Raw genomic sequence first — 72,089 nt, 5'->3', positions numbered from 1 at the left:
AAATGAAAAATTAAGAGGCTATGTCTGTATTAAGTTTTCAGTTTAAATTAACAGATGCCATTAAAGACATTCCCAGATCTGTATTTGATCAGAAAAGATCTAATTATGCCCCTTTATGGCACACACACAGAATGGATAATTAACTAAGACTCTCAAGCAATCAAAATCTTTGACCTAAAGATCCAAGAGACAACTTCAACGGCAGAAGTAATCCTCCCCATTATCCAAAACACATGAACACATGATCAAGTGGGTAGATGAAAACACTGCTCTCTCCTTGAGTCTAAGAGATAAATAAAAGGTTTGCTGCTATTGTTTCTGATTTTTAATGCCTATATATATATATGTGTGTCTAAAACAAATGGAAATTTAAATTTACTTCTTAAAAGTGTTCACAGTGAATACAATAAATACTGTTAACTATTACCTTTGCTTTCCTAAATAATGTTTCTTTAAATAGAAGCGTTAAGTTACTGCTACAGAGCATCAGCATCTATTCTCCACATTTTCTTCTAGTCAAAGAAGTTGTTATAGAGTATAATCCTCAGGAACACACAAAAGCGAAATTAAGTGTTTCTTCCTCCTGCAGTCATATCTCATTCTTCCAGCAGTTGAAAAGACCCAATTCAGAAATCAAACTGTCTTTCTACAGAGTGAAATCAGGCCTTCAGAGCTCTTCAGCAGCTCTTTGAGAAATATCAATTTTTCTGAAGGGAATATGACAGGCAAAGGCAATGGTCAGTTTGAACAAAGAAACCAATCAAATCTCTCTGGAGTGTAAAGAAGCAAATACGAATTTTCAAAGTTATATATCTGGAGAAAGTGAATTTTACATAGTGAGAATCCTAATTCTCAAATTCATCAAACATTTGAGTTTTTTCCTACCTATTTTTATTATTTATTATCATTGGGCTTCCCAAGTGGTGCCAGTGGTAAAGAATCTGCCTGCCAGTGCCGGAGATGCAAGAGACACAGCTTTGGCTTTGACCCCTGGGTCAGGAAGATTCCCTGGAGGAGGAAATGGCAGCCCACTATAGTATTCTTGCCTGGAAAATCCCATGGACAGAGGAGCCTGGTGGATTACAGTTCATCAGGCAAGAACTCATTAGTCCTTATAAAAGTACTTAACCTATAATGGAAATTAATTCTAATACTGTGAAAACACCCTAAGGTTAGCTGCGGTGGCTGCAGAGAAGACTGTTCAGAAAGATGTCTAAACTGACTCCTTTATTACTAGGAGGTAGCTCACAAATTGATGCAAAGTGAAATACAATTATAAACCATTTACCAGGTGCCTACTAGATGAAAAAAATCCAAGATTCAATGAGGATCTATTCTAGATAAATAAGGAGAACCACAACAATTCTATTAATAATGTTTACAATTTATGCATTTAAAGAATTATTAAATACAAACCTGTCGGCCAACCCTGTCAGGGGGAGGCCACAAAGCATCATCTTCTTTTGTAATTTCACTGTCATCAATAATTCTCTTCAGTTCTTCCATGACACTCTTGTGTACATAAGCCTGATAGCAAGTAATAAAAATGTTAGGGTCTATGTCTTGACACAACTTAGACAGAAATAATAAAACGGAGTTACAAACCCTGAGTATTTAAATAGAATATTAAAGAAAAATTTAATTCTGATTCTAAAAGGAGAGAATCATTCATCCTTCTTATTGCTTTTTCTTCACTCTCTTGCCCTTTCCTTTAAAACATATTTTTCCCCCTTTGTATCATTATTCCCTCCTTAAAATCTTGTATCAAATATCTGAGTGGTTAACACAAAATTTATGAGGTGAACGGTGTCAAATTCAAATACACATCACAGTGCGGGGAACTCTTTCTTACACCTAACTTTTGAGGCTTTCATTTAAAATGCATCCTGTGTTTAAAACATTATTGTCAATTAATTTTAAATAATGAGCAGAGTAAAAAGACCAAGTTAATTATAAAATGAATTAACTTATATGCTCAAATGTGAGACTACAACTTAATATATTCAGATTGATTCTTTTGCTGTTATAGATGCTACAAAGAATCCTTTTTCAATCTATAAATCAGCCTCTTCTCTATAGCCTTGAATGTGAATGTGAATGTGAAGTCGCTCAGTCGTGTCCGACTCTTTGCGACCCCATGGAGTGTAGCCTACCAGGCTCCTCTGTCCATGGGATTTTCCAGGCAATAGTACTGGAGTGGGTTGCCATTTCCTTCTCCAGCGGATCTTCCCAACCCAGGGATCGAACCCAGGTCTCCCGCATTGTAGACAGACGCTTTACCGCCTGAGCCACCAGGGAAATCTTATGTGTACTTTAAACAGGTAAGTAAAAATACAGACATGAGGAAAACAGGCTTAACACAAAGAATTAGACATCTGAAAAGAACGTACCTCCTTTCTGATCATGACATCATTTTTATAATTGCTGTTGTTGGCATATCTAAGTTTTCCTGTAGGAAGTACAAAAAAATTCAACCTGTAACAGCAAAAACTGCTAAAGATAATAATAAATAAAGAAATGACATCATAAGCAATTTTGAAGGTAAAATCTATATTACACTACTACTTTTATTAATATTTGCTCCCTCCTGGCATAAGATCAATGCTGGATACGCATTTGCTGTTATGCTGGCTGAAGTTGAAGCCAATCAACTGTTTATACTCTATGCCTTCAATATAATTTCATATTATAAGAGAGTCATTTTCAAAACCCATTTTCTTAAGCAACATCATGATTTACATAGGGAATCTCAAAAAAGAACTAATGTTTCTTCTAAAGTTTACCTTACTTTATTGTGATTGTCTTATTTATGTCTTATTGGTGCTGAGTTACCCAGAGCATTTCATCTAATCTGTAAAACAACCCTAAAAAGTAGGTTTCATTCTCTCACCTATACACAGTTAAGAAAAACAGAGAGTTAAGTAACTTGCTCAGAGTCACACAAGATTCAGACTTAAATCTACTTTGTACCAATATACACGCCTTTCTAACGACTCCAAAATGTTCTCATTTATTTTCCTTCACTTCAATGTATTATGGTAATGCTACTATTTTAGAACTGTAATTAAGAAGCAATACAAACTACATGCTGCTTCCAAATAAAAACTGGCTAGTTTGTTTTCTGATTTACATTGAATGTACGCTTCTCCTCATGGCTGGTCAGTTGCCTAGGTACAGCTGTAACGTGATCCAGATCCTCTAAAACGAGAGGTTATCTTAGTAAGGTGAATCTCTAAGGAACTGCTCTCTTTGGGTCTCATTATTACTGACAGAAAGGTTATGAAACAGTGGTGGCAGATGAGAACTACTGTTCTGAAATGAAACTTCCCTGAAAATAGTCAATCGAAGATTAAGAAGCCTCTTATCCTTAACCATCAGAAGGCAGATAGAATGAAAACCATAATCACAGAAAACTAATCAAACTGATCACATGGACCTCAGCCTTGTCTAACTCAACCAAACTATGAACCACGCTGTGTAGGCCCACCAAAACATATAGGTCATGGTGGAGAGTTCTGACAAAACGTGGTCCACTGGAGAAGGGAATGGCAAACCACTTCAGTATTCTTGTCTCAAGAACCCCATGAACAGTATGAAAAGGCAAAAAGATATGACACACAAAAGATGAACTCCCCATGTCGGTAGGTGCCCGATATGCTACTGGAGAAGAGTGGAGAAATAACTCCAGAAAGAATGAAGAGACAAAGCCAAAGAGAAAACAACTCCCAGTTGTGGATGTGACTGGTGATGGAAGTGAAGTCCGATGCTGTAAAGAACAAGACTGCATAGGAACCTGGAATGTTAGGTCCACAAATCACGGTAAATTGAAAGTAGTCAAACAGGAGATGGCAAGAGTGAACACTGACATTTTAGAAATCAGTGAACTAAAATGGACTGGAATGGGTGAATTTAATTCAGATGACCAGTGTATGTACTACTGTAGGCAAGAATTGCTCAGAAGAAATGGAGTAGCCCCCATAGCCAAGAAAACAGGCCAAAATGCAGTACTTGGGTGCGGTCTCAAAAATGACAGAATGATTTGTTTGTTTCCAGGCAAATCATTCAATATCACAGCAATCCAAGTCTATGGCCCAACTACTAACGCTGAAGAACGTGAAGTTGAATGATTCTATGAAGACCTACAAGACCTTCTAGAACTAACACCCAAAAAAGATATCCCTTTCATCATAGGGGTCTAGAATGCAAAAGTAGGAAGTCAAGAGACACCTGGAGTAACAGGCAAGTTTGGCCTTGGAGTGCAAAACGAAGCAGGGCAAAGGCTAACAGAGTTTTGCCAAGAGAACACACTGGTCATAGCAAACACCCTCTTCCAACAACACATGAGAAGACTCTACACATGGACATCACCAGATGGTCAATACTGAAACTGGACTGATTATATTCTTTGCAGCCAAAGAAGAGAAGCTCTATATAGTCAGCAAAAACAAGACTAGGAGCTGACTTAAATTGAAAAAAGTAGGGAAAACTACTAGACCATTCAGGTATGACCTAGATCAAATCCCTTATGATTATACAGTGGAAGTAAGAAATAAATTCAAGGGATTAGATGTGATAAACAGAGTGCCTGATGAACTATGGACAGAGGTTTGTGACACTGTACAGGAGGCAGTGATCAAGATCATCCCCAAGAAAAAGAAATACAAAAAAGGCAAAATGGTTATCTGAGGAGGCCTTACAAATAGCTGTGAAAAGAAGAGAAGCTAAAGGCAGAGGAGAAAAGGAAAGATATACCCATTTGAATGCAGAGTTCTTCCATAGCAAGAAGAGATAAGAAAGCCTTCCTCAGTGATCAATGCAAAGAAATAGAGGAAAATAATAGAATGGGAAAGACTAGAATTCTCTTCAAGAAAATTAGAGATACTAAGGGAACATTTCATGCAAAGATGGGCTTAATAGAGGACAGAAATGGTATGGACCTAACAGAAGCAGAAGATATTAAGAAGAGGTGGCAAGAATACACAGAAGAACTATATAAAAAAGTTCTTCATGACCCAGATAACCACAATGGTGTGATTACTCACCTAGAGCCAGATATCCTGGAGTGCAAAGTCAAGTGGGCCTTAGGAAGCATCACTATGAACAAAGCTAGTGGAGGTGATGGAATTCCGGCTGAGCTACTTCAAATTCTAAAAGATGATGCTGTGAAAGTGCTGCACTCAATATGCCAGCAAATTGGGAAAACTCAGCAGTGGCCACAGGACTGGAAAAGGTCAGCTTTCATTCCAATCCCAAGGAAAGGCAATGCCAAAAAATGTTCAAACTACTGCACAATTGCAATCATCTCACATGTTAGCAAAGTAATGCTCAAAATTCTCTAAGCCAGGCTTCAACAGTACGTAAACATATACTTCAGTTTTATTGACTACACCAAAGCCTTTGATGGTGTGGATCACAATAAACTGTAGAAAATTCCTCAAAAGATGGGAATACCAGACCACCTTACCTGCCTTCTGAGAAATCTGTACGCAGGTCAAGAAGCAATAGTTAAAACCAGACATGGAACAACAGACTGGTTCCAAGTTGGGAAAGGAGTATGTCAAGGCTGTATATCATCACCCTGCTTATTTAACTTCTATGTAAAGTACATCATGCGAAATGCCAGGCTGGATAAAGCACAAACTGGAATCAAGATTGCCGAAGAAATATCAATAACCTTAGATATTCGGATGACGGCACCCTTAGGGCAGAAAAGCAAAGAACTAAAGAGCCTTTTGATGAAAGAGGAGTGAAAAAGTTGGCTTAAAATTCAACATTCAAAAACTAAGATCATGGCACCTGGTCCCATCACTTCATGGCAAATAGATGGGGAAACAGCGGAAACAGTAGCTGACTTATTTTTCTGGGCTCCAAAATCACTGCAGATGGTGATTGCAGCCATGAAATTAAAAGACGCTTACTCCTTGGAAGAAAAGTCCTGACCAACCTAGAGAGCACATTAAAAAGCAGAGACATTACTTTGCTGACAAAGATTCCTCTAGTCAAAGCTATCGTTTTTCCAGTAGTCAGGTATGGATGTGAGAGTTGCACTATAAAGTAAGTTGAGTGTGGAAGAATTTATGCTTTTGAATTATGGTGTTGGGAGAAGACTCTTGAGAGTCCCTTGGACTGCAAGGAGATTCAACCAGTCCATCCTTAAGGAAATCAGTCCTGAATATTCATTGGAAGAGACTGATGCTGGGAAAGACTGAAGGCAGGAGAAGGGAGCAACAGAGGATGAGATGGTTGGATGGCATCACTGTCTCGATGGACATGAGTTTGAACTTAGCTTCCAGGAGTTGGTGATGGACAGGGAAGCCTGATCTGCTGCATTCCATGGGGTCGCCAAGAGTTGGAGTGACTGAACTGAACTGAAGATTAAGAAAAGACTGTTTCATCCATGTGACTGGCTAAAATTGACCAGCTAAAAGCTGGTCACATGCCAAGACCCTGAAGACAGTATAAACCCAGGGATTGAACCCAGGTCTCCCACATTGTAGGCAGATGCTTTACCATCTGAGCCACCAGGGAAGTCCAAAGAAAGAAAAGATAAAGAGAATTCAAGTAAATTTGGCTCCTGAGCTAAATTTAGAAACAACCTGAGGGGAACCAGGAAGATTAGGGATTAAGGTTCCTAAATAATTGCAGAATGTAGTTACCCTGACTTCTACCTGATGTATCTGATATTCTTCCCTTTTGCTAGTATGTGAACCTCCCCTAGTTTTTCTTTCATGCCCTCCCAGAACTTTGTCCAAAGCATGAACACAGCACCTAATATGCATACCGCTTTACACTTAGTTTTATGTTTATGTCATCCACCAAAATATAACTCCTTGAAGGGAATGAAAATGTCTTATGCACTGCTGTACCCTCAATTTTTGTTTTTACGTGTTGCCCAGCACATAATATGCATTCAAAAAAACAGTCTATGCAGTTGGACTACTGTTGTTACAATAACAGTTCAATATACAGTACAACTATCTAAAGAGAATTAGTTGTCAAAATATAGAATTTGCTGCATATTTCTTGGGCAACTGGCAGTTTCACCTCACCCCGGGCCCCCTTCCCCGCTCTTAGGACGCTCAGGAGTCTGACGCCTTTTCTCCCAGAGACCAAGAAAATACGTCTTCTCATTCCAATACTCATCTCAATGGTCGCCTTCTCAAAAAAGATTTCCGACTCTTTCATGAAGAACTAACCGCGCCCCCTTTTAATAGTCTTAATGCATCCAATAGCGAACAACTGTATTTAAGCACCCGAAAGACATCATTACACTCGTTTTTCTACACGTTGGGCTTCCCACCTCCAGAGCATTTTGCTTTTCTGCCTTCCATACAGTGCCTGAACGAGTAAATTAATTCAGGATGAATGGGCCGTCTGAAATTTACTATTTAAAGGAAGATTTTAAGTGTCCATGGATCCACCGCTTGGTGGGGATGTTGTCAAAAAATGTCCAAGTATTAGGTTAATTAACTAGAAGGCCGTTAAGGTCCCTTCCGGTGAACTGATTCTAGAATTCTGATTACTATAGCTTGAACTTTAGGATCAAAGGTAGCATAGGCTTTTCTGAAATAATTGACACCGACTAATTCTCTTTTATTCCCTCAAACCAATGTAAGCTTCCTACATTTTTAAGCTCCTGGACCCAACTGTACACTCGCGAGCCCGAGCAAGCTCACCCACCCACCCTGCCTCCTTCGCGGCCTCTCCGCCTCGCTTCTCCCCTGCTCATCATCACTCCCAGGTGCGGCAGTCGCCTCTCTTCCGCTCACCGTCCGGCCGAAACTCAAACTCCAGAAACTCGTGTCCAAATTTGCCCTTGTGCCCTACGTAGTAGCGCAGGTAGAAATCGCTGGCCATAGCCATCTTTGTCCCCGAAAAGCCCGCCGAAGGACCGGCCGACGTGACTCCCGGCGCCTGGCAGTGACGTCAGTCGCCCAAGGATTACACGTCACAGCGGGCGCGCCCCTTCAGCCTCCCTCGGCCCGAGAGAAAAGCGGGTGGGAGCTAGAGTGCGGTGGGGCAGGGTTGCAAAGGCATGAACTCTGCTTTACTAAGGTCATATTGTTTTCCAAATTAGTTAGATCATATTATATTGGGAAAACACAAGTGATAAAATATGAAAGCATTTGTTATGGCCTCCGAACTAAGTTCGGAGTTGCTCTAAGTTCTAAATTAAAAGTCGCTCTGACTTTTGGGGTCTCACGGCATCCCGTGAGGTGGGTGTGGCCTTATCCCCCAGGTTAGTGGCATGAGTCAAGGTAAAAGCCCAGAATCAGAATGCAGACCTGCAGTACAGCCATTTCTCTTGCTAGACTTCTAACACAGGCCTCTCCCCTTTGGACAATGATGGCTCGCTTTCTGGCATCTAGAAGCCAGACGAGACAAAGTAGAAAGAATCCATCACGACAGGCTGTCTGAAAATTTGAAGAGCACATTGAAGCAAAATCTCTTGACAGTCATGATACGAAAATATTTCTATCAATAATAAAACATCCAGTTACTGGAGTTTCGGCAATTTGATCACAGGTCAAGTGGTTTAGCGCCCATTTCTTACGCTCTAGAGTTATACTGGGGAAATGAAATAGCTCTCATCTGGAGTGGGTTTTGAAGGATGAGGAAAGGCAAGCTGAGCTTTACACAAAGCCTGTTTGTTTGTTTTTTCCTCTTCGGTTATATTGATTACCTTTCTTTTATCGACACACAGAATAATCCTGCTTGTTGGATACCCTTTAACCTTCAGTGGGATTTGATAAAGAGAGTGGCAGTCAGAAGACAGGGATTTATGCCCATTACTTATCTCTACCTAACTTCGTTTAAGACCCTATCTTTAAGCCGTTTTATTGGTCAACCAAATGAGTAGACTACAATCAACTTTGTCAAGCTCAAAAAACTGTTGAAAGGACCAGATAAGATAATGTATGTGAAATAAGATTTAAAATTTATGAAACAACATATGAGTTATAATGGGCATTTCGTATGTGCCAGAAATGGTTGGGCACTGGTAATAAAAAAGTCCTTTGTGCTTGTCGTCTAGAAAACGAACATGTCGATACATATTAGTCCATGAAAGCAAATGCTATAAGAAAGTTTTGTTTGTTTGTTTAATGCTGGTAATATTGCAGAGGACTCAAGTTACTTTATTGGGGAACAGGGGAAGTAGAAGAAAGGGGAAATACCAGGGAAGATTTGTGACAAGATGCTATTTGACTTGGACCTTGTTGGATAAATTCAGTATATGTTCGGAGGGATGGAAAAGCAATCAGCCTGAGCAAAGGCACAGTGGTGTTAAAATGCATGACTTGGGAAAGCCAAGAAATTCGGTGTCATTAGAACACAAAAGTTCATGGAAGTGGAATAACCGGAAAAACAGGCTCAGCAGGTTCTGTGAAGTATTAGCAATTGTATAAGTGTCAATATGGAAACCCAGATTAACCACTGTATAAATGCTAATATAGAAAAATTGTTTGATTCCAATATTCAGTTCAGTTCAGTTCAGTGGCTCAGTCGTGTCCGACTCTTTGCGACCCCATGAATCGCAGCATGCCAGGCCTCCCTGTGCATCACCATCTCCCGGAGTTCACTCAGACTCATGTCCGTCGAGTCCGTGATGCCATCCAGCCATCTCATCCTCCGTCGTCCCCTTCTCCTCCTGCCCCCAATCCCTCCCAGCATCAGAGTCTTTTCCAATGTGTCAACTCCTCGCATGAGGTGGCCAAAGGACTGAAGTTTCAGCTTTAGCATCATTCCTTCCAAAGAAATCCCAGGGTTGATCTCCTTCAGAATGGACTGGTTGGATCTCCTTGCAGTCCAAGGGACTCTCAAGAGTCTTCTCCAGCACCACAGTTCAAAAGCATCAATTCTTCGGCACTCAGGTTTCTTCACAGTCCAACTCTCACATCCATACATGACTACTGGAAAAACCATAGCCTTGACTAGACAGACCTTAGTCGGCAAAGTAATGTCTCTGCTTTTGAATATACTATCTAGGTTGGTCATAACTTTTCTTCCAAGGAGATTCCAATATAGGCTGCTATTATAGAAAATATACAAGAAACATATAGCACCATCCCTCACCTCTTAGGTGACTGACCTCTCCAGTTTTGTCCAGACCAAGGAGTTTCCTGGGATGTGGGACTTTCAGTCTTAAGACGTGGAACTTCCCAGGCAAACCAGGATGAGTCAGTCACTGTGCTTATCACACAAATGATCTACAGAAACTTGACCACAACATTCTATAGTATATCTGGAAATATAGGCAGCAATCCATTTGGTTTGTTTTTTGTAGGAAGCCCTGTGCAATCTTTGGATTCCCTAATGCTTTTCCTTCCAGTTGTTGGCACATGTGCCAGAGTTCATGCTTGCCTAGAGATAGCTACAGACACCAGATCTGTGACTGTGTAAACAGAACTTATGGAATGCAGTGTTAAGATTTTCATCTGTAACCCTTGACTGACTTTATCTCCTAAACAGAAATCTGAGCTCGACTAATCCTCTCTGTTATTAAGATGAAATGTGAAAATATACTTAATTAAATCCTGCTTATAATTAGCTGCAACAATTGTGTATCGAATTGTGTATCTCTTGTATCATAATAAAAATTGGAACGTTATAAAGCATTTGTATATTGTGGTCTTAGATGTTATACTTCAGAGTAAAAATGTTCTGAATGGCTGTTGAGCACTTGAAATGTGGCTAGTGAAACTGAGGAATTGAATTTTTTATTTTTAAATCTTATTTGTGTGAACTTTATATTAAATAGCCAGACATGTCTAGTGGCTACCTTGGACAATATATAAGAGCCAGTTCATAGGCTTCTGCATGGGCTGGAAGTAGTGAAAATATTTTTGGAACACAGAAATTTCAATTTCACTGGCTGTAGGCGTCAAACTAGAGCATACTTACTAGTAATAGCACAGTTTATTTATGAAAATAAATGTTTGGGCTCCTGAAACTAAGTCAAATAAAGAACTATTTCCGCCTTTGCTAATGCAATCTATCTGTGATCAGCTTCAAAAACCTATGTGAAGTATTTAAGAAATAAACATTTTATTTTCCAACTCCAGCTGAAATTAAGGCTTAATGATTTCATAAAATACACAATATGCATTTATAAAATAATGATTTCCCACTAGAGTTTTTAAGTTTTTTATTTTCAGCTTCATGGTGACCAATCAAGTCAGAGGGCTGTGGTCAGAGATGATTATTTCTTATAAGTGTTAATTTAGTCTTTTAAAATGTTCCACTTTTTCCAGTGTCTAAAATTCTTCCTTTGATCTCTTAGGTCTGCTCTGTCCTCACATACCTTTTTTTGCCTTTTGCCCCACTATTTAAAATTATCAAATCATTCCTACTTACAATCTCCAGATATATGTTCTGACTTTTCTGTGATAAATACTGGAAAGGGTAGTTTTTTGTCCTCATTCCTTTATCAGTAGCTTTTGAATAGTTTTGGTTTTGTATTTACAAAAAAAAGAAAAATAAAGCTTTTAAGGCTAACTCATCCCATTAAACAGAGACGGCAATGGCATCCCACTCCAGTGTTCTTGCCTGGAGAATCCCAGGGACGGGGGAGCCTGGTGGGCTGCCGTCTCTGGGGTCACACAGAGTCGGACACGACTGAAGTGACTTAGCAGCAATGGCATCCCATTAAAAGGATCAAAGTAGTAAATCCAGAATATTATATGGTCAAAACAGTATTTTAAGGTGATTGAAATGTTTTTAAATGTAAGAAGACTATGGTCTATTTCAGTCTTTATTCCATCCACCACCTTCCTCTCTTTTCTTCTGTAGTAACTTCTCTCTTTCAACCATGTATGTCTTTTAGAGCACTCAATGGTGTTATTTTTTTAAAATAAGAGAACCATCATTGTGCAGAAACACCACAACTTCCACACCATTGTTTTTCAAACATGTTCATATATAGTGAGCACTTGAAGGTATTGCTAGATTATTAAGACATGGTGATATATTCAATTCCATTATTCAAACTTATTTTTCACGCATATGACATTATTATATGCTTCTAACACATAGCATTACCACTGACTCTTATATCCAAAACGAGTAAAGCCAGTCTGCTAAATTAAGCATAATGGCTTATTTTCTCAGTCTTCTGCTGTATTTGACACATATTTATTTTTTTAATGAGTCATGGTAGAGCAAAAAATTTAGTAACAGCTGTTGTTCAGTTGCCCCATCATGTCTGACTCTTCAAGTACCCATGGAATCATGCCAGGTTTCCCTGTCCCTCACCATCTTCTGGAGTTCACCCAAGTTCATGTCCATTGCATCGGTGATGCCATTTAGCCATCTCATCCTCTGTTGCCCTCTTCTCCTTCTGCCTTCAATCTTTCCCAGCATCAAGGTCTTTTCCAATGAGTTGGCTGGTTAAGGTTAAGATTTAGAAGATTCTATTTACTTTTTCCATTTACTGAGCAGTCAATCCTAAAGGAAATCAGTCCTGAATAATTTGGAAGGACTGATGTTGAAGCTGAAACTCCAATATTTTGGCCACCTGATGCAAAAAACTGACTCATTTGAAAAGACCCTGATGCTGGGAAAGATTGAAGGCAGGAGGAGAAGGGGATGACAAAGGATGAGATGGTTGGATGGCACCATTGACTCAATGGACATGAGTTTAAGTAGACTGCAGGAGTTGGTGATGGACAAGGAGGCCTGGTGTGCTGCAGTTCATGGGGTTGCAAAGAATTGGACACGACTGAGCGACTGAACTGAACTGATTTACTTTTTATTTAAAATGGTGAAAAATATTATTATTCAAATTTAATCTAAGTGCTCAGTCGTGTCCAACTCTTTGCAACCTCCGTGGATTCCAGGCTCTTCTGTCCATGGGATTCTTCAGGCACAAAATACCTAAATAAAGTGTTGTACACAAACATGATTTGAGAACTCTGGTTCAGATTATTCTAAGTTAAGTTACATTGTCAAGTTTCAATGGGACATGATTTCCAGGTCAGCATTTGCTCAGTTCCTAGCTATGTTAGAATTGTTTTTTAACCATAAAGGATAAATTGGAAAAGAAAGACTGGGAGAGGAGGAAATCAAAACAGTAAAACAAATCCTAACACGGATTCAACTTGATTAAATGGTAGACATTATAATTCTCTTTTCTATTCATTACCTTGGAAATACCTGATTTGAATGATAAGTCAAATATGCCAGAAATATAACTGTCCTTTTGGAAAAATTCTGGCCAATTGAGGGTAAAGTCCAGTTTCCTTTGAATAAACAATTACTATATCCAGTTTTCCAGATCTATATCCAGAAAAACAAATCACATTGAAAATAGCAATTGTCTCTATGCCATCTCCCAAAATAAACATTAACATACAATGTGAAATAATTAGCAAAATATTTTAAAAATAAATTTATTTCACCTTTATCTTACCCTTTTAAATTTATATTGCATTTATTTTATACTGTGTATATTTTACATCTCTATATAAATTAATATACTTTTATTAGGATCAAGTGTTCAAAATATTGTTCCTAATAAAGATATGTAATAAAAAAAATGGAGGCACCAGTTTACTACTAAATAAGTGACTTGAGTCATTCAGGTTTGTCTTTATTTTCTCCGCGGAGATTAGCTTTGAGCTTTGTATGTGGTATACAATGAACAACAGAATTAATATTTTGTTCCTCTTACATATTTTTAAAACTATACTTTTCCATTGAGTCTATTTTTGTACATGGTGGGTATTTTGTGAAGCATTCTCTCCTGGATCATCTAACTTATTCCCAGAATTTTGGTAGAGTTGAATTTTATTATTTCTAAATTACCCGTGATGGATGAGTATCAAGTACTACTTCGAATATTGGTGCTAAAGGTTAATTCATTGTTTTCCTTGGGGAAGAAAAATACAGTGTGAAAGAGCACCGCTCTGTTTCATCAGCACCACTCCCCTCCTGCCTCACTGCGCCTCCTTGCAGTTCCTCAAACTGCTTTTTTTCTTGCCTCAGTGTTTTCACGTAAATAATCCTTCTGCTGGAAAGCTCTTCTCTTCACTGTCAGGCTTACTCACCCCATTCGTAAGGTCTCATTTTAAATGCCACTTTTTTCAGCAAAGTTCCCACTTTTTACTCCCTTCCGCTTACCCTGTACTTTTTCTTCACAGCACTTACTACGGCCTGTGATTCACAAATACACATTCTTGTTGTTGTCTTGGACTGCAGAACACCAGGCCTCCCTGTCCTTCACCATCTCCGCACCACGTTATGCATACAAACATGTATATAACGTCCCTTTGCTTTCTAGACTCTAACCCAACACTGTTTCTTTTATCCAGCATCTAGCACAGTGTCTGGCACAGGTGCCCTTAATACTTAATTCTTTGAAAATATTGAATAAATATTTTGTAAATTAGACATAAGGGAACAGCTGAGAACAACGACATTCCATAGGATTTCATTGTTTTGTGCTGAGCCATTCTACCTCCCTTCTCCCTATTGCTACTTACCACTTATTAAAATTCTGACTAGTCATTGTAGTATTATTCCTACAGGTGCAAGGATTGCTATGCAGTTGGGTGACTCCATCAGGATTATGCTAACTTTTTCAACGGCCAGTCAGCTTTCCTATAGCAGCCTTGAATGTCTCTTCAAGAGTACCTGATGTATTCTTTGAAATCACAGACCATGTGTTCAACTGAATTGTCATCGTCATGACAGCTCCAGTATGTTGAAATAGTGGGAGGTGACTGTCATCATCCAGACACTCACACAAAAATAATGACTTCCTCATTTCAGTCATGTGGTATTTGTACTATAGGCTTCCTCGGGTGGTTCAGTGATAAAGAATTCGCCTGCTAATGCAGGAGATGTGGGTTTGCCCCTGGGTCAAGAAGATCCCCTGGGGAAGGAACCCATTCCAGTATTCTTGCCTGGGAAATCCCATGGACAGAGGAGCCTGGGGGGCTACAGTCCATGAAGTCACAAAAGAGTCAGACACAACTAAACAACAACAATTTGTACTATACCATCATCTTTAAGTGTGCACGGCCTTGCAATGTGACTGACAGACCAAGGTTCTCTTCTTGGTCACCACAGATGTTAAATGAAAAATACATGAAGGAGAACCTAGGATAGTAAAGGGGTGGGTAAGGAAATTAATATTTATTGTCATATAGTATGTGCCACATGTGGTACAAATAACACCCTTTCATTCCATTCTCACAACAACCCTGTGAAGTAAGTATTATCCCCTTTTTACACATGAGGAATCTTTTTCTGACAATGTAGATTGTCTCCTGAATTTTCCTGTTGACATTAATTCACATTTATTTACTTTCATCCTCCTTATTGTCAAGATAAGGGTTGTATAACCCAAAATGTATACTTTCACTCAATAAATATTAATTTAATGAAATAAGTTTCACAGTACATCATTGAATGATTGAAAATCAGAACCTACCATCCTTCTATCTCAGGTTGCATCTTTTTCTAGCACTCCTTGAAGACATCCTGAGCTAGTGAGCACCCTTGCTGGTTTCCACATTTCCCATTTATTAAATACATACAGTCAATTCATCATCAGCCCTATTGGACTCTCTGAGCTCAGTCTCCATAGTCTGATTTGTCATTGTGCAGTCACCCAGTCATGCCCAGCTCTTTGTGATCCCATGAACTGCAGCACGCCAGGCTTCCCTGCCCTTCACTGTCTTTCTGACTTTGCTCACTCATGGCCATTGAGTCAGCGATACCAAGCAACCATCTCATCCTCTGTTGCCCCCTTCTCCTCCTGCCCTCAATCTTTCCCAGCATCAGGGTCTTTTCCAATGAGTCGGCTCTTCGCATCAAGTAGCCAAAGTACTGGGACTTCAGCTTCAGCATCAGTCCTTCCAATAAATAATCAGGATTGATTTCCCTATTCTAACAGGGACCAGAAAGCCACCTGATGGATGGTACATAACCAATGCTCATGAAATCACCCCTCCAGCTTCTAGTTAGAATAGTACCAACAGGATTTACCTATCTCAGACTTAGATAAAAGGGGACTGTATTTCTCCATATAAGGTGAGCTTATACCTTAGGTAAGTAAGTAAAGTCACTCAGTCGTGTCCGACTCTTTGTGACCCCGTGTACTGCAGCCCACCTGGCTCCTCAGTCCATGGGATTCTCCAGGCAAGAATACTGGAGTGGGTTGCCATTTCTTTCTCCAGGGGATTTTCCCGACCCAGGGATCGAACCCAAGTCTCCCGCATTGGAGGCAGACGCTTTAACCTCTGAGCCACCAGGGAAGCTCAGAAATCTTCCTTAATGGTTCTCCTTCATCCCTGCACAAACGGGCCAGAAATGAAGAACTCTGTGACCTTCCTCTCCCTTCTCTGTGAAGGATGGACCTTGGTCCTCATCTATACTCCTGAGCAAATAGAACCTTTCATTTTCTTCTCATCAATTTCTTTTCAACTTTCTCTTCCCTCATTTGATTCTAATTTTCTGGACCTTACTATAGTCTAGATAAAGGTACGTTTTGAAGGAAACAAGCCTGTGGTAGGAGGGACCAACTTATCTATGCCATGTTGCAACAAAGATTGCAAATCTGTAAAACCTCCCTTGCATGGACACTGTCCAACCCATCTACCCTGTGTCTTCAGAATTGGGATGACAGAAATGAAACTGCATTTCTCCGTCTCAAGGGTACATGGTGAGGGCAGTCTCATCCAGCATCATTTCAGGCTTCTGGGGAAATGTGTAGGGGAAGATTCAAGACCCATGTCCCATTTCTCCCTTTAACTCCCACTAGAAAGTCTTTGTTCTTAGAGGAACTGGTTTCAAGAGTATACGATCTCCCCAGAGTGGGTGTTGTCCCAGGACCTTCATAAGATGCTGTAGCAGTCAGAGATACTCTCCACGCTGATACCTGCCACAGCTGCGTACAGTTCAGGTACCACCAGCTCTGGTACTTGCAACACAGCCTTGTCATTTGCACTTTGAGCAGCAGTTTCGAGACACGAGTGTAGCTTTCTAAGTGAGGGGCGGCTGTCCTCACTCCAGCGCCAGCAGGACTTCATGAGACCATACCTGAAAGGAACAAGAGAAACTGACTTCCTTGACAAGGCAAATGCTTGAAAAACATGCTTCTTCGCTTACAAATCTTAACAAAAGAACCCTACAATTCTGTAATCTATTCATTACCCTGTCCCATACTCTTCCCAGAGAATACTATTCCTTCTCACCTTCCTACATACTGAATCTCTTAATATCTTAACCTTTTTTTATAATAGGAATGACTGATGATTTTTTTCTACTGTAACTTTTATTATGGAAAACATTGAACACACATAAATGTAGAGAATAGTTATACTAGTCACACGAATAGCATACTAGTTAATACTAGTCAATAGTTATACTATGGGCTTCCCTAGTGGCTCAGTCAACAAAGAATCCTTTTTTTTTTTACATGAATGCAAAGTTTTTTTACATGAATGTGAATTCACATGAGTTCCTTTATTCACTAGAATCTTCCAATCCTATTTCATCACCTTATTCTTTTTCTTTTCCTTCTTTTAAAAATTTGGGATATAACTGTTTTATGGGCTTCCCTCAGGGCACAGATGGTAAAGACTCCAATACAGGAGACCCAGATTCGATCTCTGGGTCGGGAAGATCCCCTGGAGGAGGGCATGGCTGCCCACTCCAGTGTTCTTGCCTGAAGAATTCCATGGTCAGAGGAGCCTGTCGGGCTACAGTCCTTGGGGTCAATGTCATGTTGGTTTCTGCTGTACTACAACCAGTATGACAAAACAGTTTTGTTTTTTTTCATTACCAAAAACTCTTTCAGAAGTTGAGTGTTTTCATTCTACATATTATGAATTTACATCATCATTCCAGACCTGATACCTGCTATAACTTATCTACCAGTATGAGCTACATTACAACAGGGGAAAATAAGAAGATATGGAATAACATGATTCATACTAATTTCAGATACTGTAATCAGATAGTTCTTTCCATTAGTCCAGGTCATTTTCTCCCTTTATTATTTAGCTTCCCCAGGAAATGGCCTTAGATAGATGTATTTACCACCTTCAATCTGTCTTTGTTTCAATCCAGTTTCTAGAGAATGTGTAACTCAGTCTGTTATCAAACACTCTTTATCAAGTCTCATTACCACCCAAGAACAGCACTTTCCTACCATTCATCTTATAAAGTCAGCATCCTACACCCCAGCTTCTTACCACATAGGCCTTGCTTTAACAGGAGCCCTCTCCTCCTCCTAAGACAACATCTAGCTATGCCCCAGACATGGTTAGTAACACCCAGCTTTTTCTTTGCTTATGCTCTGCCCGAGGCATTAATATCCTCTCCCTGGTTATTCTTTGCTAATGGTATAAGTAGGAATTTTTAATTCCTTCTCTTATAACCTGTGTTTCCCATACTCTTTAATGTTGTACCATTAGACTTTGTATAAGATGTTACGTTACTCTACTAATACTGATAACATTTACCAAGAACATACTTATTATAAAAGGCATGGTGCGCTTAGTCAACTATTCAGTCATGTCTGACTTTGCAACCCCACAGATTGTAGCCCACACCAAGCTCCTCTGTCCATGGGATTTTCTAGGCAAGAATACTAGAGTGGGTTGCCATTTCCTTCTCCAGGGGATCTTTTCGACCCAAGGACCCAACCTGAGGTCCTCTGTCTCCTGCATTGCAAGCAGATTCTTCACCCACTGAGCCATCAGGGAAGCCCAAAAGGCATGGAAGGGAAACTTAACATGCATTATTTCATTGCAGCCTCACAATTACTTTGAGGTAGAACTATGATTTTACCTGTTTTAAGTTAAGTAAACAATGTAACATATAGGACTTAAGACTGAAATGTGTCTTTTTGACTATGACATGAATCTGAGTTTTTAACCAGTCTACTCATTGCTTCACACTTTCTATTAATTTTCATGTTATTTCAGGTATTCCTCATCCAAATATTACATGGTTCAAGATCAGGTACTTTTTCAGTTAAATGTCTCTGCCTATCCCCAGTATCAAGGACAGCCACACACACATATATATATATATATATATAGCCTACAAGAAATATTTGTCAATAATTTCATTCTAGTATACCCAGCCAGTATCATCACTATCCTATGTGTATATAAGTATATATAGTTATGATTTTTAGCATTTTTAATATGCTTGATACAATTACTGTTTGTATTTGTGGGAAACTCAGGTGCTAGAAAGTCACCTTTTCAGTATTGAAGAATTTACAAAATAACAGCAATTTAAATAGAAATGTATATCAATATATTATCTCCTGCTTTCTTAAAAATAATTGAAGCCTTTCTTACAGTCTATCATAACCTGCTTTGTACTTTATTGTTTATGAAATTCTGCATGTAATTTTTACTTTTCTGCTTCTATGTTAGTTCACCAACTGTCCCTTTCTGCTGGCAATTTGATATCTTCCTTCTGCTGTCTAATTTCTTCTCACTGTCTTTCTTTTGATGGGCTTCCAACATGCTTAGAACCAGGAAAATTTTTTTTAAGTTAGATATCAAATAAGAACCAGTGAGTAACTGTGGATTTTATGACAATTATATTAGAACTGAAGCTGGTAGTCTCTGAGACTGACATTTATATAGCTAAAACAGTGCTGTACCTGCCCTGGATTTTGTCTGTTTTAAAGATTCCAGAGGAACTAAACTTTAACAATGTTAGCAAATCTAAATTTATAATATGGCATTCAGTGGCTACCTCCATATTGTATATGTGTGTGTTTGTGTTTGTGCATGTATACACACACACACATACACACACACAAATGTAAAGACACATATACACATATATATGAGCAGATGTATTTTCTGCATAGGTTTGGTTTAAGGTTGTACCTTAGCACATAGAGGACAGCTGAGGATCATCTGAGCCACTTTACAAAGGGCATGACTGATAAAGAGCAAAAAAGATTTTAAAAGCCACTTACATGGTGTGTGTGCAGCTACTGGGTCTCTCCATGATTTGCCCTCTTTGGAGATGCTGTAGGATATTGGTAGGAGGGACTTCAGGATATGGAGGTGCCCCTGTTGGTATGGAAAGAGACAAGTAAGACAACTTTAGAGTCTTCTAGATTATAAATTATAACCAACACTATAATCCATCCACCTGGACTAATCACCTACAAAAGTAGGAAACCTAATAGGCATAATATAGTTGATCCCTGGTGATCAGATAAGGGTATAACTTGGAGAATTTTGGAGAAAGGAGATGTTGGGGGAGGGAGACCTGATAATTTAGGAAAATGGCAAGTCTTTAGGAATGTAACAAAATAAAGCTGAGCGAGAAATAAGACCTGCCCTCTACTTCTCAAACAAGAGAAAGTGCTGCAGTTTCTCAGTCAAATGGATTAATAAATCTAAAGACAACATTTTTATATTTATGCAAGATCAGCCTAGGGGTTTCCCAGGTGGCACTAGTGGTAAAGAATCCGCCTTCCATTGCAGGAAACTCAAGAGATGTGGTTTTGATCTCTGGGTGGGGAAGATCCCCTGGAGAAGGAAATGGCAACCCTCTCCAGCAATAATTTGCCTGAAAAATTCCATGGACAGAGGAACCTGGCAGGCAACAGTCCATGGGGTTGCAAAGAGTTGGACACGACTGAGCAACTGAGCACACACAAGGTCATCCTTGGAATACTGCTTGGATTTTAAAATATGCCATGGAATTGTTAAAGTCTTGGGGGAAAGAAAGAGGAAGGAGGGAGACAGATAGGGAGGGAATCATGATTTTATAAGACTACCTCAAAAATCAAGCTTGGATTCTGAAAATGTGTCAGCTCAGTTCAATCTTCAGCAATTGTGTCGAAACCTCTTTTCACAGCAAATGCCATCTACCACACAAATAAACATCCTTGCATATTTCTATAGGGGTGCACACTACTTTGGGGACTCTCCTTACCTAGAGTCACCATCTCGTACAGCAGGATCCCAAAAGACCAGCTGTAAAAGGAACAAAGCTGTTTACTTCATTTTTATTTCTGCCTTTCATAAAGATAGCTCACTTAAATACCAGAGACCTTCAGTAAGAAACCCATGACACCAATACAGTATACTAACACATATATATAGAATTTAGAAAGATGGTAATGATAACCCTGTATGCAAGACAGCAAAAGAGACACAGATGTATCGAACAGTCTTTTGGACTCTGGGAGAGGGAGAAGGTGGGATGATTTGGGAGAACGGCATTGAAACATGTATAATATCATATAAGAAATGAATCGCCAGTCTAGGTTCGATGCAGGATACAGGATGCTTGGAGCTGGTGCACTGGGATGACCCAGAGGGATGGTATGCGGAGAGAGGTGGGAGGTGGGTTCAGGATTGGAAACACGTGTACACCCGTAGCAAATTCATGTTGATGTGTGGCAAAACCAATATAATATTGTAAAGTAAACATAATAATAATAAAAAAATTAAATTTAAAAAATAAAAACTAAAAAAAAAAGAAACCCATGACAATGGCAGTTAATGGGAATCAAGGGTGATTGGTAGAATAAGCAATGTAGTTATGCCATTAGAAAATATTTCTGGAAAAAAAAAAGAAAAAGAAAGTATTTCTGTCCAGTCCCCTTAGAATCTAATTTGCCCGAGAGCTCGATTTATGTCTCCTTTCTACACATTAATAGATATTTACTATTATTTGTTAAATATTACATATGAATAGATATTACACATTAATAGGTATTTGCACATTAATAGATATTTACTCTTACTTGTTAAATGCCATGAGTGCTTATGCAAATGCAAACATATTCATTCAAACATATAAAAATTCCCCTGTGTATCTTTTTCATCTTTTCTATTCCTTCCTGCTGAAATTCCAGCTTTTATTCTTAGTTTAAGGCCAAGCAGGGTTTATCATTTGTCTACTATTTCCTCAGTAGATCTAACTGCCCAAACCTAGGTAAAACATTAACAGAGCAAGTTTTATACATAAATGGAGTAAGTAGTTGCCTAAACAATATGATTTGAGAGACATATGTTTCATTATTCTACAGCATCATTGTGAAATGAGCAGTATCTCCCAAGGGAGTTAATTACTTTCAGACCTCTATTGAAAAGCAGATATTAGTGAAACAGCAATGAAATGAAAAATCAGTGTCTTAATAGATTCACCACATTAACTGATGTTCTAAATTTCCCCTGAAGCCCCTAACATTCAAGGCTGGTAAGATATTTTGTATTATACCTACCTGCTCCTCCAAGCAGGTGAGTCATATGGTTACCAAAAGTCAATTGTAATTCTTCGCAATCCTGTTTATGCCAATCATACATATAACTATGCAATCAATTACATACCATGTGGATTGATTATATACACATGCCAAAAGCCTAAGCTCCCTGAAAACTAGGTTGAATGCTTTGAAAACATTCTCTAAAATCAAGCCGCTAAAAAGAGAGTGTTGTCGAACTGTGTGAGACAATTGTAGAAAACTGGGGGAAAATTAACAATAAATGCCTGCAGTCAAACTGCATCACAATTGTTTCATACAAGAAATACAACATGTAACTTCAATTAGCATAGCACGTGTAGCCTCTTGGCCTTCCTCTGAAAGACTGATAAATAAATATCCATTTATATGTTTTAAGTTAAAATAAATTGAGTATATAAACACATATATACATGGGCTTCCCTGGTGGTGCACCTGCCTGCCAATGCAGGAGAGGTAAAATATAGGGTTTGATCCCTGGGTCAGGAGGACCCCCTGGAGGAGGAATAGGCTACCCAACTCCGGTATTCTTGCCTGGAAAATTTCACGGACAGAGGAGCCTGTCAGTCAGATACAACTGAAGCGACTTAGCACAACCCATACATATATATATGTATATATATGTAAATATATATATATTTTTTCTTTTTATTTTAATAGCTCCTAGTTTAAACTTTTGATTAAGTGGATCTGCCTCTTTCAGATAAAACTAGATAAAGAGATAAAACTCTCCCAAATCAAATCCTCAGATATTGGTGTGAATAATCTACTCATTTTTCATTTTTTTCTCCAAATTAAGGCCTCTAATCTAACACAGAGGGAATACTTCAGGAGGCACTAAAAAGGATTGCAGACAGCTGCCAAATATGAGCTCTGCCACATAACACACATTGTTGCTTGAGAGTCTGTCTGACTTCAAAGCAGAGACTTCATGCGTAGACTTAATTGACAATAGACCCAGTCATGTTCACAGGCAGGAGGACGTTGAAATCAAGACAGGAGGAACTCCACGGGGCAGGAACAAACCGTACATGTCTCCTTTGATGCCAGCTGGTTTCAGCAGAAGCCGTTCTGGGGCAAGCCACTTGAGAGGTACGACGCGACTGGAGGAGATGGCCCCTCGGGAGTGAACTTCATAAGCCAGGCCCAGCCCACAGAGCTTAGCAGTGAGGTCACACTGGATCAGAATATTCCTGGCCGCCACGTCGCCATGGAACAGACGCTTCTCCTGGAGAAATTCCTGTCAAGGTGAGGTCAAAATGCATCAGCTCTCTGAGGTCGTGGCTTGGGTCCCAGATAAAATGAAGCAGATCCTCAAAAAGACATTTTCTACCCTGAACAAGCTGCATTAATAATGACATATCCATTCTCCCCCAAACTCCCTCCCATCCAGGCTGCCGCATAACACTGAGAGTTCCCTGTGCTCTACAGTAGGTCCTTGTTGGTTATCCATTTTAAATATAGCAATATGTATTTGTATCCCTGAGTCCCTTTGTCGTCCACCTGAAACTATCACAACATTGTTTATCAGTTATACTGCAATACAAAATAAAAAGTTTAATAATAAAAAAAATTCACATGTCATGTCCACACAGGTACTAAGTGGCAGTGACCAGAACCTAATATTCTAATTCATGAGAAGCACAATACTTATAATGAATCAGACATGTTGGCATTGTGTTTAAGATCAACAAACTGATACCAGAAATTCATTCTTTAAAAAAATAATAAAAACTTTATTATTGAGTGGTTTTAGGGTAAAAACAATGTTGAGTGGAAAACCCAGAGCACTCACGCCTCCTGCCCCTTAGTTTCCTCTATTATTAACAACTTGCATCACTGTGATCCATTTGTTACAACTGATGAACCTATGTGCTCAGTTGCTTAGTTGTGACTCTTTGCAACTCCATGGACTGTAGCCCACCAGGCTCCTCTGTCCATGGGATTTCCCAGACAAGAATACTGGAGTGGTTTGCCATTTCCTCCTCCAGGAGATCTTCCTGATACAGGTATCAAACCCAAGCCTCTTCTTGCATCTTCTGCATTGGCAGGCAGATTCTTTATGACTGTTCCATTTGGGAAGCCCTATGTGCTTAGTCGCTCAGTTGGGTCCGACTCTTTTTGATTCCGTGGACGGTAGCCCTCCAGGCTCCTCTGTCCATGGGGTTCTCCAGGCAAGGATACTGGAGTGGGTTGCCATGCCCTTCTCCAGGGGATCTTCCCAACTCAGGAATCAAACCAGGGTCTCCTGCATTGCAGGCAGATTGCTTACCAGCTGAGCTACCAAGGAAGCCCTATACAGGTACACTGTTTTCAGCTGGAGTCCAGAGCTTACAAAAGGGTGCACTTTTTGTGTTTACATCCTCTGGGTCTGACATTGATCCATACATTTTTGATACATTGATATACCCTTTTTATTTCTGAAGACAAATTTATTAGTAAATATACTAGCTTTGCTTTAAACACACAAATCAAGAATAGCAAACTGAGCAAATGAGCCAAATAATATTCATACTGGGTTTGGAAAATAAAATCTCATATTCTGAATCCAGCCCTGGCCTGATTTCACATTTTTCTGAAACACTGGGCTGGAGGAAGCACAAGCTGGAATCAAGATTGCTGGGAGAAATATCAATAACCTCAGATATGCAGATGACACCACCCTTATGGCAGAAAGTGAAGAAGAACTAAAAAGCCTCTTGATGAAAGTGAAAGAGGAGAGTAAAAAAGTTGGCTTAGAGCTCAACATTCAGAAAACTAAGATCATGGCATCTGGTCCCATCACTTCATGGCAAATAGATGGGGAAACAGTGGAAACAATGGCTGACTATTTTTCTGGGCTCCAAAATCACTGCAGATGGTGATTGCAGCCATGAAATTAAAAGATGCTTACTCCTTAGAAGGAAAGTTATGACCATCGTAGACAGCATATTCAAAAACAGAGAAGTTACTTTGCCAACAAAGATCCATCTGGCCAAGGCTATGGTTTTTCCAGTGGTCATTTATGGATGTGAGAGTTGGACTATAAAGAAAGCTGAGCACCGAAGAATTGATGCTTTTGAACTTGGTGTTGGAGAAGGCTCTTGAGAGTCCCTTGGACTGCAAGGAGATCCAACCAGTCCATTCTAAAGGAGGTCAGTACTGGGTGTTCTTTGGAAGGACTGATGCTGAAGCTGAAACTCCAATACTTTGGTCACCTGATGTGAAGAGCCAACTCATTGTAAAAGACTCTGATGCTGGGAAAGATTGAAGGTGAAAGGAGAAGAGGGCAGCAGAGGATGAGACAGTTAGATAGCATCACCGACTCAATGGACATGAATCTGAGCAAGCTCTGGGAGATAGTAAAGCATGGGGAAGCCTGGCATGTTGCAGGCCATGGGGCTACAAAGAGTCAGATACAACTTAGTGACTGCACAACGACAATGCATAGCAAAACTGTCACAATAGTACATTTATATACAATTTTACATCATCTCATTTTGTCCCTAAAGTAACTAGATGGGGTAAGTTAGGGAAGTAGCTTTCCGATAAATTAAATGATTACAACAAGGCCACATAGATATTAAGTGACCAGAGCCAGGTATTCTAATTCATAGAAATATTACAAATTCTACTAATACTTTTTAGTCCAGAAGTAAAAACCCACTCCAGTATTCTTGACTGGAAAATCCCATGAACAGGGGATCCTGAAGGGCTGCAGTCCATGGGGGTCACAAAGTTGGACATGACTGAGGTACTGAGCATACACGCAAATCAGAACTACCTGAAAGCTTTATAAACTCATAAGGTTTTAACTCTGGATTTACTTAACCAAAATATAGGAAGAGGAGCCTGGTAATCCATATTTTTAAGAAGTATCAAAATTATTCCAGCACAGCCAAGAAGGTGTTTGAGAACCACTGTACCTGGATGACATTGATAAGACATGTGGGATCCTAGTTCCCTGGCTAGGGATTAAACTCGTGCCCCTTGCATCAGAAGTGCAGAGTCAACCACCGGACCACTAGGGAAGCCCTTATTTAGGTTAGTTTAAAATAAAGAAATGATCTCATTTTCACCCTTCTTATTCCTCCTCTTCCACTTGTTCTTTGTTCCTTTTCAAGTATATTGCAATTCCTGTCACGTTCAGTATTACAGCAAGTCTCCTGCCTAACACATTCTGAGCTAGTATTTCTTATTCTTCAGGTATAAATTATAAACATCCTTCTGGCTCTGTAGCCTTTCACCCATTTGTTTTCTCTTCCCGAATCTTCTACTGATTCATCTTTTCCTCTTTTACATCTGGTAATAGTATATATAGGGAAGGATGAGAAGGGGGCAGCAGAGGGTGGGGTGACTAGATAGCATCACCAACTCAATAGACATGAATTTGAGCAAACTCTGGGACATAGTGGAAGACAGAGGAGCCTGGCCGGCTACAGTCCATACAGCTGCAAACAGTCAGACATGACTGAGTGAACAACATGTGGACATATAGCTCTTGGCCCTGGTGCTTTTACCTTTAAGACTGAGAAACCTTTCAAAACCCTTCTTGGGACTACCCTGGTGGTCCAGTAGTTAAGATTCTGTGCTTCCCAGGGCACAGGTTTGATCCCTGGTTGGGGAACTAAGATCCTGCATGCCTCATGGTGTGTCCAAAATAAAAATTATATTTTAATAAACAATAAAAGAAATAAAACCCTTCCTGTTTCTTCTAGAAACCCTAAATCGACCACTTTCTACCTAGAATGACAAATCCTGAATTATATTATCTAAATAGAGTTTCTGCCCCCTAACTTCCATCAGATTTTGTTTATAATATATACCCCATTTCAGAACATAAATATAACAAATATGACATTAAATACCAGGCTAACAACAAAGATCACTGCCATCTGTTGCCACTTCTCCAAGCCTTACCAAAGCCAAAAGGACCTGCTTCCCAATGTGATATATTTGTTTCTCTGTGAGGTCATAAGGAAGACCATCCATGGTCATCACATCCTAAAGAGATAAAGAAAAAGGCTTTACATCAAAATGACATGAACAGATCTAAAGGGAAAAATAGGGAAAGAAATATTCTTAAATGTAGTTACTGAAGCTAAGGCAAAGACACAAAAATATAAGGACTTGGGAATTCCTTTGGCAATCCACTGGTTAGGAACCCACACTTTTACTGCAAAGGGCCTGGGTTTGATCCCTTGTCGGGGAAGTTAGCTCCCACCAACCACATGGCACGGCCAAAAATAAATATATAAAAATTTAAAAACTAAAAAATGTACGAAAGCTAAAAGATTCAAGAAGAGATAGTATGAGAGATTCCCAGGTATGCAGAGGAGTGCCATGATTTACTGGACCAGCAAGACAATAAAGAATGTAGGTGAATAGCAGAATGAAGGAAGAACAGAATTTGTCAGGCTAATTGGTATGTGCACAGCTATCAACCAGGTCAAGCCTTTCTTCCTAGTCAGGCTAATTGGTATGTGCACAGCTAATTAAACAGGTCAAACCTTTCTTGCTAACACCTCTGCCCCACCACTCACCCGGCGACAGGTCCAGAGAAAGCTGAGCAGGTCTCCCTGGGCCACATCCTCCAGTACCATGTAGAGCGGCAGCCTGTCTGTGCAACAGCCTTCCAGATGTACCAGGTTTTTGTGCTTCCCCAAGAATTGATAGAATTGGATTCGTCCTAAGAAATCCTGCACCTCTTGAAGCCCAGTTGGTTCTGTGGAAGACAGAAGAACCATGGGGAAGGAGCAGTCAGAGTGCCAATAAAGTGGGGAGTATGAGGCAGGAAGCAACCTCAAAGATGGTAAATTTCAAGGCCTCAAAGGCGAATGAGCGTACACCAAGAGTAAACAGAAAGGGGATCAATTAGATGATCTTCGATGTCACTGTTCTTTTATCAAAGGTAACATAGAACCACAGTTCTTCAGAACTAGTTAGACTTTCCTCTGCCTAATAGACGACTGTTCTGCTTACATTAAACTATTATCACACATACTATTTTCTTCTTGTTTAGTCACTAAGTTATGTCTGATTCTTTTGGGACCTCATAGACTGTAGTCAACCAACCTCCTCTGTCTATGGAATTCTGCAGGCAAAAATACTGGAATGGGTTGCCATTTCATTCTCCAGGGGATCTTCCTGACCTAGGGATCGAACCTGTTTCTCCTGCATTGCAGATGGATTCCTTACTGCTGAGCTACATGGAAGCCCCTGACTATAACATCAGCTAAGTTGCTCAGTCATGTCCGACTCTGCGACCCATGAATCACAGCATGCCAGGCCTCCCCTCTGACTATAACATCAGCTAAGTTGCTCAGTCATGTCCGACTCTGTGACCCATGAATCACAGCATGCCAGGCCTCCCTGTCCATCAGCAGCTCCCAGAGTTCACTCAAACTCACGTCCATCGAGTCGGTGATGCCATCCAGCCATCTCATCCTCTGTCATCCCCTTCTCCTCCTGCCCCCAATCCCTCCCAGCATCAGGGTCTTTTCCAATGAGTCAACTCTTTGCATGAGGGGCCAAAGTACTGGAGTTTCAGCTTCAGCATTAGTCCTTCCAATGAACACCCAGGACTAATCTCCTTTAGGAAGGACTGCTTGGATCTCCTTGCAGTCCAAGGGACTCTCAAGAGTCTTCTCCAACACCAAGTTCAAAACCATCAATTCTTTGGCACTCAGCTTTATTCACAGTCCAACTCTCACATCCATACATGACCACTGGAAAAACCATAGCCTTGACTAGACGGACCTTTGTTGGCAAAGTAATGTCTCTGCTTTTGAATATGCTATCTAGGTTGGTCATAACTTTCCTTTCAAGGAGTAAGCGTCTTTTAATTTCATGGCTGCAGTCACCATCTGCAGTGATTTTGGAGCCCAGAAAAATAAGGTTTGACACTATTTCCACTGTTTCCCCATCTATTTGCCATGAAGTGATGGGACCGGATGCCATGATCTTCGTTTTCTGAATGTTGAGCTTTAAGCCAACTTTTTCAGTCTCCTCTTTCACTTTCATCAAGAGGCTTTTTAGCTCCTCTTCACTTTCTGCCATAAGGGTGGTGTCATCTGCATATCTGAGGTTATTGATATTTCTCCTGGCAATCTTGATTCCAGCTTGTGCTTCCTCCAGCCCAGCGTTTCTCATGATATACTCTTCATAGAAGTTAAATAAGCAGGGTGACAATATACAGCTTTGACGTACTCCTTTTCCTATTTGGAACCAGTCTGTTGTTCCATGTCCAGTTCTAACTGTTGCTTCCTGACCTGCATATAGGTCTCTCAGGAGGCAGGATAGGTGGTCTGGTATTCCCATCTCTTTCAGAATTTTCCACAGTTTATTGTGATCCACACAGTCAAAGGCTTTGGCATAGTCAATAAAGCAGAAATAGATGTTTTTCTGGAACTCTCTTGTTTTTTCAATGATCCAATGGATGTTGGCAATTTGATCCCTGGTTCCTCTGCCTTTTCTATTCCAGCTTGAACATCTGGAAGTTCACAGTTCACGTACTACTGAATCCTGGCTTGGAGAATTTTGAACATTACTTTACTAGCATGTGAGATGAGTACAATTGTGCGGTAGTTTGAGCATTCTTTGGCATTGCCTTTCTTTGGGATTGGAATGAAAACTGACCTTTTCCAGTCCTGTGGCCACTGCTGAATTTTCCAAATTTGCTGGCATATTGAGTGCAGCACTTTCACAGCATCATCTTTCAGGATTTGAAAGAGCTCAACTGGAATTCCATCATCTCCTCTAGCTTTGTTCATAGTGATGCTTTCTAAGGCCCGCTTGACTTCACATTCCAGGAAGTCTGGCTCTAGGTGAGTGATCACACCATCATGATTATCTTGGTATGAAGTTCTTTTTTGTTCAGTTCTTCTGTGTATTTTTGCCACCTCTATTTAGTATCTTCTGCTTCTGTTAGGTCCATACCATTTCTGTCCTTTATTGAGCCCATCTTTGCATGAAATGTTCCCTTGCTATCTCTAATTTTCTTGAAGAGAACTCTACTCTTTCCCATTCTGTTCTTTTCCTCTATTTCTTTGCATTGATCACTGAGGAAGGCTTTCTTATCTCTCCTTGCTATTGTTTGGAACTCTGCATTCAGATGTTTTTATCTTTCCTTTTCTCCTTTGCTTTTCGCTTCTCTCCTTTTCACAGCTATTTTTAAGGCCTCCCTAGACAGCCACTTTGCTTTTTTGCATTTCTTTTCCATGGGGATGGTCTTGATCCCTGTCTCCTGTACAATGTCAGGAACCTCAGTCCATAGTTCATCTGGCACTCTATCAGATCTAGTTCCTTCAATCTATTTCTCACTTCCACTGTATAATCATAGGGATTTGATTTAGGTCATACCTGAATGGTCTAGTGGTTTTCCCCAGTTTCTTCAATTTAAGTCTGAATTTGGCAATAAGGAGTTCATGATCTGAGCCACAGTCAGCTCCTCGTCTTGTTTTTGCTGACTGTATAGAGTTTCTCCATCTTTGGCTACAAAGAATATAATCAATCTGATTTCAATATTGACCATCTGGTGATGTCCATGTGTAGAGTCTTCTCTTGTGTTGTTGGAAGAGGCTTTTTTCTATGACCAGTGTGTTCTCTTGGGAAAACTCTATTATCCTTTGCCCTGCTTTGTTTTGTACTCCAAGGCCAAACTTCCCTGTTACTTCAGGTGTCTCTTGACTTCCTACTTTTGTATTCCAGTCCCCTATGATAAAAGGGACATCTTTTTTAGGTGTTAGTTCTAAAAGGTCTTGTAGGTCTTCATAGAACCGTTCAGCTTCAGCTTCTTCAGTGTTACTGTTGGGCTTGGATTACCGTAATATTGAATGGTTTGCCTTGGAAATGAACAGAGGTCATTCTGTCATTTTTGAGATTGCACCAGGTACTGCATTTCGGACTCTTTTGTTGACCATGATGGCTACTCCATTTCTTCTAAGGGATTCCTGCCCGCAGTAGTAGATATAATGGTCATCTGCATTAAATTCACCCATTCCAGTCTGTCTAGTTTATGACTGTAACCCAAATATTAATATTTTGTTGAAGGAATAGAAAACTAATGGTTGATATATATATATATATAGGTTCAAATTTCATATTCTCATTTGATGCGTAAAGAATGACTTTCTGACAGAGCTTTACAGATTTGAAGTATAAGGAATCCAGGATGGTGAGCAGGTTACAAATATATGTGACTATTATACAGATTAAGCTGAGGTGACAATCTTCTCCCAGACCTCAATATTCTAACCCCAAAAAAGATCTGTATTCCGCTGCTTTCTTAAAGCACTCTGCTTCTGTTTTGTTTGCTTGTTTTCTTTTGTTTGCTGGAGAAATTTTTTATTGTTCCTTCTGCTTTTAATTACATTCAATAAAAATAGCAATGATAAAAAATGGTATCACACCTTAAAGTATTATCACTTCTAGACCTTTTGATTATGATTCTTGCTAATCCTATCTTTGTTCTGTTTTATGTATCCATCATTACTGGTCCACATCATGAGTATCAGTCCAAAAGAAAATGAAGTATCTGGAAAATAAATCAAATAGTCAAGAAAAATGAAGAAACAACCTCAAAATCCTCATCCAAGAAATATTCAATAGGCAAAAAGTTAGTTTTAACAGCTTTGATAGGCAAGGTTAAGCTAGGGAAAAACCCAAAGAAGAACTTTTCTGTTCTTGAATTTTTACTTTCTATTCCCTTCTTATGGTAGGCCAGCTGTGGTCACAACTATCTGCTGATTAACATCCTAATGTCTGAAAATCCTGTTAGCATTCCCTGTTGAGGGTTCACAGTAAAAATGTTAAAAGAGGAAAAGAAGTGCAATACTCCTCCTTTTACCTTTTAAAGTCTTGAGGACCACACTCTTGGGCTTCGCAGGGCTCCCAGTGTGTATCGTGGTGCGATAGATGGCCCCATAGCTACCACTGTGGATTTGCTCCAGAGCTTCAGAGAGTTGCTCCCGGGGCACCTGCAGCTTAGCCAGGACTTTTGCAGAGGTTCGCAGAAGGCTTTCCACCGAGGTCTCCTCAAGTGGTACAAACACAGTTCCCCCAGGTCCTGCTGCTTCCTGGCTTAGGTTCCCAGATGGAGGCACGTGGGCAACACCTAAAACAAAGAGGTGACACCAAACAGCTTTTTCCTGGCCCCAGGGACTCCAGGAAATCAGAACCTCAAACAAACCAGCAAGAAGTCCCTTCAGAAATGGTCTCTCTTGGGTCAATGTGAGGTACCTTCAGGTGCTTCTCAATGAACCAGCATCAACACAAACCTCGTAGAACATATGCCATAATCCCATTACTTCTAAGGCAACTCAAGATGGACCTCTGAAAACTGGTAAAGACATTTCTGTTCAGTCTTTCTCAGAATTCCAGTTCAGTATGAGTAGAGTCTAGAGACAATTCAAAAAGCTACTGAATACATCTTCAAACCACGGACACCTAAAAGTGGTGATAACAGAGAGGGGAACTATCATTTCAGTCAATACAGTGACTTTCAAGGGTGAAACAGAGGTATGGATAAGTACTCAACTCTAAGCTAAAGTTATTCCTCTTCCCTCAAGTTGTCCCCAAAATCAAATTATTCCACATTTCCCAGAGTCTCAATCAAGAAAGTCTTAGATTTCCCTGGCAGTCCAGTGGTTACGGGCTTCACTTGTAGCTCAGTCGGTAAAGAATCTGCCTGCAATGCAGGAGACCTGGGTTAGATTCCTGGGTGGGGAAGATCCCCTGGAGAAGGAAATGGCAACCCACTCCAGTATTCTTGCCTGGAAAATCCCATGGACAGAGGAGCCTGATAGGCTACATACAGTCCATGGAGCTGCAAAGAGTGGGACACGAGTTAGCGACTAAACAACAACAACATTGAAATCAGTGAGCCTGGAACCAAGTGAGATAATAAGAGGGTTATAGGAGATGAGGCCAGAGAGGACTCTGATCATGTTAGGCCACTGAAAGAATTTAATCTATTTTTCATTCTAAGATGAGATGCTACTGGAGGTTTCATGCAGAGAATTAACAGGGCTCACTTAGGCCTTAAAAGAATCATTCCACTGCTCTGAGGAGAACAGACCGTGAAAGCATACAGGCAGAAGCAGGGAAACTAGATAACGGTGTATTACAATTTTTTATGAGAGGTGAGGGTGACTTGAGTCTATTTTGAAAGTTCAGTTAAACAGGATTTGCTAATAGATTGGATACAGAATGTGAGAGAAAGAGGAGGCAAAGACATGTTCAGATTTCATTTAGACTTCATTTTACATTGAACACATAGCGAGCTGGGCTTGCCATTTATTATGACAGGGAAGACTATGATGAGGAAATTGTGAGGGAATTTCAGGACTTCTGTTTTACATATGCTATATATTTTAACTGTGGTGCTGGAGAAGACTCTTGAGAGTCCCTTGGACTGCAAGGAGATCAAATCAATTAATCCTAAAGGAAATCAATCCTGAATATTCATTGGAAGGACTGTTGCTGAAGCTGAAGCTCCAATTCTTTGGCCACTTGATACGAACAGCCGACTCATTGGAAAAGACCCTGATGCTGGGAAAGATTAAATGCAAAAGGAGAAGGGGTTGACAGAGGATGAGATGGTTAGATAGCATCACCAACTTAATGGACATAAACTTGAGCAGACTTGGGGAGACAGGAGAGGACCGGGAAGCCTGGTGTGCTGCAGTCCATGGGTCACAAAAAGTTGGACACGACTTAAGTGACTCAACAACAACAACAACAACAAATAAGAAAATTAGGATACAATTTAGAGAAGGAGAAGGGATCCACCACTCTAGAGATTCATATTGCTGTCAGGATTTTTTTCCCTTCTTTTTTCTCTGAGTTTTCCATTCAAGCTGACTCTCTTTCATCATATGCTCAGTGATATTCCAGAATAGCATGTTATCATCTCTTACCTCATGCTTTAAAGACTATTATGGGACTTCCCTGGTGGTCCAGTGTTTAAGAATTTGCCTACCAATGGAGGGGATATGGGTTCAGTCCCTGATCCAGGAAAATTCCACGTGTCACAGGGCAACTAAGCCCGTGCACCACAACTTCTGAGCCTGAGTGCCCTACAGCCCATGTTCCACAACAAGAGAAGCCACCAGAGTAAGTCCATGCACCACGACGAAGGGTAATCCTTGCTGGCTAAAACTAGAGAAAGCCAGGAGCAGCAGTGAAGACCAGAACAATCGTAAATAAATTTTTTAAAATCATCAAGGAAAAGAAAAACTATTATTAAGGCTACTCCTTTACATCAGAAATTCCAGAAGCACAAAATAGAGGTGGAATGTATTATAGAGTAAAATGTCATCCTTTGAAGCTCATTACAAACCCTTTGGCTTTATCCCCAGGCTTCCTCCCCAGTCCTTAGACACTCACATGGCCAAAGATTTAATGGTGCAATAGGACAAAGAAAACAGAAAGAGGTTACATGAGGCTTCTCTTGCCTTCTCTTCTTTCAGCTAACAAGAAATTCTGAAATTTCTTGTTATATGAGTATAAGAAGTTCATATATTGACGTTCAACTCATGACATTCCTAAGAAAGGATCGCCTGCTGCTCTCAACTCCACAGGAGGGGACCCATACCCTCTATCTCATCAGAGTCCTTGAGATTTGAGCTCACTGAAGCTTGGGTCTTTTTCCTACCATCTCCATCTTTCCCAAGTCACTGCCCAGCCTGTTTGAATCTTACCTCGAGGTCCTGGAGACTGTTGGGCTCTCTGTCCTTTGATAAAAAGCCACAGGATGACGCCAAGCAGGATGAAGAAGGTACCAACTAGGAGGGTTGGGATGATGATGATTTCATACTGCTGTTCCCGGATAACTAGGTAGGAGATCAAGCAAGAAGAGATTGAAGAAGCCCCCTAACTGGACTCCCCCTCTCCTGAGTCTTCAGCTCACCATATGTGACATGATTATCTCTTCTTTCTGATTCCTCTACCGTAATTAAGATCAGCTCCCTGATCTGAATCCCTATGCCCCTGTTTCTCAGCCCAGCAAGTATACCCTGTGCCTCCTCTCTCATTTTTCCTGCTGAAATGAAAATGCAGTACATTTTTATCTCTGATTGCCACTCTCCCCCACCCTGCCCACCTCCTTCAAAGAAAATGCTCCCTAGCACCAATTCCTTTCTCACCACTCTCTTCATTTTATTAGAAATCAAATGATCTTTCTTCCAGAATCTCTTCAGATCTTGTGCATGCAGGCTAAGTCACTTTAGTTGTGTCTGCCTCTGTGCCACCCTATGGACTGTAGCCCACCAGGCTCCTCTGTCCATGGGATTTTCCAGGCAAGAATACTGGAGTGGGTTTGTCATGCCCTTCTCAAGGGAATCTTCCCAACTCCGGGATCAAACCTGTGTCCCTCAGGTCTCCTGCCTTGGCAGGTGGATTGTTTACCTCTAGCGCCACCTGGGAAGCCTTGTTCTGAAGCCCTCTTCAGATGTTAATCTCCATCAAAAATCAGAGGGCGGATCTCTGTATCACTTGTACTTACTACACAACTTGTCACTGAGACTGCATTCCAACAGCATCCGCATCACGCCCCTCTCATTTCCCATCACAACGCAGTGGTCCACTCCGGCGCTTGACCCCTTGAGGATGCACAGGGCACCACTGAGAATGATTCCCAAGGATTGAGTTGTTTTGACAAAAATAAAATGGAGCACACACAGAACTTTAAAACACCTCTCCAGATCACTGGTTATTAAGTATCGGGCCACCTGGAACTCTCTGAGCCACCAATTCATCTCTGTCTATCTATCTGATATTCAAACGGGAAGAAATTGTTTCTTCCTGCCGTTTTCATTTTATACAGCTAATCCAGCCTTGATCTGGTCTGATCCGTTCGTGCCATTGTTTCTCAAATTATTTTAAAGCCTCCCCTCCTGCCCTAGTCTCCCGCTCTGATGATCAAGTTCACAAACGATGTAAAATTGTGGTTCATGGGAACAGATATGGGAAAGATTTATTTCCCTAGCAGTCCTTAAGCAGGTCTAATTTTCTTTTTCTGTGTATCTCCTAATTTTTTAAACAAAACACTTAATTTCATTTTACACAAACCTAATTCAGACCATGAACAAATAGTTGGTGGATTTCAAGAGAGATGAGTTATACACTTGCTTTCCTTCTCTGACATACCCCTCCACTGCATTCTCACTACTAATGAGCAGATAGCAGCTGTGAATAAAACTATTTAGCTTTGCAGCTCTTGAAGCTTCCTCTGTTCTTCATATAAATATAGACACAGACACTCATTCTTACCAGGGTATGGGTTAAAGAAAGTGTCAGCGCTAAGCTCTCTTCTCTCTCTCTCTCTCTTTTTTAAACAAAAAGGAAATATATTCATGATTCAAAAATAAAACTACAAAATGGTATACCATGAAAATCTTTTTTCTACCCCATCTTTCTCCATCTATCCAGTTCCCAATTCCCCTTCAAGGAGACTATAGTTACCAGTTTCTTGTTAACCTGGCCAGAGATTCTTTATATGGTTATACTCTACACAATCAGCATATGCTGTGTTTAGTCGCTTAGTTGTTTCCAACTCTTTGTGACCCCATGGATTGTAGCCTACCAGGCTCCTCTGTTCAAGAAGATTCTCCAGGCAAGAATACTGGAGTGGGTTGCCATGCCCTCCTCCAGGGGATCTTCCCGACCCAGGGATCGAACCCACTTCTCTTACATCTCCTGCATTAGCAGGTGGGTTCTTTACTTCTAGTGCCATCTAGGAAACCCTATCATTGATACTAATAACCACTAATACCTTATTGAGGCAGAGTGTCTCTGTTCTGGAAACACATATGCAAAGAAACCTCCCAGCCAGTTGAATCTTCTTTTCATTCTTCCTGGAGCTCCATGAGTTTGTCTGAGGGAATGAAAATTAAACAATTTCCTTACAACTCAGAAGGCAGACAGGTGTGCGACTGGTTGACAGAAGCCTAAGTCAACAGAGGAGTAGCCAGGAGGAACATCCCAGAGAGAAAAGAAAAGTTTGATTGTCTTATCTGTGGGTTTGCACATAGCGAGGTATCTATGAAGTTAATGAATTATAAGATAGCAAAGTCCCTCTGATCTAGTTTGTGAGGCAAAAAGGCAAGTTGAGAGTTCCCACAATTCCACAAGACCACATGAAAGGGAAAACACTCTGTAAGAAACAGCAAGCCTTGAAAAAGGATAGAGAGAACAAGGTCCTAAAAATAAAACGTTAGCTCAGCCAGGACAATCAAACATAATTTGAAAACGTCATTCTGATTCTTATTTTCCTTTCCACTTACTTCCTTTTCAGTGCATTATCAGAGGTAATTATTTTTATTCAGGGAGCAGCCAGTTAAACGAGTTTGACTCTAGGAAGTCAGTCCTGTGAGTACCTCTCTTACCACGCACAGGAGAAAGAAAGGGGCAGGTGACAGCCAGCTCCAGCTCGTGAGCTCTGCCCAGAAACCAAACTACACACCCACTGACACATACTTGAGCACAAAACATAAAGTCTTGTGTAAGTGTCCCCACATAGAGTTGCTCAGGGTGGAAACCCCCAGTGACAACACATAGCCACGCACACCTATGTCCAAAGACCCAAGTCCATGCTCAAACCCTTTCACTTAGATGTCACACTTATACAGAGCATTCACCTTTGGATGCAACGTGACCTTCTATTTCATTTCCAGAGCAAGGTTCTCATGATCAGTTTTATTTGATCAGCCCTTTGTGGGCTTCCCTGGAGGCTCAAAGGTTAAAGCATCTGCCTGCAATGCGGGAGACCTGGGTTCATTCCCTGGATCAGGAAGATCCCCTGGAGAAGGAAACAGCAACCCACTCCAGTATTCTTGCCTGGAGAATCCCTTGGACAGAGAAGCCTGGCAGGCTATAGTTGATGGGGTCACAAAGAGTTGGACACAACTGAGTGACTTAGTCCAGCACACACAGCACAGAATTCAAAGACACGGCTTAATAACAGGTAGCAATCCGATGAAACTGGACACTGGAGCAAGGAGATAAACTTATATTCTGTTGTTGTTTAGTCGCTAAGTCATGTCTGATTCTTTGAGCCCTCCAGGCTCCTCTTTCCATGGGAATTTCCCAGGCAAGAATACTGGAATGGTTTGCTATTTCCTTCTCCAGAGGATCATCCTCACCCAGGGATTGAACCTGCATCTCCTTCATTGGCAGGCAGATACTTTACCAGTCAGCCATCATGAAAGTCCAATAGGATATATAGAGAAAGATATATATACATATGTATATATGTATACATGTGTATACATATGTATATATGTATACATATATGTATATATGTATATATATATGTATATATGTATATATATTAGATCATGGGAAAGAGCACCTACTTGGATTCCCTTCAGTGACTCCCTTCAGTTACCTTTTACTTAAAGGTCTATCCATTTTGTTGCAACTGGTGGAATTTCATTCTTTTTAATGGTTGAGTAATTATTTTATTGAAGATATATAAGCATGTGTTTCTGCAAATAAAGTACCCTTGTTTCACACGAGACTTGGGTCCCTCGCATCCTTCTTTTCATTGACTCCAGTCCCTAGGTCCTGGTCTGTAAAGACCATAACAAAATAGGAATTGGCTCACAAGGCTATGGAGGCTGAGAAGTCCTACAATCTGCCACCTGCAAGTTGAAAACCAGGAAATCTGAGACCATAATTCAACCTGAAGCTGGAGGCCAGTAAACAGGGGTTACAGGGTCTGAACTCCAGATTCTCCTTATGCCAACATCACATGGTCTTAATCACTGAAGCTTTGTAGTATGTTTTAAAATAATTAAGTTGTGGGGATTCCCTGATGGTCCAGTAGTTAAGACTCAGCATTTTCACTGCTAAGGGTCTGGATTCAATCCCTAGTCGGGAAACTAAGATCCTATAAGCCGCTCAATGTGGCCTCCCCTTGAAAAAATTCAAATTATTAACTGAGTCCTACAGCTTTGTTCTATTTTTGAAGATTGCTCTGGATACTTTCAATCCCTTGTGTTTCTTTTTAAATGAATTTTAGAATCAACCTGACTATCCCTAAAAAAAAAAGGCCATCTGGAATTTTGGCAGAGACTACATTGACTGTATCTATCAACTTGGGAAGATTGTCATCTTAACAATATTAAGTCTTCCTCCTTCCTATGGGATGTCTTTCCATTTATTCTGTTCTTGCTTCATTCCCTTCAATGATATTTTGGAATTTTCAGTGTACCAGTCTCATTTGCTATCAATAGCATTTACAGTTCCGTGGCCTTGAGAGGATAATTAGAATCTGTGTATGACTGGGAGATACCACTGAATGTTCTGTCTCTGAGAAAATCAGTTCTAGAACAGGTTGGACAATACATGCCTTCTAGAGGCTGGCTAGACATGCCATATATAAGATAATAGAAGCCCACTACTGATCTTTCGTATATCTGGATAATTACACCGACTGTAGAGGACCACTTTCTGTGGCTCTCAATGTTAGAACCCAGTTTCTTTCTTTTTTTTGACTGTCCTGAGTTGGTGTAAATCTCTTAGGATGCCATGAATTGATGGGACTAGAGAGGGTATCCAAAGAATCATACCTCTAAATTCCTACCAAAAGGGACTTAAGACCACCTTCCAATGCAGGGGGTGCAGGTTCGTTCCCTGGTCAGAGAGCCGGATCCCATATGCCACAACTAATTTTCCTTGCCACAACTAAAGGTTCCATGTGCCACAACTTGGTGACATTGGTGAAGACCTGGTGAAGCCAAATAAACAAACAAATATTTGTTAAATGAATAAATAAATAGCTTTCCAGATGTTTGTACAATAAGCTCTTTACAATGATTACACTTTGGCCAGAGAAATATATACTATACCAAATAAATGTATCTAATTTTTAAAGAATGTACACCTGGTATACACATATATCTATGAAAGCCTACAGGAAACCTTACCACACAGAGCCTACCAAAGCACTCAGATCATAAAATTCTTATATTCACTTGTAACAATATTTCTCTCTACATCATTTTTGTCTCTGCCATTCTCTCTGAATACTAATATATAAATTCCCTGGTGGTTCAGTGGTAAAGAATCTGCTTGCCAGTGCAAGAGATGCAGTTTCGATCCCAGGGTTGAGAAGACCCCATGAAGAAAGAAACGGCAACCCACTCCAGTATTCTTGCCTGCAGAATCCCATGGACAGAGGAGCCTGGTGGGCTACAGTCCATGGGGCCACAAAGAGTGAGAAACGACTTAGCGACTAAACAATATTCAATGATCACCTGACCGCTTGCCCATTCTGTGTCAAGCTAAGAAGAGGTACAAAACCTCCTGGGATGACCCTTCCTATGGGTCCAATACTAACCCACCTATTAGAAGAATGTTCTAAATCTGTGACCAAACTCTGTCTCCTCAACTATATCTCACTATGATAAAAGAAAAATGTTGGCTACTTCTTCTTCTCTTAATTGGACTGTAAAATCCTTAGGGATATAAAACACTCCTATATGCCTTATGCTTTCATGCCATTGCCTCTGAAATTATTTTTAAAGGCTCCCCTCCCATCCACGACTCCAGCTCCAGGGCTCTAGTAAATGTTGACAGCACCCATCTGAACAACAGTGGTCAGTGGTTTACGGGGGGAAAACTCTACCTCCCCTACAGTCCTTGAAAGTGAAAGTGTTGGTCGCTCAGTCGTGTCCGACTCTTTGTGACCCCATGAACTGTAGCCTGCCACCCTCCACTGTCCATGGGATTCTCCAGGCACGAATACTGTAATAGGTTAAGCTGGTCTAGTTTTCTTTGACTGTTTCTCATTTCTTTTCTAAACAAAACATTTAATTTCATTTTTAATATTTATTTATTTATTTGGCTGCTCCAGGTCTTAGTTGTAGCACTCAGGATCTTTATTTGTGGCATGTGGGATCTAGTTCCCTGACCAGGGATCAAACCTGGACCCCCTGCATTGGGAATGCTGAGTCTTAGCCACTGGACCACCAGGGAAATCCCTAACTTCATTTTTATACAAAGTAATTCAGACAATGAATAAAGAGCTGGAAGACTTCAAGCTCTCTCTTCAGTGCCATGTATTGCTAAATGCAGGGCATTGGAATCAAGGGTCCAGTGAGGCTGTGAAACTGTTAATTCTGATAACTGTATTTGATGACTGGAAAATATGTACATAGCCTACCTACAGTTTATACATACCTATGGTGCCAAATCTCCCAGGCAGGACTCTAATCAAAACAACATTACTGCTTTTGTGGCTATCCTTCCTTGTCTTTTCTCTTTTCATTTACTTCTGAATTTCTATTAGCATATTAAAAAGTGTAGTTTGGGACTTCCTTGGGGGTCCAGTGGTTAAGAATCCACTTCCACCACAGGGACAGGGAAGGGGGGTAGGGAGGGAGCTTCCCTCGTGGCTCAGTGATAAAGCACCTGCTGCCAATGCAGGAGACGCTGGTTTGATCCTATAGGATCTTATGGAGCCTGTCCCCTACAGCCAGGGAGCTGCAACTGCTGAGCCCACACACCTAGAGTCTGTGCTCTGCAACAAGAGAAGCCACCACAACAAGAAAGAAGCCCACACACCGCGGCTAAGGAGTGGCCCCTACTTGCCGCAGCTGGAGAAAAGCCTGCGCAGCACAGACCCAACACAGTCAAAAATACATACATTCCTTAAATTATTTTTTAACAAATAATTGTCTAATGCAGAAGACACCAGTTTGATCCCTGGTCTGCGAACTAAGATCCCATATGCTCTGTGAAATGGCCACATACACACAAAAAATTCCCCCCTTGAAGGGCCAAACTTTCCCTCCAAAGTTTTTCCTTGAAGGGAAAAATTTTCCCTCCTCTAAAGGGAGGAATAGAGCTATGAAGAAGGAGATACAAATAGGGAGAGAATAAGAGTAAAATGGGAAGTGAAATCCACCCCACATGTGTGCAAGACTATAGTCTAGAGACCATAAAAGTTAATAATCACAACTGATATTGAACTTAACATTCATATTAATTCTCCCAACTCATACACACTTATAATCCAAGTACAATGCATATCTGTTTTATTACACGCAGAGAGTTTATTTGCAACAATAACACAACTCTCACTGGTGACATTTCTGTTCAGTTAGTACAGTAATGTCACAGATACAATCAGCAGTTCACTCATGAATGTCCAGAAGAAACTCCTTACGGAAATATATCTATGAATAAAACTTTAAAAATTCAACACATGCTTCTGTACTCTGTCTGCCTACATGTTGTGAGAAATTCCTTAACAGACTGTATGACACTTGGTTCCACCTCATAAGGGGTTAAATCTGTTATGCCAGCCTCACCCTCAAGCTTACCACCCGCATTTCAAAGCAAGTGGATCTGCCAATCACATTCTTTCCATACAGACAAGTGACCTGTGGCCTATAGACAAGTGACTGCACTGAGTTAAGGGTGTTATTAACACTGTAGGCTATGGGGCAGAAGGTGTGTGTGCAGGCTAAGTCACTTCAGTTGTATCAGACTCTGTGAGCTTATGGACTATAGCCCACCCGGCTCCTCTATCCATGGGATTTCCTTGGCAAGAATACTGGAGTGGGTTGCCATGCCCTCCTCCAGACGGTCTTCCCAACCCAGAGACAGAACTCAATCTCTTTTGTCTCTTGCACTGGCAGATGAGTTCTTTACCAATAGCGCCACCTGTGACGGCAAGGGCCAGAAGACAAAAAGATCCAAAGTGAGGAAGATAAAACATATGGAGATGACGCCCTGAGATGGGGACCATCTGCCTTCTGGTTCAGTCGTTCAGCCTTCCCGTCTCTTCCGCATCACCCTCACCCCAAAATAATTCACTTAATAAATAGAGTGACCACGTTAAGTTGACATCAAGACAGAAGAGAACTGCTCAAATCTAGAGGATTCCAGAGCTACTTTATCTTCCTGCTGACTTTAACTGAGCAGTCCTTCCTGTTTTCAGGGCCAATAAGCGTACTGATGGAGTACAAAGGGCATGTATCAGGCTAGGCACTTTCACACTAGGAGGAAACTGAAGTTCGGAGAGATTAAGTTCTGAATTAGCCTGGGTTAAATACCAAAAAAAAAAAAAAAAAAAAAGAGCAAGTAAGTAAACTTCCAAGAAAGGTTCTGTATGTAGTAGTTGTTGTTATTGTTTTCCTTTTGGCCATGCTGCTTGCAGGATCTTAGATTCCAGACCAAGGATGGAACCCACACCCCCTCAGCAGTGAAAGTGCAGAGCCCTAACCACTGGACCACCAGGGAATTCCCCAGGCCCCAACCCTTTACTACAAACCCAGTGTTCTTTAACCTGCTTCATGACACGTATGTCCTTGTCACTCAAGTGGACAAGACACATAGTATCATGAAGGAGTTATGTCAAAATCCAAAGCAATCACGGAAACCACAATGCTAAAACTAAATTTCACCAACAAATACACCCTAAGTTGGAAAGCATGTGTGAGCAGAATCTGCCTCTGTGTTCTTCCCTGTTACCTAGGAGCATGTCTGCATGTCTGTCTTCAGAATGCATTTGGAAAATAACTATAAATCAGAATTTGCTTCCTCGGTCCAAGCCATTTCCCAGGCAAGAGTACTGGAGTGGGTTGTCATTTTCTTCTCTAGGGGATCTTCCCAACCCAGGGAATCAAACCCAGGTCTCTTGCATTGCAGGCAGATTCTTTGCCATCTGAGTCACCAGGGAAGCCCAAATTTGCTTCCAGTACTCACCAAATGATGGAATCCGGGATCACTTGCTTTGTTTGTTCATTTTCCTGGATCTAAGCCCAAGCCTATTTCTATCTTCTGTTTTAGGGAGAAGGACCTGAATTCAGACTTCCATTGTGAGCCCCGGAGGGGTTGGGGTAGGGAGTCAGGAAGGGGCCAGAACCCCGAGGGGACACAGCATACAAATCATTCAAGACTTCAAGACGCCCTGACAGGTATCAGAGAACCTCAGGCTCCATCAGTCTCCTGACGCCCACTCCAGAGAGGATGAATGGACAGAAGAGCTCACTGAGCAGCGGCTCTCTTTAAGCCTCAAGACTTGCACAGATAACCCGCCCCTCTGCCCAGTGATATCTCCTGGTGATGAGGTGGAGAGCAGAGGAGTTACCACCACATCATTCACCCTCCGGTTCTTCTCAGATAGGAAGGATTGTGACTCTTCTCATCTCCACCCTCCTCCTAGAGACCTGGGGCTTGAAATGCCCTTTGAACCATGAAAAAAAAAAAAAGAGGCTCCATCATGCTGCCTGAAAGGCCTGACCACATTCAAACAAATTCTTTTTACAGTAAGACAGAGCATTATCAGCTTTTCTTGCTTCCTTTAAGTCTGGACTTTTCACCTCTTTGGGAATTCCTGAAATACATGTGATATACAGTAGAGATGAGAAGTTCTAAACTTTATCTTGGCTCCTCCTGAAACCTCCCTCCATAGGGGAAGAAATGGAATCCAAGATAGGGAGCCCTGGGACACCTAGGGAAATCAAACAGCATCAAATTTAAAATATCATTCCCAACACGAACACATTTTATGTCCTTTCAAGTGTTATATAAATTCAAGAGGTTTTTATTATAATTATCATTTTACTTACGACATTCCTGATTTCATAACCTTCCATCTACTACATGCAAACCTCAAAAGTCCAAAAATAATATATCTTAAAATATATGCTGGCTATTTTCTCTTCCTGGGATTACTGTTGTTGTTTGGGTGATAAATCACGCCCTGCTCTTTGAGATCCCATGGATTATAGCCCGCCCGGTTCCTCTGTCCATGGGATTCCCGAGGCAAGAATACTGGAGTGGGTTGCCTTTTTTGAGAGGATCTTCCCGTGCCAGGGGTTGAACCAGCATTTTCTGCACTGCAGGCAGATTCTTCAATGCTGCACCCCAAGCACAGAATAAGGGTTACTGATAAGAAAGAAGAGCCAAGAACACACAACCACCGCCTGCTCTCAGCACAGAGCTACCTCTGACCCATCCGTGTTCACTTTTGCCTACCTGATGGACACACCAAAGACGTCTATACCTGCTGCTGCGGGCTTGTTTCACACGCCTGGCTTCCACCACTATCAGTCACACTGCATTTCCAAGGACCAGTCCCCACTTAGCTGTTCACCCTGCTTGGTTTTCCCTTTTAAAAAAGGGGCTCCCGGGTGTCAACTACAAATTGGCACTTACCAAGAGCGCTGCCAGCGACTGAACAACAAGGCATTTGCCGTCTGCCTCTACGGAGACTGAAGCCCACGGTGCTATAGGTGCTGACCTTCACCAACCCCTGAGGGAGTTACGGTGGAGAGAGGCACTCTGTGCTCCAGGGAATCTGGTGGGACAGGTCTTTAGATAGTTGGATGCTTTTAGGAACAGATTTGATGATCTCAATCCTTGCATCTCCTCATATCTAGAAGTGAAGTGAAGTGAAGTCGCTCAGTCGTGTCCTACTCTTTGTGACCCTGTGGACTGTAGCATACCAGGCTCCTCTGTCCATGGGATTCCCCAGGCAAGAATACTGGAGTGGGTTGCCATTTCCTTCTCCAGGGGAACTTCCCGACCCAGGGATCAAACCTGGGCCTCCCTCATTGAAGGCAGACGCTTTAACCTCTGAGCCACCAGGGAAGCCCTCATATCTAGAGAAATACTAAATCCCTTCAGGGTGACATCAGATCCTCATGACTAACAAAAAACCTTTTGCAACAGGAGTGCTTCATGGTATTGAACTCCCCCTTCACCAAAACCTTATATACTTACTTTCTCCCACTGCCGCTTTCGAGCAGTCTCTCAGAGCTATCTGAGATGCTGCCTCCCAGGCTGCAGTCTTCATTTTGCCCCAATAAAACTTAACTCACAGCTCTCAAGTTGTATATCTTTTTTTTTAGTCGACATGGAACTTTAAATATCTTTTGGCAGTTTCCCCCATAAGCAAGGAGATCTGTTTTGTTGTCCTATCTTTCTAGCCCACAGCCCTCTGCAGAGAAAAAAGCAGAAAAAAATGCAGTCTACAAGATTGCAGGAACACACACACACACGTACAGTTTCTCATTCTCTAATAAAGGAGTCCCAGACCCAGGCAGGCACAATCAGGGAGTCAGCTCAGCTGCGTTGTAACCTAAATGCTGTGTCACACAGGGTGTGTCCTCCTAAGGACCCTAGACATAGAAGGGAATTTCAGGGAAACAATAACAAAGGCCTGGCAAGATGAAATAGGCACCTGTGGGAAAACATCACTGTCTCATTCTGCAAGGAAATCCAACCAGTCCATCCTAAAGGAAATCAGTCCTGAATATTCATTGGAAGGACTGATGCTGAAGCTGAAACTCCAGTACTTTGGCCACCTGATGCGAAGAACTGACTCATTGGAAAAGACCCTGATGCTGGGAAAGATTGAAGGTGGCAGGAGAAGGGGACGACAGAGGATGAGATGCTTGGGTGGGGAGCATCAGCACTGACCCTGGTGCTATGATTACAGAGGCAGAGGTTTTGATTTCTAGTTCTGTGTTGGTGACTCACTGAGCATATCGCCTGACCTTGTCATTCCTTCTCATCTTAATTTGGGACCAGGACACCTGTTTCTCTCCTCAGGGCAGTAAAGAATTACAGACAGCAGGAGGAAGTGAATGACACCAGAAAAGGGGCAGGCCAGCTAAGAAGTCCACACACATAGTCTCTCCCCCTCAACTCTCTAATTCCGAAGGCTCGCTTGCAACTGCATCTTGCGACCCACATCACGGTAGCCCTACCAGTTTTCATTTCTGTCCCTACCTCTGCCTGTAATTCCCTATGGGGTAATCAGAAATAGCTACCCCAGTGGCTCCATGGTCGGGAAGATCCCCTGGAGACAGGAATGGCCACCCTCCAGTATTCTTGCCTAAGAAATCCCATAGATTGAGGAACCTAGTGGGCCACAGTCCGAATTGCTTGCTGATGGCATTGTTTTCTACCTGGGAGAAAGCTAAGTTGGAACTTTTGGAAACAAAGTTAATATATCGTCTGCATCCAACTGCGGCAAGTAGAAGGAACACGGGGACCAAGGTCAGGGATGCAGGATAGATTTATCTTAATCTTTTAATGTCTTGGTTTTCTAATCTTTAATCTGAGATTATCATGAGCACTTACCTCAGAGGATTCTAGTGAGAATTAATGAGAATGTGAAAATGTTCTTCAAAGGAACAAACTGTGCCATTTGCAGAGACTAATACGGACCTAGAGACTGTCACACAAAGTGAAGTCAGAAAGAGAAAAATAGCATTGTTTATTAAAGCATATATGTGGAATCTAGAAAAACAGTACAGATGAACATATCTGCAAAGCAGAAATAGAGACACCGACATAGAGAACAAATGGACTCCGGGCAGGGTTGAGGGGGGTGGGGCCGGTGGGTGGGAAGGGCTGGGATGAATTGGGAAATTGAGACTGACTTATATAAGGAGCCTGGTAGGCTACAGTCCATGGGGTAGCTAAGAGTCAGACACGACTGAGCAACTTGACTTTCACTTTTCACTTTCATGCACTGGAGAAGGAAATGGCAACCCACTCCAGTGTTCTTGCCTGGAGAATCCCAGGGATGGGGGAGCCTAGTGGGCTTCCGTCTCTGGGGTCACACAGAGTTAGACACGACTGAAGTGACTTAGCAGTAGCAGTAGCAGTATATAAACTACTATGTATAAAATATACAACTAACATTAACTTATTGCACAGCACAGGGAACTCTACTCAGTGCTCTGCGGTGACCTAAATGGGAAGACAATCCAAAAAAAGGGGGATATATGTATACCTCTAGCTGATTCACTTTGCTGCGCAGCATAAAATAACACATTGTAAAGCAACTATACTCCAGTAAATTTTATGGCAAAAACCACCACAATATTGTAAAGTAATTTGCCTCCAATTAAAATTTAAAAAAAAAAAAACCTGATGCTAAAAAGGTAAGTAGTAAAGCTTCTAAAGTTAAAAAAAGAAAAAGTAACAGTTACACCTTCCTCTTCCAGCAAGAATTCATGTGTGTTTACTTTGCATACATAATTACTTTTGGATACGTAATTACTTTTATATAATTATATAGACATAATTACTTTTCAGACCAAAGGTTCCAACTCAGTGTTCCTAAATAACACATTCTACCTGACAGTCTCTAACTCTAATTTCTACTTCCCCACCACAATGATCTCAAGACAGTGTGGCTTTCCTTCAAAGCACTGGCATAAATGTGGATATATTCCCTTTCCTCTAACACAGGCACCATATAATGAAAGTGCTGAATGACTTCCTTAGTTTTGCTCTTTCCTTCTCCAGGGGATCTTCCCAACCCAGGGATCTTCCCAACTCAGGAATCAAACCCAGGTCTCCTACATGGCAGGCAGATTCTTTACAGTCTGAGCCACCAAGGAAGCTAATGGGGGATAGTTCGGTTCAGTAGCTCAGTTGTGTCCGACTCTTTGCAACCCCATGGTCCGCAGCACACCAGGCCTCCCTGTCCATCACCAACTCCCAGAGTTTACTCAAACTCATCTCCATTGGTTGGTGATGCCATCCAACCATCTCTTCCTCTGCCATCCCCTCCTTCTCCTGCCTTCAATTTGTCCCAGCATCAGTGTCTTCCAATGAGTCAGTTGTTCGCATCAGGTGACCAAAGTATTGGAGTTTCAGCTTCAGCATCAGTCCTTCCAATGAACATTCAGGACTGATTTCCTTTAGGATGGACTGGTTGGATCTCCTTGCAGTCCAAGGGACTCTCAAGAGTCTTCTTCAACATTACAGTTCAAAAGCATCAATTCTTCAGCACTCAACTATCTTTATAGTCCGACTCTCACAACCACACATGACTACTGGAAAAACCATAGCTTTGACTAGACAGACCTTTCTTGGCAGGATAATGGAAGATAGCTGGAAAATAAATTCAGTGAGCAAAAACTGCAGGACCACTGTGTGTGTTCACGAATGTGGGTGTGGATAAGGAAAGTATGTAGGCGTGTATTTTATTAAATAGCAGTGAACAGTTCTACTGGCTTGTTATCTTAATATAGCCTCAGTGCAGCCCCACAGTAGCCCCACCTCAGCTGTGCTTCCCGCTCTGAACTTAATGCATGAGAAAGGTGCTTTGTTTTCAGTTGCGTCTTTGCTTGAAGTCATTTATATCTTCCACAATAAAGGCCCAAAAGGCATACCCGTAGGCTTTGGCTACCTTTCAGTATTTTTATTACAAGTCTCAGAAGTATAGCCCAGTGAAGTTTGAAACCCAATATACACATATTGTTGTTAGTTATTTGCTCAGTCATGCCTGACTCTTTGCAACTCCATGAACTGTAGCTCACCAGGCTCCTCTGTCCGTGGGATTTCTCAGGCAGGAATACTGGAATGGGTTGCCAATCCATACTCCAGGGGATCTTCCCAACCCAGGGATCGAACCCCTGTCTCCTACATTGGCAGTATTCTTTACCATTGAGCCATCAGGGAAACTCCAATATACCCGTTTCTGCCATTAATTAGCTGTGGTCTCTTGAGCAATCTCTTTTTTTTTTCATCTGTTAAACTGAGTTTATAGTATTATCTATCTCCAAGAATCACTGTAAGAATTAAATGATACTTAGAACAATACATAGCACATAACAAATAATAGTTATTACTAATTATTCCTATAATAATTATAGAAATAAAATATTCCCATAATAATTATACTATTATTCTTCAAATTATGATATCTACAAATGATTTCTCCTTTTGGATAAGATTTTCATCCTAGGCAGTATTAATATAATGACATAATATCACAATTAGAATATTTATATGTCTATGGATCAAGGGAATAAGAAAATTACTTCCTGAAATTTAAATTTAATATGGGCTTCCCTGGTTTACAGAAGGGACTTCCCTGGTGGTCCAGTGGCTAAGACTCTGCACTTCCAATGCCGGCTGTCTGGGTTCAATGTCTAGTCAGGGAACTAGATCCATATGCCACAACTAAGAGTTCACATGCTGCACCGGAGACCCGACACAGCCAAATAAATAGACAAATATTTTTAAAATATCCTTACAGTAAATATTACCTAGGTTTCTACTACAATTTTCTCATCTTCCTTCTGAGAAGTACCTACTTTTTATAAATGTTAAATTTTCAACTCTCCTGCTCTCTTTTATAAATTGCTTCATGGTCTTAAATTGAAATATCATATACTTAGAATAAAAGTAGATAAAACAAATTTCAGAATTCCTTTTCCACGCTCTAACACCCCAAATTTAAAACCAGTGTGATCAAAGAAACTTTGTAAAAGTTTCAAGGCCCAAGATGATCCATCAATTAAGTCAGAATCAAGAAACAGTCGGGAATAGGAACCGAGTGCTGGGATCTGTTAAGGCTCCAGAAGTTGATTCCAACATGGAGCCAATTTCAGGAACTTTGCCTTAAACCCTCATCTCCTTCCTTTCTTATTTAACACAGAAGAAATCCACCAGTCTCTAATTTAATAATAAAGTTCTAGATTGGCTGCTGTGTTTATTATCCTCTCTCTCTCTCTCTTTGGCCAAATTTTATCACTTCCCTGTGTTTTAATTCCTAATCTATAACATCATGGATTATCATTATCCTTGCACTATCTAATCAGAGACATTCTGATAAATGAGATAAAACATGTGAAAGGACTTTTTAAAGTTTTAGAATAAAAGGATTTCAGAAACCCAAGGTAGAATTATTCCCCTCCAACACACACACACACACACACACACACACACATACACATACACACACACATATACAGACATATATACATACACACACATATACATACTCATATATACACACATGTACACACACATACATACACATATACACACACACACACATGCCCACTGCCATCTCTTCTGAAGAATCCTCACTTCCCATCAGTTACTTTTTTATAGTAAGACCTGGGGATCTGTTAAGCCTTGTCTATATATTCCAGAGAACTTCAAGACAACTCTGCTCACTGCCCCATCATTTACTAGTCATACTTTTTCTCCTTTCATATATCACTGGGTCTTCTCTGATGGCGTGGTGGTGAAAAATTTGCCTGCCAATGCAGGGGCCATAAGAGACCATGGTTCAATCCCCGGGTCAGGAAGATCCCCTGGTGTAGGAAATGGCAACTCACTCCAGTATTTTGCCTGGAGGAGTCCATGGACAGAAGGGCCTGGTGGGCTACAGTCCTTGTAGTCGCAGAGTTGGACACAACCAAGCAGGCACTCATGCATCTTTCCCTCAAAATGGCTATGTAAACCAGTCCTTCTACTAGAATCTTTATTTGCTGTCAATAGATTGAGATCCATAGGAAAATCAAGAAATGTAAGTGTACCTCCACCAAGATGCAGAAAGCAGTTTAAAGCAAAGTGATGCAAATATTGCCTGAAACACCTGCTACCCTCCTGGATTGTTGATTCGTCCTGGGAATAAAAATGCGGCAGTGACATGAACTTTACTTGATCTTATTTTGCTTGATCTTACTTTTTGAAGTGAAAGAGCTAAAGATGGGACTTCCCTGGTGGTCCAATGGCTAAGACTCTGAGCTCCCAATGTAGGGAGCCCAGGTTTGATCCCATACGTCACAACTAAAAATCCTGCATGCCTCGACTATAACCTGATGCAGGCAAATAAATATATAAAAATAAATATTTTAAAAAAGAGCAAGAAAAGACTAAAACAAAGACAGTACAAGAGAACGAAAATCATGAGGTTTGTGTCTACGCTCAAGAGGAAAACCCTCAGAATTTTTGCCTAACATTTATTTAATTGAACAACAAAGATACATTAAGTACTGTTCACCATCCCTTGCTCTGGTTTCCTCCATTTGAGCTTCCCAGGCGGCACTGTGGTAAAGAATATGCCTGCAATGTGGGAGACCTGGGTTTGATCCCTGGGTCAGGAAGATCCCCTGGAGGAGGAAATGGCAACCCACTCCAGTAGTCTTGCTTGGAAAATTCCACAGACAGAAGAACCCAGCGGGCTACAGCCCATAGGGTAGCAAAGAGTCAGACACGACTGAGCACACAACGTATTTCTGGACCTTTTTCCAGAACCCAGGTAAGGAGATTCAGTTTAGGCATTCCACATTATCTCCCTCCTTTCCGCTTGCTCCTTGGAAGAAAAGTTATGACCAACCTAGATAGTACATTCAAAAGCAGAGACATTACTTTGACGACTAAGGTCTGTCTAGTCAAGGTTATGGTTTTTCCTGTGGTCATGTATGGATGTGGGAGTTGGACTGTGAAGAAGGCTGAGCACCGAAGAATTGATGCTTTTGAGCTGTGGTGTTGGAGAAGACTCTTGAGAGTCCCTTGGAGATCCAAGGGATCCAACCAGTCCATTCTGAAGGAGATCAGCCCTGGGATTTCTTTGGAAGGAATGATGCTAAAGCTGAGGCTCCAATACTTTGGCCACCTCATGCGAAGAATTGACTCATTGGAAAAGACTCTGATGGTGGGAGGGGTTGGGGGCAGGAGGAGAAGGGGACGACAGAGGATGAGATGGCTGGATGGCATCACGGACTCGATGGATGTGAGTTTGAGTGAACTCCGGGAGCTGGTGATGGACAGGGAGGCCTGGCGAGCTGCAGTTCATGAGGTCGCAAAGAGTCGGACACGACTGAGCGACTGAACTGAACTGAACTTCCCGATAAACCCAGACTCTTTCCCTGAGTGACCATGGAGCAGAGTTCAGACAATAAACCAAGTGAAGCAATTCACTTTGGACCCCACTCTTAACTGATACAAATCAACACAGCTTTCTTGACACTGATTTCTGCTTCCCACTGCTGCCTGGTATGTTTCATGGCATATAGTAAAATGATAAACACTTACACAGTGCTCACCACCTGTCAGGCACTGTTCTAAACACTTTACATATAGATGAAGGAACTTGTCACAGAGAAGTTAAGTAACTTGCTCTAGATCACACAGCTGCTGCGGCTGCTGCTGCTAAATCACTTCAGTCATGTCCGACTCTGTGCGACCCCATAGACAGCAGCCCATCGGGCTTCCCCATCCCTGGGATTCTCCAGGCAAGAACACTGGAGTGGGTTGCCATTTCCTTCTCCAATGCATGAAAGTGAAAAGTGAAAGTCAAGTCGCTTAGTTGTGTCTGACTCTAAAGACCCCATGGACTGCAGCCTACTAGGCTCCTCCGTCCATGGGATTTTCCAGGCCATTGCCTTCTCCAGATCACACAGGTAGTCAGCAGGGATTTGGAACTTCAGCCCAGGTTGTGTGGTTTTAGAATCAGTGCTTTTACATTACACTGTACACTGCTCCCTTAACAGATTCTCAAAAATTATTTTTTAAAAAATTAAAATTGCCTTTAATATTGCTTTGTGGGGTTTTGGGAAATAAAGTTTACAAAGCATAAAATGCACCCTTTTAATGTATACAATTTAGTGGTTTTTTAGTATATTCACAAAGTTGTACAACCATCACTGCTATCTAGTTTTAGACTATTTTCATCACATCCCTTAAAAAAAACTCTGTCCTAGGGGCTTCCCTGGTGGCACAGTGTTAAAGAATCTGCCTGCCAATGTAGGAGACATCAGTTTGATCCCTGGTCCAGGAAGATCCCATGTGCTGAGGAACAACTAAGCCCACACGCCACAGCTATTGAGCCTTTGCTGTAGAGCCCGAGAGCCACAACTACTGAACCCACGCACTCTAACTACTGAAGCTGGAGCACCCTAGAGCCGGTGCTCCACAAGAGCAGTCACCGCAGCTAGGAGGCCGTGCACTGCAATGAAGAGTAGCCTCCCGGTGGCCACAGCTAGAGAAAAACCCGTGTAGCAATGAAGACCCAGTGCAGCCAAAAATAAATTTTAAAAAATAGATACAAACCTGTACCAAGAGCAGCCACTTCCCGATGCCCACCTCCCACCACAAGCACCTGAGCAATCACTAATCTATCTCTCAGCTTTATGGATTTGCCTGTTTTAGATATCTCATATAAATTGAATCATATAATCTGTGACCTGTGTTAGGCTTTAGCAAGTTTCCAAGTTTCATCCATTGTATTAATGAGGGTTCTCTGGAGAAACAACTAATAGGATATATATATGAGGAAATTTATCCTACATATAATAGGATATATATATATGTATATATATATATGAGGAAATTTATTATAGGAATTGGCTTGCAAGGCTATGGAGGCTGAGAAGCCCCACAATCTGCCATCTGCAAGTTGGAAAGTCAGGAAATCTGGGACTATAATTCAACTTGAGGCTGGAGGCCTGAAAACAGGGATCCCAGGGTCTGAAATTCTCCTTATGCCTACAGTGCATGGCCTTAGTCACTGCAGCTTTGTAGTACATTTTAAAATAATTAATTCTGGGGACTCCCCTGGAGGTTTAGCAGTTAGGACTCAGTGCTTTCACTGCCAAGGGCTGAGGTTTAATCCCTGGTCAGGGAACTAAGATCCTGCAAGTTTTTATATACCTTACCTACAGAAATCACTGCTCCCCAGACACCCAAAATTTGTTTAGTTAATGTTGAAATAAAAATCACAAAGGTGCAGCACCTAATATCACTGTGAAACCACACAACTCAGAGTCCTATCCCAGGGTTCAGTGAACTTCGTCTGATGGATTTATATCACACACTATCTGAATATATATAAACCCACAACCTGTGGCCTGCTGATACTATCAAAGCTTTATTGCTCTTCTGTTTGTAGATAATCTAAGCTCATACCTTTAAATCAGCTTGCCTCTATTTCCCAGCCCATGTTAAGTCAGTCAATTAAAAATAATTTTAATAGCAACCCAAAGGGATGGGAAGGGGTTCAAGAATGAGAGGATATATGTATACTTATGGCTGATTCATGTTGTTTTACAGCAGAAACCAACAAAACATTGTAAAGCAATGATCCTCCAATTAAAAATAATTTTTTATTTTTTTATTTTTTTTAATTTTTAATATAAATTTATTTATTTTAATTGGAGGTTAATTACTTTACAATATTGTATTGGTTTTGCCGTACATCAACATGAATCCGCCACAGGTATACACGCGTTCCCCATCCTAAACCCCCCTCCCTCCTCCCTCCCTGTACAATCCCTCTGGGCCAAATAACTAAATAGACATTTCTCCAAATAATTTTTTAAAAAAAGAAAAAAATAGCAGTCCAAGATGAGAAGATCTAGAAAGATCAAGGTAGTGGTGGTGAAGAGGAGGTGCTTTACAGATAATGATAAAATCACATTTCATTTATCTGCATTTTTTTCCAATCCTGAAAACTTGGAGTGTTCCTCAAAGTTATCTTCAGTTTTACTAAAGAAAGCCACTTCAGGATGACCCATGACCATTTTAACAACTTCATAGTGCATGTGGAAAATAAGGTCTAAGTGCAAAGGTGACTCATCTAGGGTCAGAAAATAAATCAGAGATCTGATCTGATGTGGGACTTGCTGATCATGAATCCATTATTACTCTTAATGAACATGGGTGAGGACAAGAAAAACAGGGTGAGACTTTGAGGCAATTTAGTGTTAAGGGAGCTATTTGGGCCTCAAGAAGGAATATAGGTTTACGTATGGCTGACTCATCTTGCTATGCAGTGAAGCTAACACAAAACTGTGAAGCAACTCTACTGCAATAAAAATTAATTAATAAAAATTAAAGAAGGGATGCAAACATGCCAAGTTCAACTCTCAGCGTCAAAAAATCATTCTCTTCCCACCCTGTAATTGAAGAAACCAGCACTGTGTCTCCTGGGCCACTTTAGACACACCTCCCTGCTAAAGAAACTCTAAAAAGAGCAAACCTGCCTTCCATTTCTTATTCTGCTTTACAAGAACACTATGAGATGCAACATGAATTCCACAAACGAATTCTAAACATGTACAATCAGAAGAGCCTTTTGAAAGCCATTAAAAAAAACCTAGCCTCCGTAACTAGCTGATGAGGAAACAGGGGCAGGGTTCAGGTTTTTTCCAATTAATTAGCACTTGAGCTAAGACTAGCCTTGTGTGCCTTGAACGTCCATCTGGTCCTCTTTCATTATAATTTTCCACCCTTCAAAAGGCTGACTGGGTATTGGTTCTTTTTTTATCCAGTTTTGTATGGATGAGGATAAGGAAGATGATCATAGTTGTTAGAATTCATCATGTGCCTACAGTTTCATAGTTTCTTCTGCCTGTCAAGCCTTTGGGTTGTATACGTGTCTGAATTAACCTCAGAAAATCCACCGCATGCATTTCTGAGGTTGAAGAGACTTCACATTCCAGTTGTATTTTCATTGCTGGCCCTGCAGGGCCTTAAGAATGTTTCAGTGAATATTCTGCTTATTTATTCCTCCACCAAAACTCATTTTGATTCATACTAAGAGGTCAGCCCCAGAGAACAGTAAAGGGGTCAGGGATTGGGACACATGGCGTAAGCCCACAGAAGTAGCAGAGCAGCTTCAAACCAGACTGGTTGTATCTGTGGTGTTTGCTTATAAATCTGATGGAAAGCAAGGCAGTCAAGACAGATTTTCAGCATTCCCTTAGCTCCCTGCCCTTTCCTTGAACCACAAGCCTAGCCTGTCACTTCTACTCAAATAAACAAGCCCTTCCCCGCTGCTGTAGCCTTTAACTAGTCTGAGGCAGCACTGACTTTGGGCTCTGGCTGGTGGGGCGTCACCCAGCACTTACTCAAGGGGCAGTGGACACTTGCTCTGTCTGGGTTAAGCCGACCCCATCCAACTTAAAAGTGACTTTGGAGAAGCTGATCCTAAGGACACAAACTCGGGGTAGTGTGGTCTACAGTGGGTCTTGAAAACTGATTACTATCAGAAAAAAAAAAGAGAAATTGCTTAGGGTCATCTTCTCTAAACTCCAAATTATCATCTTTGCAAATATTTTTCATCATTCAGGTGACAGCATAATATGAATATAACATCTATGGTGTCTCCCAGAGTTGTTCAACACAACAGCCCATGTGTACCTAACAAGACAGTACATTTGGTTAAATCATTCAAAACTGATGCTCTGGTGAAACCTAATAATTTTGAAGTTTTCTCCAGGAAGTTAACAGACTTCAAATATGAGTATTATATATTTATTATTGAGATTTTTCTATAGCCACAGTGTATGTGGTTCAGTGTAAAGAATCCACCTTTCAAGCAGGAGACATGGATTTGATTCCTGGGTCAGGAAGATTCCCTGGAGAAGGAAATGGCAATTTGCTCCAGTATTCATACCAGATCCCACAGACAGAGGAGCTTGGCAGGCTATAGTCCATGGGATCTCAGAGTTGGATACAGATGAGCAACTGCTGCTAAGTCGCTTCAGTCGTGTCCGACTCTGTGCGACCCCATAGATGGCAGCCCACCAGGCTTCCCCGACCCCGGGATTCTACAGGCAAGAATACTGGAGTGGGTTGCCATTTCCTTCTCCAATGCATGAAAGTGAAAAGTGAAAGTGAAGATGCTCAGTCATATCCGACTCTTAGGGACCCCATGGACTGCAGCCTACTAGGCTCCTCTGTCCATGGGATTTTCCAGGCAAGAGTACTAGAGTGGGGTGCCATTGCCTTCTATGAAATGAGCAACTAAACAACAATGGACCTTTGAAGCACTTTTTTCCCTTAAACTTTAGCATCCCCTACAATTTCTTAGTAGAATTCTAATATAACCCAGAATTACATACATACAATAATTTTAATTTAGATCAATGTTCTGAAAACAGCACCGTATTTCTACGTACTTTATTAACTGACAAAATACATGTTATGTGCATACACACTGTTATGTGTGTAAAAATAGGGTAGTTTACTATGACTGAAGGTGTAAGATGTTAACAGCTGTATAAGAAAAAAAAATTAAAGCAAAATTTCTTCTCGTTTATCATTCTTACCAGTAATTTAGTCCATAAAAGTATAAAACTGTAGGTATAAAAAAATTCAATCACTGTCTTCAAGTTGCTATGATCACTCAGTTGCTAAGAATTGGCTTTATTGAGGGATTTCCATAGCAATTTTGTGGCTAAGATCCCACACTTACTGTATGTGGGGACAGGTTTGATCCCTGGTTGGGGATTGAAGATCGACTCTTTGTGACCCCATGGACAGTAGCCTGCACCAGGCTCCTCCATCCGTGGGATTTTCTAGGCAAGAGTACTGGAGTGGGTTGCCATTTCCTTCTCCACACATGTTGCATGGTATAGCCAAAAAAAATACCAAACAAACCAGGAACTGGTTTTATTGAGGTGGTGAGGCCTGGAGGGTGGAGTAAAAGAACCTGAACTCACCTCCTATCACTGGGACACCAAAATTACAACTATTTACAGAACAACTACAGATAAAAATGACCTGAGGAAGAGCAGGAAGGGTTTTTGACAGCTAAACCTATAAGAAGGACGATGAGCAGGAGAAGTCAAGACCCCCGCCTGCAGCTGGGTACCCCACAAACTGCAGGATAGTAACTATTACAGAAGTTCTTGCCAAGCAGTGGGGTTCCGAGTCCCACACTAGGCTCCCAAGCGTAGGGTTCCCGAACCACTGGAAAGATGAGTACCCAGATTATCTGGCTTCGAAGGTCAGTAGGGATTCCCTGGTAGCTCAGCTGGTAAAGAATCGACCTGCAAGGCAGGAGACCCCGGTTTGATTTCTGGGTCGGGAAGATCTGCTGGAGAAGGGATAGGCTACCCACTCCAGTATTCTTGGGCTTCCCTAGTGTCTCAGCTAGTAAAGAATCTGCCTGTAATGCGGGAGACCTGGGTCCAGTCCCTGGGTTGGGAAGATCCCCTGGAGAAGGGAAAGGCCACCCACTCCATATTCTGGCCTGGAGAATTCCGTGGACTGTATGGTCCCTGGGGTCGCAAAGAGTAGGATGCAACTGAGCGACTTTTATTTCACTTTCATGGCTTCCCTGGTGGCTCAGACGGTAAAGAATCAGCCTGCAATGCAGAAGACCCAGGTTCAATTCCTGGGTTTCAAAGACCCCCTGGAGAAGAGAAGGGCTACCCACTGCAATATTCTTGCCTGGAGAATTCCATGGACAGAGGAGCCTGGCTGGCTATAGTCCATGGGGTTGAAAAGAGTTGGATATGACTAAGCGACTAACACACAAATGCTGTTTTAGTTTATATAAATAAACACAGAGAATTAGACAAAATGAGGTTACAGAGGAAAACACTCCAAATAAAGAAACAAAATAAAACACCAGAAGAAGAACAAAACTAAATGGAGCTAAGCAACATACATCCAACAGTTTAGGGTAATGATCATCAACAATAATAGGAGAACCTTAACACCCTGCTTACATCAAGGAAAGATCATCTAAGCAGAGAATCAATAAGGAGGGAGTGTGCAAAAAAGGAAACCCTTCTACATGGTTGATGGGAATGTAAACTGGTACAAATACTATGGAGAATAGTATGGAGTTTCCTCAAAAAATAAAAATAGAATCACCATATGAGCCAGCAATTCCTCTCCAGGGTATTTTTATGAGGAAAAAAATACTAATTCAAAAAGATATACACACCCCATGTTAATTACAACATTGTTCATAATAGCCAAGGTATGGAAATAGCCTCAGTGTCTATAAATAGTGTACGGAAGTGAAAGTGAAAGTCATTCAGTTGTGTCTGACCCTTTGTGACCCCATGGACTATACAGCTCATGGATTTTTCCAGGCCAGAATACTGGAGTGGGTAGCCTTTCGTTTCTCCAGGGGATCTTCCCAACCCAGAGATTGAACCCAGGTCTCCCGCATTGCAGGTGGATTCTTCACCAGCTGAGCTACAAGGAAAGCCCAAGAATACTTGAGTGGGTAGCCTATACCTTCTCCAGTGGATCTTCCCGATCCAGGAATCAAACTGAGGTCTCCTGCACTGCAGATGGATTCTTTACCAGCTGAGCTATAAGGGAAGGCCTAAATAGGTGGATGGATAAAGAATATGTAAGATAGATACACAGACAGATATAGAGAATGGAATATTACTCTGTCAAGAAAAGAATAAATCTTACCATTTATGCCAACATTAATGGATATAGAAGGTATAATGGTAAGTGAAATAAATCATACAGAGAAAGACAAATACCATATGATTTCACTTATATGTGAAATCTGGAAAAGAAAACAAATGACTAAACCTAGCAAAACAGAAATAGACTCACAGATACAGACAAAAACAGGTAGTGGCCAAAGGGGAAGCGGTTGAGGTGATGGGTGAAACAGGTGAGACTTCCAGTTATAAAATAAATGAGTCATGTGGATGAAATATATAACATGGAGAATATAGTCAATAATATTGTAATAACTTTGTATGATAACTAGACTTATTGTATTGATCCTTTTGAAATGCATAGAATTATCAAATTACTATTTTGTCCACCTGGAACTAACATAGTGTTGTAGGTCAATTATACTTTAATTAAAAAGAAAAGGAATTAGCTGTGTTGGCAACTGGCTATCTCAATGTCAAAAAGGGTTATTATTATAAAATTAGAAAACAAATTAAGTGCAGATTAGGTGTGGCGGCCGAGAAGGCAATGGCAACCCACTCCACTACGCTTGCCTGGAAAATCCCATGGACGAAGGAACCTGGTAGGTTGCAGCCCATGGGGTCGCTAAGGGTCAGACACCACTGAGAAACTTAACTTTCACTTTTCACTTTCATGCATTGGAGAAGGAAATGGCAACCCACTCCAGTGTTCTTGCCTGTAGAATCCCAGGGACCAGGGAGCCTGGTGGGCTGCCGTCTATGGGGTCACACAGAGTCGGACACGACTGAAGCAACTTAGCAGCAGCAGCAGGTGTGGAAGGGGCAAACCTAATGCTTAAAATCTGAGATAGAACTTAGACTGATGAGGGTTAAATAAACCATGAGCATCAAGGAAACCCTTGTTCCCTGGAATCTCACTTTTTAGAAGTGACTTTCACAGCATGGTATAGCCGGAGTATACATTGCTCAGTTCACCTGGAGTTGTAGTCAGGGGAAAGTTGTGGAGAAGACCCCCTGAGCTTAGAAGTGTAAGAGTAACTTTAGGAAATTGAGCTGAAGTCAAGGCATGGATAGGAACCCCTTCACTTCATCCCCACTTCCTTCTCCTTATCTAGAGCTGACAGTCTCTGCAGCTAAATTCTAACCTATTCTCCTCATGATCATTCTGGTTAGGAAACTCAAAGAAATTACAAGAAATTCAAAAATAAAAGACTCATTTTTTAAATCAAAGGATCTCCCAAGATTTGCCAGTCTATCTCAACTCTTCATTTTCTAAAGCAGAAAGATAAAAATAACAATAAAACAATAAAGCTCACTGACGTAAGTACCTTGTTCTTGGCTAACAAAAAGAGTGCCAGTGCTTAAAACAGATTTCAGGTCCTTGGACTCCTTCCATTCTACACAAGACTCTTTCCATGCTACACAAGTATTTGTGTAATATCTCCTTTTCCTTTGTGTACACTTATTCCCTTCTACTTCTGTTTTCTGCAGATGATAGGCTAATATAAAGACTGAATACCTCACCTACTTATTCAGTACTTAATCAGTTTGCCTACAGTCATCAGTTTCTTTCCAATCAGATAGTAATTTCCCTGATGGCATACTCAGCTTCTTTATGCCCTTTTATCGCATGCGTGCATGCATGCTAAGTCGCTTCAGTCGTGTATGACTCTTTTCGACTCTATGGACTGTAGCCTGCCAGGCTCTTCCGTCCATGGGGATTCTCCAGGCAAGAGTACTGGAGTGGGTTGCCATGCCCTCCTGACCCGGGGATCAGACCCACATCTCGTGGCTCCTGCATTGCAGGCAGATTCTTTACCACTGAGCCACCAGAGAAGCCCATGCCCGTTTATTAGCACAGCCCAGAAGCAGACATTGAGCAGTAGCCTGGTGGGGAGCTAGAAGAGAAGCATGAAAGTCTTCATGAGAACAAGAATTTGGGGACTTTGGCTATTTTCCTCCTAGCTGTAGCCCTAACACTTGGAAACAGGGCTTTTTCCAGGTGAATTTCAGTGTGGGTGTGTTACACATTACAATAGCTTAATGCCCTTATCACCACAACTACCAACAGCTGTCAGTAACTAGGGGGAAGAAAGCTTGGTCTCAAATGTGTGAACAGCTCAGATGAGGAGAGGATTCATAACAGGAATCCATAATCACAGAAATAAAAGGGTAAGAAAGGAGACAAAATGGGAATGAGGTTGAGAGACTGATGAAAAGGACCAACAAATCAAGAAAAAGAGGAACTTCCCTAGTGGTCCAGTGGTTAAGAATTCACCTTCCAATGCACTGGGTGTGTGTTCAATCCCGGGTCAGGGAACTAAGCTCCCACATGCCTCGAGGCCAAAAAGTCAAAACATAACGCAGAAGCAATATTACAACAAATTCAATAAAGACACAAACATATGGTCCACATTTTAAAAAATCTTAAAAAAAAGAAAAAGGAAAGACAAAGATGGCATCAAGATGGTGGACTAGGAGGAGGTGGAGAGCACCTCCCTCCATGAACACGTCTAAAATTCATCTACATATGGAACAACTCTCACTGAAAACTAGAGACTGACAGAAACCAAGTTCCTGCACAACCAAGGCTGTAAGAAAGATGCACACTTAATCCAGTAAGAAGAGAAGAAAAGTGATCAGGTCAGGACTTGGGAGGAAAAGGAAGATCACACGGGTGGAGAGCCATGCTGGGGAGTGGGCAGTTCAAGCCACATACTGGGCACCCCAGTCCTGGGGTCCTCTGTGGGGCAGATGGATCCCCCTGGCAGGTAGGAAGACCACCAGGACTAACAGGAGAGCTGTGGGGAACCTGGACTTACGAGTGCACATGTGCTGGCCTGCCCCCACAGGTGGAGTGGAGGTGCAGTGGCCCCAGTTTTTCCAAGACAGCCTGGGCGCACGCCCCAGCTGACGCGGGGAGAGCGAGCCAGCCCGCATTTACCCTGGGTCATAGCGTGACACCGGATCTGGGTGGCCATGACCAGGAAGAAAGCTCAGCTGTGGGAAACGCAGAGGTGACCTGGGTGGGGCAGAGCCTGGGTGAGGCGGCAGGAGCCATTGTCGGAGCTTATTCCACAGCACCTCAGAAGCAGCCCGGATCTTTGAGGTGGCCAAGCCACCACAGCTCCTGCCTGCCCGCCAAGTCATTTCAGTCATGTCCGACTCTTCGTGACCCCAGGGACTGAGCCTGCCAGGCTCCTCTGTCCATGGGATTCTCCAGGCAAGAATACTGGAGTGGGTTGCTACGCCCTCCTCCAGGGGATCTTCCCAACTTAGGGATCAAGCCTGAGGCTCCTGCATTGCAGGCGGATTCTCTACCACTGAGCCACCAGGGAAGCCCCCACCCCAGCTCACTCCCCAGTAAATACCTCAGGTCCTGGAGAGCCCTGCCTGCCCTGAGGTGATGCTCCATGACAGGGATGGACAGTGATCAGCCATGAGGGACAAAGGGACTTGAACCCAAAGCTACATCTGAGCAGAGTAAGGGAAACGACTGCAGGCACTGGCACAGGTAGCACATCAGAGACAATTCGGATCTCTGTCTGTGACGGGAATGAGTGGACAGACCCCGTGGACCCCCTTGCTTCAACACTACTCCCTGTAGGACAAGGGTCCCAGAAAAAAGGGAGGGGAAAACACACACTTAGAGGAAACAGAGGGGCTTCCCTAGTGGCTCAGCGGCAAAGAATCCACCTACCAATGCAGGAGACATGGGTTCAACCCCTGGTCCAGGAAGATCCCACATGTTGTGGAGCAATTAAGCCGTGTGCCACCTCTACGGAGCCTGTGATTAGAACCCAGGAGCCCCAACAACTGAGCTCACATGCCGCAGCTACTGAAGCCCATGCTCCCTAGAGCCCTTGCTCTACAATGAGAGAAGCACCACAATGAGAAGCCCAAGCACCACAGCGAAGACTAGCCCTGCTCGCTGCAACCAGAGGAAAGCCAGTGGCAACAGAGAGACAGCACAGCCAAAACACATAAATAAATAACCTTTAAAAAATAAAAACAAGGAAACCAAGCCAGCTTGGCCCAGCCCTCAGGAATTCTGCTTCAGCAACTTGAAATTAGCCCTTATCCACAATAGAACAGTCATGGCCACTGGGAAGAGGGGAAGTCCCCGCTCACACCAGCTTGAGCTCTTGCCCCTACATGTCCAGCCTGACCTCCTATCAGGATGGCAGCTTCCAGCACACCCTGAGGAAAGATGTGATTACATCCACACTAAATCCAGCTCTCCCACCAAAGGTACAGGGCACACACAGTCTACACAGAGATGCTCCCACACAAGAACACCCCTTTAAGACTGCAAGAGGTAACTATTTCACCTGAATTTAGGTCAGAGAAAGTTAAACCAAAAAAAAAAAAAGGCAAAGGAACTGCTGTCAACTGAAACAGCAAGAAAAACATCCTGAAAAAAATATAATAAAACAGAAATAAACAATTACCAGAGAAAGAATTCAAAGCCTTAGTAATAAGAATGTTAACTAAATTAGGGAAGAGAATAAATGAACACAGTGAGAATTTTAACTAGAAAATATTTTTAAAAACTCTAAAAAATGGAGAATTCAATAACAAATAAAAAGCACAGTAGAAAGAATAAATAGCAGATTAAGTGATACAGAAGAATGCATAAGAGATCTGTAAGACAGGGTAATGGAAATCACTTGATCATAAAAGCAAAACGAGAAGCAAATTTTAAAAACTAAAATCAACCTAAGAGATCTCTTGGATAAGATTAAGTGCACCAATATTTGTATTAAAGGGCTTCCAGAGAGAGAAGAGAGAGGGAAGGGGATCAAAACTCATTTATAATCATTTCAAAAAGAAAAAAACACTTAGGAATAAATCTGTCTAAGGAGACAAAAGAAATATACTACAAAAACTATAAGATGCTGATGAAGGAAACTGAAGATAACACAAACAGATGAAAAGCTATATCGTGTGCCTGAACTGGAAGAATCTATATTGTTAAAACTACCATGCTAACCAAGGCAATTTACAGATTCAATGCAATCTCTGCCAAAATATCAATGGCATTTTTTACAGCTGTTGTTCCCCAAGTCATGTCCAACTTTTTGTGACCCCATGGACTGCAACACACCAGGCCTCCTCGTCCTTCACCATCTCCTGGAGTTTGCCCAGGTTCATGTCCATTGATCGGTGATGCCATCAAACCATTTTTCATGGAAGTAGAACAAATAGTTAAGAAATTGTTATAGAAACACAAAAGAGCCCAAATAACCGATCTTGAGAAAGAAGAACAGACCTGGAGGAATCACTCTCCCTGACTTTAGACTAGACAACAAATCTATAGTAATCAAAATAGTATGGTATTGTTGACTCAGTGGACATGAACTTGGGCAAACTTTGGGAGATAGTGAGGGACAAGGAGGCCTGGCCTGCTGCAGTCCATGGGGGTCACAAAGAATCAGACACTGAATAACAACAACATAAAGTGACTGAATAACAATAACGACATAAAGCAGTGAGATCAGAACATTTCCTTACACAAGAATAAATCAAAATGTAAGACCTGAAATCATAAAATTTCTAAAGGAGAACATAGGTAGAACAGTCTTTGACACAAATTATAACGATATTCTCTTGGATCATTCTCCTAAGACAAAAGAAATAAAAGCAAAAAAAGAAAAAAAGAAATAAAAGCAAAAAATCCAAATGGAATCTAATTGAACTTAGAGGCTTTTGCACAGCAAAGGAAGCACCAAAAAACAAAAAGACAATGTATGGAATGGAAGAAAATGTCTAAAAATGATACAATTAACAAAGGCTTAATATTCAAAATATACAAACAGTTCACACAATTCAATATTTAAAAATAACACAATCAAAAAATGGTCAGAAGATGTAAATAGACATTTTTCCAAAGACATACAGATTGCTAAGAGGCACGTGAAAAGATGCCCAACAACACTAATCAACAGGAAAATGCAAATCAAAATCACTGTCACCTCACACCTGTCAGAATGGCTGTAAATAACAAATGTTGGAAAGGATGTAGAAAAAAGGGAACTCTTGTACACTCTTGGTGGAATAAAAAATTGGTGTAGCTGCTATGGAAACAATATGGATGTTCCTCAAAAAACTAAACACAGAAGGACCCTCTTGTTGTTTAGTCACTGAGTCATGTCTGACTATTTTGTGACTCCATGGACTGCAGCCCGCCAGGCTCCTCTGTCCATGGGATTTCCCAGGCAAGAACACTGAAGTGGATTTCTATTTCTTTCTCCCGGGGATCTTCCCAATCCAGGGATCCAACCCGCCTCTCCATTTGCAGGTGGATTCTTTACCACTGAGCCACCTGGCAAGCCCTAGAACCACCATATTACCCAGCAGTTCCACTCCTGGGTGTCTATCTGGAAACACAAAAACACTAATTTGAAAAGATTCATGTAACCCAGTGTTCAAGGCAACATTATGTACGATATACAAAGTATATTGCAATAGAAGCAACCCAAGTGGCAATTAACAGATAAGTGGATTAAAAAAGACATGGCATGAGTATATATATATATATATATATATATATATATATATATATATATATAGCTGAGTAACTGTTCTCAGCCATAAAAAAGAATGAAATTCTGCCATTTGCAGCAACACAGATGAACCCAGAGAATATTATGCATAGTGAAATAAGTCAGACAAATACTGTATTCACACTTACTTGTGGAATATAAAAAATAAAACGAATAAATGTATATAGCAAAACAAAACAGACCCACAGATATGAAAACAAACTAGTAGTTACTAGAGGGGAAAGAGAAGGGAGAAAGGGCAAGACAGGAGTAGAGGATTAAGAGACACAAACTACTCAGTATAAAATAGATAAGCATATTGTACGGCATGGGGAATTACAGCCATTATTTTGTAATAACTTTTAATGGAGTGAATGAAACCTATAATAATACTATAAAGAGTCAATCACTATGCTGCGCATCTGATACTAATATAGTATTTTAAATCAACTACACTTCAATACAAAGAAAAAGAGAAAACAAGAAGAAAACCGAAATTCCAGTAAACAAAGAATAGCATATCACACTATACAGTTTTTAAGTGTGATTACAGATATTATCTCATTTAAATATCACAACAACTCCAAGAGATAATTACCATTCTTAATTATGCGTAGCAGCAGATGAGGAGCTGAGCTGAGCCCAAAGGCGGGCTGAAAGACCTTACTGTCCTGTGACAGGTAATTTCTGTACTTGACTTTTTCTTTCTATCTCCCCTCTCGCTATGGCCTCCTCTCCAGGAATACACAGAGACCCCTCATCCCTTCGCTTTCTGGCTACCTCTCTCCTTGCCCAAATTGCTGAAAATTTGCCAAAATTCTGTCTTAAAAAAAAAAAAGACAGACGCTAAAACTCGCGAGATGCCTGTTCCGAAGAAATACAGATTCATTCACCTGGTGATTGCTGTTTGCTCACAAAAAATACAAACAGCCACCCACAGCCATCCCCCTTTCGGCCGCCTCCCTCTTTTTCTTCCCCAAACAGCGAAGTCCACCCCTGACTGCATCACTACTATCCTCCTCTCACCCGTCATACCCCCAGACCGTTTCCACTACCTTGTCCCTCCTCCGGTTCCTCCTCCGGTCACTCTGTATTTCAGATGAAACTTGCTCAGCCAGGGAAGAGGGAAAAAAAACCTCGTTTTGCGTAGGGCAAGTTGTGCCGGCCTCAAGGAAATGTTTTTCAGTCCCTCCTTCCCACCGTGGGGCGTGGCCGCGGGCAAAGGATGGAGTTTGGGCGGGCTCCCCACAAAAGGAAAAGTCTGCGGGCACTGAGGTTTCCGGGCCTCACCACACCTGAACCAGCAGGAAACCTCTGCCGAAATTGTAAAAGCTGGACTTGTTGCTGATCAACTTATTCATTTCCTTCTCAAGCGATTGCTAGATAGTCAGGTATAGAAGACCTGCTTGTCCAGGTGAAAATGCAGTCACGATAAGGCGCAACAGCGCCACCTTCTGTGCAACTCAATAACAGTTGCCTTCATCGGTGCTCAAAATGGCCAGGATTTGACCTTGGGCTCCGGGACAATCGCAACCCCAAGCCTTTACTGAGCGCCCCAGTTAATACTGACCATGAGGCAATAGATTGGGAATAATTGAACATAAAAATCTCAGGAGTAAGTAGTCAATCATTCACAAATGCTTTTAAAATAATCTATGTGCTGGGTTCTCCTCTAGGGATACAGTGATGAGCCACCTACTTAGGTTACTGGCCCACAAGGAATTTACAATCATAGGAGACCCTGAAGAAAATACTCGCCTGGGAGAACTCCAGACTTGATACTAGCACCGAACACACGTTCTACTCAAGAAATATAGGCCACATAGTGTGTAGATGGCTTGCTAGCTCAGCATTGTTAGCAAACCAAGCAGAAATTGGGCATCCTTAGAACAGAAAGAATTTGGGTACCATGTGATGTCGAGCGTTTGAAGATTGGGGTACTTCAGTTCTCTGGAGTCTTTGCTATTGTCCAGGTGAAAATTCCCTTTTATTAAAAATTCCAGTTTTATTCCCTTCAGAGCTCTTTTAAAATAGGAAGAACTGTACTGCATGCCATTAAATTGTACATTTAAGAATGGTTGGTGGTTAATTTATGTTATGTGAATTTTACCTCAATTTAAAAAAATGAAAGAATGAAGTCTCCTCAGTCAACTTTTCTTCCCACCCTTGACGTCATAACTGATGAATAAAAGCCAAATGAACAAATCTGAGCTTTATATTATGGCCTCTTCTACTCTGCTTTCCCATGGACCCTGATCTCCTCAAAGCAGAGACTGCGGCATACTCATTTTTGTAATTCCTGCAACACCTGATTATCTTGCTGAATACCCATTCTGATACACAGAATTCTGTTTAAAAATCTCCTTTTCGTAAAGGAGTCACCATAGTCACAAAAGTTATAACCTCTAAGACCTAGAAAAAAATTTAAATATATATAGACCGAACAAAGGGGCATTCAAAAACGTATACTCTAATGTTAATGAACAATTCAATAAATGGTGAATTTTTAAATTTTCGGAGATAGAGAAAACTCTGGAAATAATGCTCAGATATATGAAAACACCAACATACATACTAAATAGAAAATCCTCAGTAAACAAAAGATATAAGCAGGAGGTATTCATGTGTGACTGGTTCCACACATTTACATGTGAGTAAGGTGACTGGATCATTCTTATTTTGCTCTTCTCTCCGAGTGTCCATTCTCTTATAATTTCCATTATTACCTCTGTCTCACAATTCTGGCCCCTTACTCGTATTCAGCAATCTTCAGTTCATCCATCCTTACCAGATGGTTATTTCTACCTCACCATATTTATTTATTTATTGTTGGCTGCACTGGATCTTTGTTGCTGCATGCAGACTTTCTCTATTGGTGAGCGGGGCCACTCTTTTGTTGGGGTGGATGGGCTTCTCACGGCAGTGGTTTCTCCTGTGGCAAAGCACAGACTCTAGGCATGCCGGCTTCAGTAGCTGTGGCCCACTGACTCTGTTGCTCCAAGGCACGTGGGATCGTCCCAGACCAGGGACTGAACAGTCCCCTGCATTGGCAGGTGGATTCTTATCCACTGTACCACCAAGGAAATCCCAATCAGCATTTATTGAATGCCCGTTTTCTGCTCTGCCAGCATTTATTGAGTGTTAAGTATTGAACAGGCTTCCTTGGTAGCTCAGCTGATAAAGAATCTTCCTGCAATGAAGGAGACCTCAGTTCAATTCCTGGGTCAGCAAGGTCTGCTGGAGAAGGGTAGGTCTACCCACTCCAGTATTCTTGGGCTTCCCTGGTGGCTCAGCTGGCAAAGAATCCACCTGTAATGCAGGAGACCTGGGTTTGATTTGAAATTAAATTCTATCTTAATTGATAAAAATTTAGTCATATTGAAGAAAAGAAGGACGTGTACTCATCTTCTCCTGAGAGAACTCCGAAGTTGCAACTCTCTGCTGAAAAAGCATCGACAAGAAAATTTTGGATTCCACTAAAAAGAGATACCCCATGTCCAAGGACAAAGGAGACACACATCAAGAGAACAGAAAGGATGAAATCACATTTAGAATCAAACCTCATACCTGCCAGAGATGCTCAGAGGGCTCAAGCACACCAGGACCCAGGGATCCCACAGAGACTGAGCCAGACCTGCCTTTGAATGTTTGTCTCAGTCTGTCTTTGTGTGTTTGTCCCTGCGGAGACATGGGTCAGCAGCGGCCTGCTGTGGAGACAGGGGCTCTGGCTGCAGCAGACTTGGGTCATACAGTGTGTGGCATCAGCCCTCTTAGAGGAGGTCACCATTAGCCCCAACATAGAGCCACCGAGCAGACAACCCACAAACTGCAGAACAATTATGCCAAATAAAGTCTCACACTGTTGAGAAAGTTCTAAGACCAACAACAGATTTCCCAATCTCAGGATCTGGCAAAGGGGCTGAGAACCCCCAGGGAATATGACTTTGGAGGCCAGTGGTATTTGATTACAGAACTTCCACAGGACTGGGGACACAGACTCTTGGAGGGCACAGACCAAACCTTGTGCACACCAGGAGCCAGGAGAAAGGAGCAGTGTCCACACAAGAGACTGAGCCAGACTTGCCTGCGAGTGTCCAGGAGTCTCCGGCACAGGTGTGAGTCGACAGTGGCCGGCTGCAGGGTCAGAGGTGCTGAACACAACAGTGCGTGGAGAGTCCTTTTGAAGAAGGTCACCATTATCTTCATTACCATAGGCCTCAGGCCAAACAACAGGGGGAAACACAGCCCCTCGCATCAAGAGAAAATAGCATTAAAGGTTTACTGAGGATGACCCTGCCCTTCAGAACAAGACCCAGTTTCCCCCAGAGTTAGTCTTCCCATCAGGAAACTTCCATAAGTCTCTTATCCTTCTCCATCAGAAGGCAGACAGAATGGAAACCACAATCACAGAAAACTAATCAAACTGATCACATGGACCAAAGCCTTGTGTATCTCAGTGAAACTATGAGCTATGCCATGTAGGGCCACCCAAGACGGACGGGTCATGGTGGAGAGTTCTGACAAAACATGGTCCACTGGAGACAGGAATGGAAAACCAGGTCAGTATTCTTGCCTTGAGAACCCCATGAACAGTATGAAAAGGCAAAAAGTTATGACACCGAAAGATGAACTCCCCAGGTCAGTTGGTGCCCAATATGCTACTGGAGAAGAGTGGAGAAATAACTCCAGAAATAATGAAGAGACAGAGCCAAAGAGAAGACAATGCCCAGTTGTGGATGTGACTGGTGATGGAAGTAGAGATTGATGCTGTACAGAACAACATTACATAGGAACCTGGAATGTTAGGTTCCACAAATCATGGTAAATTGAAAGTGATCAAACAGGAGATGGCAAGAGTGAACATCGACATTTTAGAAATCAGTGAACTAAAATGGACTGGAATGGATTTAATACCGATGACCATTGTATGTACTACTGTAGGCAAGAATCACTTAGAAGAAATGAAGTAGCCCTCATAGTCAACAACATAATCCAAAATGCAGTACTTGGGTGCAATCTCAAAAATGAGAGAATGATTTCTGTTCATTTCCGAGACAAACTATTCAATATCACAGTAATCCAAGTCTATGCCCCAACTACTAATGCTGAAGAAGCTGAACGATTCTATGAAGTACCTATAAGACTTTCTAGAACTAACACCAAAAAAAGATGTGCTTTTCAGCATAGGGGACTGGAATGCAAAAGTAGAAAGTCAAGAGATACCTAGGGTAACAGGTAAGTTTTGCCTTGGAGTACAAAATGAAGCAGGGCAAAGACTAATAGTTTTAACAAGACAATGCACTGGTTACTTCCATCACCAGTTACATCCAGCAAACACCCTCTTCCAACAACACAAGAGATGACTCTACACATGGACATCACCAGATGGTCAATACTGAAATC

General features: G+C 41.4%; 2 protein-coding genes across 4 annotated transcripts in view; both read right to left on the bottom strand.

Moving 5' to 3' along the window:
• Window positions 1-7,945, bottom strand: part of MAGOHB (mago homolog B, exon junction complex subunit) — a 10,236-nt gene extending 2,291 nt beyond the window's left edge. Inside the window, exons 1-3 of one of the 2 annotated variants that reach the window (XM_069581299.1) lie at window positions 7,685-7,945; window positions 2,391-2,449; window positions 1,417-1,527 (exon numbers count right to left, since the gene is read on the bottom strand). In XM_069581299.1, the coding sequence (XP_069437400.1) occupies window positions 1,417-1,527; window positions 2,391-2,405 (126 nt within the window). In that variant the 5' untranslated portion in view covers window positions 2,406-2,449; window positions 7,685-7,945. The remainder of the gene's footprint in view (window positions 1-1,416; window positions 1,528-2,390; window positions 2,450-7,684) is intronic. The other variant, XM_069581298.1, reaches the window with a different exon arrangement.
• A 7,171-nt stretch (window positions 7,946-15,116) lies between these two features.
• STYK1 (serine/threonine/tyrosine kinase 1) lies at window positions 15,117-67,864 on the bottom strand. 2 transcript variants are annotated; one of them, XM_069581296.1, is made up of 11 exons: window positions 67,742-67,864; window positions 36,993-37,094; window positions 35,724-35,842; window positions 34,921-35,052; window positions 32,067-32,333; window positions 27,763-27,944; window positions 27,140-27,223; window positions 23,272-23,480; window positions 20,926-20,966; window positions 19,955-20,051; window positions 15,117-17,043 (listed from the first exon to the last, which is right to left on the bottom strand). In XM_069581296.1, the coding sequence occupies exons 2-11, from the start codon at window positions 37,067-37,069 to the stop codon at window positions 16,839-16,841; spliced, it is 1,413 nt and encodes a 470-aa protein (XP_069437397.1). In that variant the 5' UTR covers window positions 37,070-37,094; window positions 67,742-67,864; the 3' UTR covers window positions 15,117-16,838. The 2 variants fall into 2 exon arrangements, with proteins under 2 accessions (XP_069437397.1, XP_069437398.1); XM_069581297.1 differs by having other exon boundaries at window positions 35,724-35,820; window positions 67,742-67,862.
• Between the last annotated feature and the right edge of the window lie 4,225 nt (window positions 67,865-72,089).

This window comes from Ovis canadensis, chromosome 3 (assembly GCF_042477335.2).
Source record: "Ovis canadensis isolate MfBH-ARS-UI-01 breed Bighorn chromosome 3, ARS-UI_OviCan_v2, whole genome shotgun sequence".
Classification (NCBI taxonomy): Eukaryota; Metazoa; Chordata; class Mammalia; order Artiodactyla; family Bovidae; genus Ovis; species Ovis canadensis.
Note: the sequence above shows the minus strand (reverse complement) of the source record. Positions and strands in the feature narration are given on the sequence as shown.

Coding starts and splice junctions, on each gene's coding strand:
- STYK1 (XM_069581296.1), bottom strand. CDS start 37,069: ATGAAAAGAAGATTCAACTGGCTGGGAGGTTTCTTTGCATATGTGTTT. Junction 27,224..27,762: donor TTCTCTGGACCTGTCGCCGG/GTGAGTGGTGGG, acceptor TTATCTCTTTAG/GATGTGATGACCATGGATGG. Junction 20,967..23,271: donor GCTGGCATCAAAGGAGACAT/GTACGGTTTGTT, acceptor TTCCTTTTACAG/CTGGTCTTTTGGGATCCTGC.